Raw genomic sequence first — 72,089 nt, 5'->3', positions numbered from 1 at the left:
GGCCTTACCTCAAGGCAGGCTCTGATGCCAGCCACGCTGGCCCCAGCACTGGCCTAACCCCTCAGCAGGCTCTGATCCCGGCGTCGGAGGCCCCAGCACCGGCCTTGCCTCACAGCAGGCTCCGATGCCGGCCTCGCTGGCCCCAGCACTGGCTTAACCCCTCGGCAGGCTCTTATCCTGGCCTCAGAGGCCCCAGTACCGGCCTTGCCTCATGGCAGGCTCCAGTGCCGGCCTCGCTGGCCCCAGCACCGGCCTAACACCTCGGCAGGCTCCAATCCTGGCCTCGGAGGCCCCAGTACCGGCCTTGCCTCACGGCAGGCTCCGATGCTGGACTCGCTGGCCCCAGCACCGGCCTAACCCCTTGGCAGTCTCTTATCCTGGCCTCGGAGGACCCAGTACCAGCCTTGCCTCACGGCAGGCTCCGATACCAGCCTTGCTGGCCCTAGCACCAGCCTAACCCCTCGGCAGGCTCTTATCCTGGTCTCGGAGGCCCCAGTGCCAAGACATCCTGCTGCCTCGGCATCTATGTGTTGAGACCCCACTCCACATAGTTAATCGGCAAAAAAGCCCCGAGAAGGAGGTATCGTCTCTGGCCAAAGTACCCCCCACTTTTAGATACCCTTCACTATTATTCCTTTTAACTTTCTACACGAATTGCTCCGGTGATGTGAGATCAGGACTATGAAATCGAGTCCGTGGAAATAAAACTTTCTAATAATTTGTCTAAACATCCTTGGCTCTGCTCAATAATAATGAGAAACTGGCCAGAATTCAGGTACTGTGATAAGCACCCCAGCTGCAGCAATCACAAATGGCCTCCGACCTTCATCCCTATCCATTAACTCCAGCAAAGTAGCTCAGTTCAAAGTAATCATTTACCCTTGAAATCCTGCCTAGAGACAGAGAAAAAACCTTGTGTGTGTGACCTTAAAGAAACAACTTAGCTGCCCAAATACAATAGACCCAAAGAAAAAGACTGTTGACTGACCGCATAGTTAGAAATGAATATGACTAAATAAAGGACAGACGTTCTAAAAATATATGTATGAAGAAAAGGAAATACCGTAAGAGTAAGAAAAGCATTTTTGCATGAAGAGGAGCTTATCATAAGAAAGTCCCAACTGGGAAAGGAAGGAATTAGAAAGTTAAAAGCAGGTTGCAGAGGGTTTGTGACAGGGAAGTGGATTATTAAAGATGAGTAGGCTTTTAATAGACTTGTTGTCTAAAGAAGAGTGCTCAGCAGTTAAGGAAATACATCTGACAATTAGAACTAAGAACCTTGTGGTGTTGTTTGTGGTATTTTGTCTGCCAAACTGTGTTGTGAGTATGCTTAAGCTTTCAGATTTAGAAGATAAGATGCCAACACCTGAAGAAACTCCATCACATCCACCTGAATCACCACATCTCCCCACACTTGCTATATGAACTGAGCCCAAAAGATGAAAAGTTCCAGGAAAAGTTAAGATTCCCCGAGAAGCTCCCAAACCTTGACTATTCTGGGAGGCTGCCACCTGGAACTGCTTATCTGCAAGACCTTGGAGAGAAACAGGAGTTAATTCTTCAAAGGCCAACAGCCAGCTGAAAGACACCCATCCCCCCTTTTCTCTTAACTTTACTGGGGAAGGGTATAAATTTCTTGGGGTTTTTGTAATAAAGTGTCATTGGCTCAAAAACCCTTTGTCCACCTCAGATTCTTTCCAAAGCGTCGTCATTTAGGGACCTAAAGAAAATTCAGTCCCTAAAGGAGAAAGAATCGCTGCAGACAAGAGGCTGCAGAACTCCACCTGCCTTTTTCCCCATCTTTCTGAGGATTTGACCAGGAACGGACAATAATGACCCGACTGAGATTAGTCGGTGATACCCCAGTACTGGCCTTGTCTCATGACAGGCTCGATGCTGTCCTCGCTGGCCCCAGCACTGGCCTAACCCCTCGGCAGGCTCTTATTCTGGCCTCGGAGGCCCCAGTACCAGCCTTGCCTCATGGCAGGCTCCGATGCCGGCCTCGCTGGCCCCAGCACCAGCCTAACCCCTTGGCATGTTTCTATCCCGGCCTTGGAGGCCCCAGCACTAGCCTTGCCTTACGGCAGGCTCCGATGCCAGCCTCACTGCCCCCAGCACTGGCCTAACCCCTTGGCAGGCTCCGATCCCGGCCTTAGAAGCACCAGCACCAGCCTTGCCTCACGGCAGGCTCTGATGCCGGCCTCGCTGGCCCCAGCATTGGTCTAACCCCCCCCCGGCAGGCTTCAATCCCGGCCTCGGAGACCTCAGTAGTGGCCTTGCCTCACGGCAAGCTCCCATGTCAGCCATTGGCCCCAGCACCCATCTCACCCCTCTGCAGGCTCTGATCACTGTCTCTGGGGTTATTATTTCAAAGGTTCCAGGTGTAATGTATCATATTTCTGCCTCACCTGAGTACTGGCCACTGCCATTGCCACTGCCTCCACCATTTCAAATCCTTCCCAGGCTCTTTTTCCACTCTGAATGTTGTCCAGTGTTCCTAAGCATGCGTGACGGTAGCATTCGACATTTGGTGTAATTTCTCCAAAAAAATAAGGTGGTAGGATCCGGTTTCTGCTTCTCCTGAATACAAGGCTCCACCGCCATCGTGGAGACCTCTTTCAACACTGCCTTTCTCCTTGGTCTCTGCTAAACTTTCTCCTTACAAGTGATGTCCAAGATTCTTAACAATATAGAGAAACAGCAGTCCTCCTTAACAGGGAATTTTTCCATAAGTTCCAGTGCATTTAGATAAGTTTTGTCTGCATCTCGAGTGTCCTGGCATCCACAAGGGCTTTCTTAACTCTTCTCCGATATTTTTCTTTTTCTTTTTCTTTTCCTTTTTTTTTTTTTTTTAATACGAGAAGACAGTATATGTGCTTTGAGGAGGTAGTGGGATCAGGCACTCACTCAGTTGCACTGTAACCCAGTCGGTTTCCCCATGGGTCCAGAGTGCTCCGCACTACTCCGCCTGGGGCCCAGGGTCCCCATGACCTGGCCCCGGCTGGCGTGCCCCACACAACCCCCACCCGGAACTCAGGGTACTGAGCCCGGTTTCTCCAGGGGTCTGGCGTGCTACGCGTGTTCCGGCCTGGGGCCCAGAGTCCCACGACCCGGCCTGGCTGGCGTGCCCCGCGCGACCCCCACCTGGGACCCAGCGTCTTACTGGGCCTGGTTTCTCCAGGGGTCTGGCGTGCTACCCGAAGTTTGGCCCGGGGCCCAGAGTCCCGCGATCCGGCCCCGGCTGGCGTGCCCCGCCTGACCCCTGCCCGGGTCCCAGGGTACTGAGCCCGGTTTCTCTAGGGGTCTGGCATGCTATGCGCAGTTCGCCCGGGGACCAGAGTCCCGCGACCTGCCCCGGCTGGCGTGCCCCGGTAACCCCCGCCCGGGTCCCAGGGTACTGGGCCCGGTTTCTCCAGGGGTCTGGCGTGCTACGTGCAGTGGGGCCCAGAGTCCCGAGACCTGGCCCCGGGCTGGCGTGCCCCGCCTGACCTGTGCCCGGGTCTCAGGGTACTGGGCCCGGTTTCTCCAGGGGTCTGGCTTGCTATGCACAGTTTGCCCGGGGCCCAGAGTCCCGCGATCCGGCCCCGGCTGGCGTGCCCTGCCTCTCAAGTATACTTTTGAATGAGCAGATCTGAGTTTTTCAGGGTTGGTCTAACTTCAAGAACACATCCTAGCCTGGTGCAGTGGTGCACACTTGTAATCCCAGCATTTGGGAGGCTGAGACAGGAAGATCACAGTTGGAGAACAGCCTCAGCTACTACTTAGTGAGGACCTTTGCAACTCAATGAGACCCTGTTTCAAAATAAAGAATTAAAAAAATGGGTCTGGGAGTGTAGCTTGTATGTAAAATGCCCCTGGGTTCCATCCCCAGTACTGCAACAACACCAAAAACAAACAAACAAACAAACAAACAAAAAACATCATTTTTTGGAGCTTTGCAAGAAATGCTTTCTCGGTGTAATATATAATATATTAACAACTCATTGATCATAACAGGCCCAGTCAATATCAGCAAGGTTCTTGGCTTTAAATACTCAGTGCACTGTGGAGCAGGCTTGTTTGCAAGTCCATTCTGCTACCTCTGAGGTAATCTGACTTATTCTAACATCTTTAATTGTCCTACAGAAACTAGGAATGTGATGTGTGTCTAGCTCAAGTTCAAGTGGAACTGTCTACACATCCCACAGGCTATGTTTTTATCTAGAAACTACTATGGATGGCTTTGTTTCCTTTAGTCAGCCTGGGAGAAAAAGGCTTTGCTACATTTTCTCAAAGTCCACTCAGTCTATTTTACAGATTATCCAGAAGTTGGCTATCATGGTATGCCAGTTGTTTGTTCACAGCTTGAAGTCATGAAACATCTGCCATAAGCTCTCAGGTGTTTCTAAGGTCAGTGTGTGCTCCATTGTGTGCTCCAAATATGTGTGTTCTTTCTCAGCATCTGTGTTTCTCTACTGGTGGCAGAGCACAAGTATCTTTATGCCTTCACTGATCTCTATCATCTATCTCTATCCATTTATTTATCTATCTACCTATCATCTATCTATCATCTATCATCTATCTTCTGTGGTACTGGTGATGAACCCAGGGATACTCTACCTTTGAGCTATACCCCAGCCCTATTTTATTTTATAACTTAGAAACAAAGTCTTACTAAGTTTCTGAGGGCCTTGAGGCTGACCTCAAATCTGCAATCCTCCTGTCTTAAGTCTCCCAGGTACTGGGATCATAGGCATATGCCACTATACCCTGCTCTGCACTGACTATACTAAACCTTAAATTTCATCCACCATCCAGTGTAAGAACCAGGAAAAGTAACTGGCTAATCTATCTCCCGCTCTGTCCTTTCTTACTAAGATTCCTGCTGGTTGTCATAATTTAACACTTTGTGTTTAGATTTTATTTTTCTTTAGATGTATTAGAAATGAAAACAGGAGTGTCATTCAGATTACTACTGCATCTAAAAAAATTAATATATGCAAAATTGATGAAGGAGTTAGGGGTTGTTATCACTGTTAAAAAGGGTTTCTTTAATCTTCAGAAAAGCCTCTACAATTATTTTATGGACCCATCTCCTCTAGTGGAAAAAAATTGTATTTGTACTAAGTGTTTAAAGAAGAGGTCTGTCGCCAGGCATGGTGATGCACGCTTGTAATTCCCGCGCTTGGGAGGCAGAGACAGGAGGATCGCGCAGGTTCAAAGCCAGCTGCGCTGGCGTAAGAGACCCTGTTTCAAAAATATAAAATAGGTCTGGGAGTGTAGCCCGGAGGTAGAAGGGCTTCCAGGAACCCCAGTACCACCAAAAAAGTAGAAGAAGAAGAAGAAGAAGAAGAAGAAGAAGAAGAAGAAGAAGAAGAAGAAGAAGAAGAAGAAGAAGAAGACTTATTTATTTTTATTTTTATTTTTGTGGGTCTGGAGTTGGAACCCAGAGGCATTTGACCTCCGTGCTATACCCCCTACCCTATTTTTTATTCTTTAGTTTGAAACAGGGTCTCACTACATTTTGGAGAGCCTCACTAAGTAGCTGAGGCTGTCTGAAAACCACGATCCTCTGGTTTCAGCCTCAAATGCTGGGATTACAAGTGTGCACCACCATGCCCTGCTAGTTCTGTTATTTTTATTGCAATACAACTGGAATACAATTTCTTTGAACTTAATGGTTCAACCAAGCAATAGCACAACCAGAATAATAAAGAAGTAAAATATTTCCTCATTGCCCAATCTCAGGGAAGAGCATTGATAAACATTAAAGAATCAATGGGTTGGCCAGCAATGCAACACAGAACAATATAAGGGTAAACAAATTCAGCAAATAGATAAGTGTCTTTGACAAATTTGCTCTAGAATCCTGAATGCAAGTCTGGGCATGTCAATGCTAAACAATATAATACAGGGAGTTAAAAGAAAAGGAGCATATATACTTATAAAGTAGGAGAGTGATTGATGGGCAAAGACTGGCAGAACTAAATTCTGTACAGATAGATTACCCAAGCAGGAGGCTAGGCTTGGAAATGATGGCTTAATATTTGAAGAAGACAAGATAGAGAAGAACCTTTTAGTGGGGGTAAATTTTAAGAAAAAGGTGAAAAGGTTAAGTAGGGCCAATGAAATGGAAGAAAATGCTTTTGGTTGTGTATTTAAAAGGTCTTCAGAGACAAACTTCTGAATTTCAAATTAGCTGAGTCATTATGTGGTCCTTCAAACTTAAAACATTATAAAATGATATTGTTTGGTGGTTAGCTTGTATTTAGGAATGAGGCAAATGCAGAAAGTGTGTGGGTATAAAATTTTGGGTGGAGGAAAGATACAAAGAAAGGAAATTTTGCAAGAATAAAAAAAGCATTTCATATAAAGTTTGTCCCAAAAGAAAAAAAAGGACTAGGATAAATCAAAGAGTTAAGGCAAGTTGCAGAGCATTTTGTGGAATATTTGTAAAGGAATAAAGTTTATGCCATATGTGATAAAGATAGTTTTATATAAATTTTGTTAAAAGACTTACAGTAAGTTTCTATTAAGCCTATACCCCCTATCCTATTTTTTATTCTTTATTTTGAAACAGGGTCTCACTACATTTTGGAGAGCCTCACTAAGTAGCTTTTGAGACCTCTGGAGGCCATTGTATTCATACTTATATTTGGCCCATGGTTTCTAAATTATATGGTTAAGCTTGTCTTCAACAGAGTTAAAACCATCAAGTTCCAGATGATGCTCCAGATAATATCCAAGATGAACATTTATTAAATCCCCTTGAACAGACAGAGAGACTCAAGACACCCACCCATTTGACTCCCTCAAAGACAAGCTGCTTACATGCACCCTAAAGCTGGGGCCCCACTCCATCCCATCTTAGCATGGAAGCAGTTAATGACAGATTTCGATGACCCTATTTCTTTGCTATGTATTCATGAAAGTTAGTTAAAAGAGGGGGAATTGGTGGAGACTGAATCTGTATTGATTGTTAATAAGAGCTGTATTAAGGGCTGATAAGCTTTCATACTTAGGCAAAACAATAGAGTCCCTTTATCTGCTTCTAAGTTGTCAGCCAAGAGCTGCATTCAACATTGACATTGGCCAGCTAAAAGTTAGCTGTTAGCCCAGCTAAAAAAAATTCTCATGGTAGTTCAGATTAAAAATTTAAAAACCCTATGTTGATTACTTTGGGCCTGAGAAGTGTCAGGAAGTTATTAGAAAGAGAGGGGAATGTGCCAGTATTGGGGAATGGCTTAAAAATATATTGGAAAATGACTTTGGTATTAATGTATTGGAAATTAATTTTAAAATGTAAAAACCTAGTCAGGGCCTGCATGCTGCCAAGCACTCAGGCTGCTTGTTATATTGCAGACTTCCCTCACCAAAAGTGATTAGCAAGTACACAGAAGAGTTGGGACCTAGGGCCTTCGTATTTTAAAAGACAGGTTTACAAAATAAATAACTTCTAACAGGCTACAAATCCCCAAGGATGTGGGAGGATGACATAGGTCTTTGTCCAAGAGGGCAGAATACCACATGACCCCTGACTTTGTTAAACAAGTAATACATTGCCAAGTTTTAACAAAGACTTGGGCCTACACCTGCAACAAGGCAGGAAGAAGGCTTTTGGTGCAGCAAGAAATCCTCATAATCATAATCCCCATAATCATAAAAAAGGAACCTGCACAGAATTAATGGGTGAGCTCAAACCTAGTCATGTCAGAAGACTATTGGTTGGGCAAGATGAAAAATAATGAATCTTTATAAAAACTGTTCTAGATTCAAAACCTCAGTGTCTTATTTCTCTGTCCCTTCTTTCTACCTTCATAATAAAAATCACTTAAACTTGCAACAGTTCTAGCTATTATTTTCTAAAAATAGCTCAGAACAAGAACTTGAGGCTACATCTCAAACCCTTATAGTTTTGGCACCCAGCAGGGGCACCATTACAATTTTGGTGTGGCACCATTACACTAGGGACTTGCTATGGTTGTCAAGGTGCTCCTGATCAGCAGGCCTTGTGCCTGTGCATTGATTCCCATTCCTGGGTATTATATCTTGTGCCTGGGACAGTGTGCTCCTGATACCTGGGTGTGCTGTGCCACACCTGTGTGTGCTGCAAGAGTTATACTTACACACTGCATGTCATGTGTGAGTCACATTCAGGTGTGCTTTGGGAATTAAGACCCTCTTTGGTTTTAATGGAACCTTTTTTCAAAAAGAAGTGTTCCATACACTTAAATATTGAAAAAAAAACCTTTATTTCCAGATGGTGAAAAATATTAGAACATTAAGAAAGTTTATGAGGGATTGACAGAAATCATTGTAAAGCTATTAAGAGTCAGACTTCTTGCCAGGCGTGGTGACACATGCTTGTAATCCCTGCACTTGGGAGGCTGAGACAGGAGAATCACACAGATTTGAAGACAGCCTTAGCTACTCAGTGAGGCTCTCAGCAACTTAGTGAGTGTCGCGTCCCTAAGGCTCCATCCTGCAGAGCCCTGGGAAAGAACACACAAACGCCGAGTCTGTTGATGATGCTTCCTCTTTAATGCTTCCCCTTCAATGCGCACAGCAGGCAAAAACATATCAGTCTCATAACCCCTCCCTCATCACTCCACTAACCCCAAGCTTCCCAAAGCTAGGGCATGCACATTTCTAACCCTCTCATAGGTGGGCTGGTGGTAGCATGAGGCTCTGCATCACTGATCATCCATAGGGCACCTGATAGGGCTCACTGTGCAGGCTCAGGGCACCGCCAGCCTCATGAGCCTCGTGACTTGGCAACATGCCTAGGCGCCATCTTGAGCCACTGCCCCATCCCGGTCTAGCAGAGCAGGCTCCAACATCTCCCCCTTTTTGTTTTATTAAAATTAAGGCTCGGGACCGTGCCTGTCTTAGGTTGTCGAACCTCAAGGATCATTCTTACCCATCATCGGGAAAGCAATAGCATGATTACTCCCTGTCTTAGGTTGATATGATCCCAGGGACGATCATAGCCGTCTTTGACTACCGATCCAACATATTGAGCCATACGTGAGGAGATGAGCCAGCTTCATGGGCAGCCAGAGCTTGCACCAGCATGTGCTGTTGTTGCACAGTTTGTTGTCGAATATGCCTGATATATCCAACCAGGACACAGCATACTACCACCAGCAAAAAATGCCCAGAATGCCACGCCACTCCAATCTCTTAAGAAGCCCACTGTCCCCTGTATCAGGTCCATCCATTGTTGTACTGAGGCAATCTCCACGTGGGTAGATTTGATCGTGACAATGGATGCTCGAAGTTCTGTCATAGTCTGTTCAAATTTATGGCTCCAATTTCCCAGAAGCATCCTGCCTATCTGTCGGGATAGATTGCCTGCATGGGAAAAATTCTGATACTGCACAGAGGTTATGCATAATCCAGACAATTTTTGAATACATGGTACCATGGCCATTTGTCCCAAGATATCGACCTGTTCTTGTAATAGGTCCACTCTTTGATTTACCATCATTATGCAAAAGAATCTTACAAAGAGCCTCTTTGACTTTCATAGTAGTAACCTTAGACCCCATGATAAGTCTTGCTTTGTCGCAATCCGCGAGCTTTCTACTTCGTCACTAAATCCTGTGAACCTACACAGTGCTGTCCCTTCGTCACTTAACCTTAGACCCCATGATTAGTCTTGCTTCGTTGCAATCCATGAGCTTTCTACTTCGTCGCTAAATCCTGTGAACCTACACAGCGCTGTCCCTTCATCACTTACCTGTGAACTTACCCCATGGCGTTCCCGGGTCTTGGCACCACTTGTTGCATCCCTAAGGCTCCGTCCTGCAGAGCCCTGGGAAAGAACACACAAACACCAAGTCTGTTGATGCTTCCTCTTTAATGCTTCCCCTTCAATGCACACAGCAGGCAAAAACATATCAGTATCTTAGCCCCTTCCTCATCACCCCATCAACCCCAAGCTTCCCACAGCTAGGGTATGCACATTTCTAACCCTCTCATAGGCGGGCTGGTGGTAGCATGAGGCACTGCATCACTGATCATCCGTAGGGCACCTGATAGAGCTCACTGCACAGGCTCAGGGCACCGCCAGCCTCGTGAGCCTCGTGACTTGGCAACATTCCTAGGCGCCATCTTGAGCCACCGCCCCATCCCGGTCTAGCAGAGCGGGTCCCGACAAGTGAGACCCTGTTTTCAAATAAAATATAAAAAATAGGTCTAAGAGTATAGCCCAGAGGTAGAAAGGCCTTGGATTCCACCCTCAGTACAACCAAAAATAAATAAATAAATAAATAAATAAATAAATAAATAAATAAATATCAGACTTCTTAAAGCAATGGAAAATGCAACATGGAGTATGCACCTTCAGTCAAAAAGAGAAGAGATACAATTATATCCATCATCTCTTGCCTTCACCAAACCTCTTCTCCTCTCCATCACTGTTGATGGCACCAATATTTATCCAGATGCCATGCCAGGCTCTTTGATCTCTCCAACAGCCATCAAACAATTGTCAACACCAGTATGTGGTGCAATTTTTGTCAGTTTTCTCCTTTCCTACCTTTTTGATGAAACTTGTTACTCACTACCTCACACAGAGATGCCTCATAGAAAACTTTAATTATTTCTTTATTGACAATATTTAACCTCAGTGCCCCATATTCATATTAATCTTAGATTTTTCTCTTCAAGTATGACAGATTATAACATCTTGTTTAAAAAAATCTCTTAATAATGTTTCTTCTCTGGGCATGGTGGCATACGCTTGTAATCTCCACGCTTGGGAGGTGGAGACAGAAAGATCATACAGGTTCAACATCAGCCTCACTGGCTTCAGAGATCCTGTTTCCAAATAAAAATATTAAAAAATAGGTCTGGGAGTGTAGCCCAGAAGTAGAAGAGTTTCCAGGAACCCCAGGACCACCAAAAAGAAAAATAATAATAGTAATAATAATAATAATAATAATAATAATAATAATAATGTTTCTTCAGCTACTAAGTCATGAAGATCTGATAGAATATCACTTCACAAATCACAGTTAAATAATGGGTTTAGTCATCAATCATCAACCTAAGTAAAGAACTGAAAAGGAGCTCAAAAAAGGCTGACAACACATGAACCCACTGATTGATTTTAGCAACACAACAAAACAGAGGCATAACTCTACTTGTGAAGAGTCTTGCCAATAAATCAAAGCTGAATCTGAATCTCAAGTATCTAGATACAATTATGAGTTTACAGAAAATATGTGGGATAGAGAAATATTAAACAAAACCTTATTGATGCAAATAAAAAATCTAGAATATAATTTTTTAAGATAATAAGTGGCCCAGTGTCTTCAACAAATGAAAGACATGAAAAATGAATCTATAAATTGAATGAAACTTAAAAAATATATCAGCCAAAGGCAATGTGTGGAACTAACTTGAATTTCACACAATTTGTGGAACTAGTTTAATAACCTGATTCAAACAAACCATCTACAGAATATAGTAACAGACCAATTACTGACACTTAACCTCCATCCAGATACTTAATGGTATGAACAACAAATTCTTGTGATTATCATCTGTAATCTCTCTACTTGGAACAACACTGTTTTAAAATAAAAAATAAAATAGGGCTGGTAGTGTAACTCCTGGGTTCAATTCCTAGTTACACACACACACACACACACACACACACACACACACACACACAAATGTGAAGTGAAAAAGAAATATAGTATGCTCCACCAAGGTTGACATTGGGCCTTGCTTGACAGAGCCATGTGAAAGCCACTGCTGGAGAAGTAGGTTGATACAGTAGATTTTCTTGTGTTTTTATTATTTTGTTTTTCTTTGGTTAAATTTGTCTCCTTTAGAATGGCTATGGTTGTATAAATTTGCTAGCTGTATGTTCCCCCTACTATTAATATTGTGGTTTTAGTTTTCCCCCATCCCATACTGCGGATGTTATTCACTGTTTGGTGGCAGCAGTGGTCTAGAATTTGATTTAACAGTCTGGTCATTGGTGATTTCTGTTGTATAGAGGATGTAATTCTTTATATAGTTGAGTGAAAAACAACATAGGGTCCAATCTATTAATTTATTTTTGCCTATTTGTGATGTCACATTACTTAAGATTTGGATAAAATTATGAACTCTATGTGGACTTATATGGGATTTGAGAAGGCCTTTAACTTTTGGTTTTGAGTATGAAATATTTTTGTCACCAAATGGTTTAATGAAATAAACTGTATCTACTTAAAGGAAGTTTATTCTTACAGATTCATACCAAAAATATTTCCAGAAATTACAAAAAGTAACTTCTAAAACATAAAATGTGAGGGATTCAAAATGGTGACTGAGAGACACAGCACTTCTCAGTAGGTGAAATAAATAAAGTTCAACTACTTAGAAGGCAGTGTCTTAATCAACAAAATAAATATATCCCAGGAAACAAAACATATCCAGGTACCTCAGCGGAAGGAATCCAGAAACCCTGAACTCGAGATCCACTAAAAAAAAAAAAAAAAAAAAAAAGGAGAAAGTTTGGGCATCAGACCTGCTGCAGACACAACCAGGCCGCCTGCTGGTGCCAGCGCAGGCTGCCGGCCCAAACTGCATTCCCTGGTCCTGACTGATACAACCATGGCAAATTAACCCAAGAGACTTAAAACGGTCATAGAGCTTCATCTTAAGCAGCGAGCGGTGACCATGCCAGAAGCCTGGGACCAGGCTTCTGGGACCACACCAAAGATGGGACCACAGCAGCACAGCGAGTCCTGCAGACACCTGGATCAAGGAAGCCAGATATCTGAGTGCACCCAGAGAAGCTGCAGGTCTTAGCGTACACCCCAGGTCTGGCACTGGCCCCGGGCATCTGTCCCTTGCCCCAGAACCCAGCACTGTCCTTGTGGGCCCTGTCTGTGCCCCAGGACCCCTGCTAGTTTCCTGTGCCCATGCCACCCCCACCCCTAAACTCGGCGCTCACCTTGTACACCTAGACCCTGCGCCCTGCCGGAGCCAGGGCACTTACTTCGCAGGCCCTGCCTGCTTCCCAGGTGGCCAGATCTCTGTGCACCAGCGTGTATACCCGCCGCACGCTGTGGACCCTAGTGCTACTGCCATGTGCCCTGCCAGAGCCAGAGACCAGTGCTGGACCCTGTGCTGCACCTGTGCCCCCGGACCCATGTGTGCCTGCCCTGCACCCCTGGCTCACCTTTGGGTGTCTGCACCTGCCCCACAGCTGTAGACTCAGTTCTAGTCTAGAGCCTTGTGCACCCTGGTTGAGCCCAGGACCAGGCATTAGGCATTTGCGCCCATTCACTCCGGGGTCCAGTAATAGCAGTGCACCCATCCTGCACCCTGGGAACTGGCAGTGCTCTGGCAGTAAGTGTGTGTGTCCAGGGACCTGCAACCCTTTGCCCAGGGTGCATCTTGGGACCACACGGGCTAGCACAGTTAGAATTTCCAGAGACACAGGAAAATTCATCGAGACACAATACCTGCACAGGGCCTCAGGGGGTGGTTCCAAGTCTACTTTGGACATCCTCTACCCCTGCTGTAGAGAAACACAGGCCTGAGTCTAGGGTGGTGAGTGCAGAGGCTCTGACTACAGGTTGGAAATACACAGAACCTGGGAATTGTACAGAATTTATTAACAGTGACACCAAACATCCTGACACGTAAACCCAAAGCATTCAAAGGAAAGAAAGGTGTCCAAACACCCAGAGAGTGACTAAAGAAGATGAAAATAGAATACAGAGAAAATTAAGAGACATTCGATTATATTCTGAAAGCTACCACAGCAATCAGACATTCAAATATTATATGGACCTGACCCCATATTCGTAAATAAGTAGGAATGTTTTTTTATTTTGCTGTTGATGTTTTGTTTTTATATTGCGTTTGTTTTGTTATTGTTGTTGTGTTTTATTTTTTCCCCATCCTTCTTTTACTTTTACTTGTTTTTAAAATATATATTTGATAATTTGCTTTGTTTTCTGGTTTCATACAGTTGCTAGTTCTTTTTATTTTATTCTTGTCCTTTTTTCCTCTTTCTTCCTCTTTCTTCCTCTTTCTTTTCTTTTTTCTTTTTCCTATTTTGGTTGTTTTTTTTCTTTGATTACATAATAGTCTTGGTATCTTGTGTTGATATTTTATTTATGTTTGTTTGATCCTTCTCCCACCTCCTTACAAACTTCCCCACACTAACCTATCTACTTTTTTCCCCTAAAACTTTTTCCTGTAATATACCACCTTTTTTAATACTCAAAGTATTTCATATCTCTATACTGAATCTACTATCTAAGAGACCTACTAATGAACTCTCTTTAATTCTCAGCAACATATTACCTTATCATACTTAAAGCCTTTCTCAACCTAAACATATCCTTTACCTAATCAGACTCCTTTATCCATCACCAAAGCTCCTCCCCCATCACCCAACCCTCAACATTGGAAAAGCACTGCTGACCTGCCGATACCTCTAAACTCCTAATACTAAGATTGGATTAAACATGATACTCACAAATGATGGGAAGAAATCCAAAAAACAGGAATGAGAATGCTGAAAATACAAGAACCAGGAATAATGAAGAGACAACAGAAATCATGAGTACTGACCTACAAGAAATGTGTTAGATTAAAAGATGCATGGCAGCTGGGCGTGATGGCACACGCTTGTAAACCCCGCGCTTGGGAGGCTGAGACATAAAGAAATCAAACAACAAATGCTGGAGAGGATGTGGGGAAAGAGGAACTATTTTACACTGGTGGTTGGAGTGCAAAGTAGTTCAGCCACTATGGAGATCAGTATGGAGATTCCTTAGAAAACTGGGAATAGACCCACCATTTGATCCAGCTATACCACTCCTGGGTATCTTTCCAAAGGCGTAGAAATCAGAGAACTACCTTAACATATGCATACCCATGTTTATAGCAGTACAGTTTGTAATAGCCAAAATATGGAACCAACCTAGACAACAGATGAATGGATTGCAAAATTATAGGAAATACACACAATGAAATTCTATTCAGCTATAAAGAAAAATAAAATAATAGCATTTGAAAGAAGATGTAAGTAACTAGAGAACATTATGTTAAGTGAGGCTAGTCAAGTACAGAAAGAGAAGAGACATATGTTTTCTCTAATATGCCCAAGCTAGGGAGTAGTGGTAATTCCAGAGGGATTCCAGATAATGGAGGGGAAATCTCAGCAAAGCTTGAATGGAAGGATAGGAGAGGAAGAAAGCTGAGGTGGTTCAATGGGGGAGCTACATATGAATATGTGTAATAGCATAAATACAACATGATTAACCTAGACACACTCTATTAAGGGGGGAAGGAAAAGGAGGAGGAAGGGCATGAAGCACAATGTAAATGTTCACCACTCTCAATATTTTCAACTTATAAAAAAATAAAAATTAAATTAAAAAATATAACATAAAATGTACTAAACTTTAAAAAAAAGTCAATCTACTTTAGAAAGAACCAGTTGAAAAGTGTTCCTATATAAGCATACAAGTTCTACAATTAAAGTCTTAATAATCCTTGGCTTAATAATTTAAATTTAAGAAAGAAAACACACACATATATATATTCTCAAATTTTATCAACATGGAATATAATACATGAGTACATTCTATTTTTATAAGATTAGGGTTTCTTTTCTCATGACAAAACTAATTGGAACTTTCTAAACTAATGTTACTCATATAATATTTGAGACTATGAAAATATTCATTTGTGTTCAATGAATTTGAAATACTATTTTGAAAAATCTTTTTGTGTTTGTGTGAAAAATCTTTGTGTGTGTGTGTGTGTGTGTGTGTGTGTGTGTGTGTGTGTGATAAAGGGATTCAGCCAGAAGCATTCTACCCCTGAGCTATAGCTATAGCCCTATTTTATTTGTTATTTTGAAACACAATCTCACTAAGTTGCAGTGGGTCTAAGTTGTTGAGGCTGCCTTTGAACCTGCGATCCTCCTGCCTCAGCCTCCCAAGTACTAGAATTACAAACATGTATCACCATGCCCAACTCTAAAAAACAACTTCTTAACTGGGCCACATGGCCCCGAACCCGGGAGGGTGGGCAGGTGCGGACAGGGCACGACTAACCCCACCCGGAAGGACCTTGAAGTCCAGGTCGCATGGTCCCAACCCCGGAAGGTTTGGCGGGCACAGGCAGGGAACCCTTAGGTGGTCCCCCTCCACCCAGAAGGCCCCAGAGGACCAGGCCGCATGGCCCTGACGCCAGGAGTGTCGGCAGGCCCCGGCGGGGCACCCTTAGGTGTCCTCCCCCACCTGGAAGGACCCAGACCACGGGAGGGTGGGCGGGCACAGTTGGGGCACCCTTAGGTGACCCCCCCCACCTGGAAGTCCCTTCAGGCTGCATGGCCCCAACCCCGGGAGGGGGGGTGGGCATGGGCGGGGCACCCTTAGGTGTCCCCCCCACCTGGAAGGCCTGGTAAGACCGGCGCTTGGCCCTGACCCCAATAAGGTGGGCGGACAGGGGCGTGGCAACCTTAGGCGACTCCCCCTCCACCCGGAAGGCCCCAGAGATCCAGGCCACATTGCCCTGACCCTGGGAGAGTGGGTGGGTGCTGACAGGGCACCCTTCTCCCCTCCCACCCACGAAAAAAAAATTTTTTCATTGCTACCAAGTGCCTGATCCCACATCCTCCCCAAACCACACATACTCTCTTCTCTTTTTTTTTTTTTTTTTTAAAGGGAAACAAAAAAAGAAAAATATTTGAGACGGGTTAAGATGGCCCTGGCGGCAGCTAGAATATTGGAGATACAGACAAAACATATCCATCTGAACTGGAACTTTTGGAAAAATTCCCTGAGAAGGAGAACTGCTGCTTCTCTACATCATTAAGAATCCTGGACATCACCTGTAAGGAGTGAGTCTAGCGGAGACCTAGGAGGAAGGTGGTGGCAGCAGCAGAGCCTGAGATGGCGGTGGAGACTTGGATTTGGGAGAGGCAGACATCTGATCCAACACACCCTGATCCTCTGAAGAAATTACCCCAAAGGTCAAATGCTACAGTCACGCATGCTTAGGAACACTGGACATTATGCGGTATGGGAAAAGAGCTTGGGATAGATTTGAAATGGTGAAGGCAGTCGCATTGGCAGTGGAAAGTACTCAGGGGAGGCAAAGATCTAATGTAATACACCTGGAACTTTTGAAAAATTTACCTCAGAGTCAGAATACTACCACAACGCACCCTTGGGAATGTGGGACAACATGCTGGGTGAAGAGGGTGCTCGGATCAGAGCCTGCCAAGGGTTGAGGCCAGTGTCGGGGCCAGCAAGCCCGGAAATGGAGCCTGCTGTGAGGCAAGGATGCTACTGAAGCCTCCGAGGTCGGGATCAGAGCCTGACAAGGGGTTAGGCCGGTCCTGGGGTCAGCAAGGCTGGGATTGGAGCCTGCCATGAAGAAAGGCCAGTGCTTGGGACTCAGAGGCCAGGATCAGAGCCTGCCGAGTGTCTGGGCCGGTGCCAGGGGCATCGAGGCTGGGATTGAGCCTGCTGTGGGACAAGTCTGGTGCTGTGGTGTCCGAGGCCGGGACTGGAGCCTGCCAAGGGGTTAGGCCAGTGTCAGGCCCAACGAGGACAGGATCAGAGCCTTTCATGAGGCAAGGCCGGTGCTGGGGCCTCCGAGGTCGGGATTGGAGTCAGCTAGCTGATGCATTAGGCCAGGGCCGGAGCCAGCGAGGCTGGGATCGGAGCCTGCCTTTAGGTATGGCCAGTGCTGGGGCCTCCGAGGCCGAGATTGGAGCCTGCCAAGGGGTGAGGTCAATGCCAGGTCCAAGAAGGCCAGGATCAGAGCCTGCTGTGAGGCAAGGCCACTACTGAGGCCTCAGAGGGAGGGATCAGCACTAGCCAAGGGTTTAGGCCAGTGCCGGGGCCAGCGAGGCCGGGATCAGAGCCTGCCTTGAGGTATGGCCGGTGCTGGGGCCTCTGAGGCCGGGACTGGACTCTGCCAAGGGTTTAGGCCAGTGCCAGGGCCAGCGAGGCCGGGATCAGAGCCTGCCTTGAGGTATGGCCGGTGCTGGGGCCTCTGAGGCTGGGAAAGGAGCCAGCCGAGGGGTTAGTTTGGTGCAGGGGCCAGTGAGGCCAGGATCGGGGCCTCTCGTGATGCAAAGGCTGGTGCTGGAGCCAAGGAGGTCGGGATAAGTGTCCTCTGGGTGGCCAGGACACTACTGGGGGCCCTCAAGAATGGGATCAGAACTTGCAATGCAGCATGCACAGAGAAATAGCACAGAAAATAAAATCCAGATGCTTCCCCTAATTAGCAAGAACTAGGAGAAAAGGGGTAGCAGGAGGAGGTCGAGTAGTAGAAAGGACCCTATAGTGAAGCAATTAAGGTGATCAATCAGAGGGTATGGAACAGGGGAGGATGGAGCCTCTTTAAAACTCAGGAGGTACATAAACAAATGTATCAAAGTGAATCACCAAACAAGCATGAAATTGAGGGAGGGGGAGGGAATGGGATGGGGAGTAGATGAGGGCTAATTGGATGATGTGTGCTTGTATATCCTCTCAAGTCTTGTATTCCAAAGTGATATATGATTACAAAAAATGATAATAATAAATAATTGCCACAAAAAATAAACTACAAAAAAGAAATTTTCTAAATGTTAATATAGAAACATTTTTGAAAATAAAAAAACTACTTTTTAAGTTACCAGTAATCATATTCAATATTTATATCAGCTTGAATATAGTATCCAAGATCTTTAGGTAACATAAACCCTGGAATAATGTTGAGTTAATGAATAGCCAGATAATTTATTAGCATGATTACATTTTGAAATATAGATTTAAAAATAAAAATTTAAATGTATATACCTTTGCTTTTCTGTTTACATACCATGTAATGTTTTTATTTTTGGATTACATTACCAAATGTATAGTTTTTCCACTGTAAAAAAAAGTATGGAAAGTAAGTGAGTGGCTGTAGAAATTTAGGTTATATATACACATGAGTTTTACTAGTCTGCTAAAATGTGCATATGTGGCAGGTAGGAATCAATTATGTAATTAGTGGTCTCTGTGAAATATAAATTAGCTACTTTGATAAAGTTACAATAGATATGTTTTGAGAGTACACTGGGAACAATGGTGGTCATATAAACATGCTCACCAGATAGTCTTCTTTGAAAATTGTTTTACACAAATTATAAGACCAGCCTAACTGCTTGACTGGGAAGGCATCTTGCTTTCAGATGACTATTTATTCCATTGAGCAAAGAGGTGCTTAGAGCCCTCTGTGTCTGCACCAGAGACTGAGCTGTAGGCTGGAGCCCTCATCTTCACTCTAGAGCCCTGTGTGCCAGCCTATGTCCATTCAGAATGTGGCAAGAACTTGTTGTTGGTCCCTTTGATTTCTGTTCTGGATTTGTAGTCTGACCATTTAGCAGTCTTTACAAATGGAGTAATAGTTCAGTGATCTTGCCTCTCTTGGTGAGAGTAAAGACAGGAATGTGCTTTGTTAGGCTTCTCTGGTTTTTTGTTTGTTTGGTTGATTTTGTGTGTGTGTGTGTGTGTGTGTGTGTGTGTGTGTGTGTGTGTATGTGGTCCTGGGAGTGGAACCCAGGGGCTTTTTGTATCTCCAGACTATACTTCCAGACCTATTTTATACTTTATTTGGAAACAGGTTCTCACTAAGTTGCTGAGAGCCTCACTAAGTAGCTGAGGCTAGCTTTGAACCTGTGTGATCCTCCTGTATCAGCCTCCCAAGCGCCAGGATTACAAGCGTGCACCACCATGCCCGGCTGCTTCTCTGTTTTTTTACCTATCTATATTGAGTTCGAATAAGTTAAGGACTCATATGCACTGTGAAGAGAACAGCTTTTCAGTATGGACCCCAGTAAGCTTCATGATTACCTGTTTATACACGACCCATGGCTGAAACCTCAGAATTTAACTTTAAGCTCTTTCTGTTTCTCCATGTTTATACATCTGTAATTCAGGAAAACCTGTACCTTTCATCAGGATTTTAGCTTTCATCATGATTTTATGTCAGGATTATATTATTGAGTAGATTATAAAAATATAAAGGAGTTTTTTCTCATTGGTTTAGAGATAAATTTGTGCTTATATAAATTGAATATTTCTAAAATTCCCAGAAACTAAGAGACTTGAATACCAAAAGCTTTCAATGTGTTCTATTTATAAGTTATCTTTCTAGAAACAAATTTAGGTGTGCTTTAGAAATTCAAATTTATATAATTTAGATAAAGGTTTGGCAAACTAGACTAGTTTAATTTTGGGAGTTTAATAAAACAGCTGTGTCTTCTATGATTTATCAAGATTATGTATTATCTATACACAGATTATTATTCTACTTGGAAATATTCTGGGAAAACTTATTCACATTTATTGATTGATTAAGCTATCATTGCTAAAGTTAAAGATTGCTATTATTTAAAATTATGTAAATTTTTATTTAACCAAACAAAATCATGATGAATGTGTGTGTGTGTGTGTGTGTGTGTGTGTGTGTGTGTGCGCATGCATATGTGTATGTGTATTTTTCTAGGAAATAAACCCAAGGACATTCTACCTCTTAGATACACTCCCAGTATATTTTATTTTTTCTTTTGAAACAAAGGCTCACTAAGTGCAGAGGGCCTCACTAAATTGCTGAGGCTGGCTATGAACCTGTAATCCTCCTTGTCTCAGCCTCCAAGTACTGGGATTACAAATGTGCACCGCCACACACAGCTCAATGAACTTTATTTCAGTAGTAATTATGTTTCATAGCATATCATCTTGAAGATGATTTCCAAAGTCTTTGGGCAACTTAAAACCTAAGACTGGTAATAAATTTAATTAACATATTTTCATTGAATACCTACATCTTTTCCAAGTAAAATGGAACACTGAAATATTAATAAGCATATAATTTTTTATACTTTTGCCTCTTATTTTTTACATTATAGGGAAATTACATCTTTGTTCTGCTGATGAGCATGTTCATTTTTACTCCTTTACTAAGTTGTACTATATGGGATGTGTATGGCTATGGGAAGTTGTGAGATATATATTTAGGAGCTCATCTTGTCCTCTAAAAGTATTGTTGTATGATAAACAGTTCCAAATTATCTGCCTACTAGTTCTCTGTGGACAGGGAGTTATAGTGGGTAAATAATAGGTATGAATGAGACGCCAAAGGGAGTAATAGTGGTAGAGAAGTACAATGTCATGTGTGCTATATTTGTAGGATGTGTTCTGGGTTTTGTCCTAAAGTAAAAAAAAAAATAGTGGTTATCATACAAGAAAACAATATGTACATCTGAATGGATGTAGACAGTCCATCAAAAAGAAATTTTATTTACCATGGTCAAAATAGCCTAAGGTTTGATGTGTTTATAAAATTTTAAGAAAGAGCTTATGTTTACATTTCTCTGATTTGCTAAGAGATTATAAAAAATTTTTATCTTTTATTATCTTCTGTATAATCATCAAATTTCAGAAGGAAAAACAATAATATTTCTGAGCAAAAAAGGTGACTGACAATGTGGAACTTTAATTTCCCACCCCTTTATGTTCTGGGAGACCGTAGCTAGGAAGGACCAACCTGCCCTCAAATAGCCCAAGATAACAAAGCCTTCCCTCTCTTCTCTGGTCCATCCTTCCACATGATGCTATTTTTCTTGCCTATCTCAACCCCAGGTTTTCTCTGTCTTCACTAGTGCATCATCTTCCTAGAGCAATAGCCTGAATAATAACCTGCTTAATCATCCATTGTATTTTGTATTTTATTGGGGTAAATCCTTAAATTGGGTGACATTGACAAATTAATAAATATAGCAAGCAAAAAAAGGCTTTAAAAAGGGACGAAGTAGCCTATTTTGTGAGGACTTTTATGAACTTGAGCCTTGTAATAAGATATGAAGGCAGAGGAGAAGTTTGGCCTACCAGAAGCCCCTAAGAAAACCTAAACTATCTTCCAGAAGCACTGCCCCAGAGAAAGTCAGAAACAGCCAGAAATATTATACTAGATTTCCAGAATCAAATAAGACACTATTGCTGGGCATGAGAGTACACACCTGTAATCTCTGTACTTGGGAGACTGAGACAGGAGTATTGCAGGTTCAAGGACAGCCTCAGCAGGTATCAAGAGACTCAGCAATCTATCAAGAATCTATTTCAAGACTGTGGGAAGCCATTAAAGTTTTCCCCTAAAAGAATATTTCTGATTCAGCTGACTGTCCTTTGCCCGGAGTCAACAAGGTTTGGGGTCATAGAAAATTCAAAGTAAAAGGTCTGGGAGAAGATCAGGTGGTGATGGCATGAGGATACTGATTAACCTACCTGTAATGTATGTCCTTTGGATTGGTCTTTATTGTATTCTGGTGGCAATAGCACGAGGATATTGATTGACCTGTAACTGTATAAATACCTCTAGAGAAATAAGCCCAGAGTCGGCCCAATAGAGAATATTGACCCAGGAGCAGGGGTTGGCCAGTAGAGATAGTAGGCTGGTAGTCCCCCCACATTAGAATTTAAAAATTCTTGGAATCAAAATCTTAAGAGTTGAATTCTTCATCCTCACACCTTTCTTCAGAACCCACACTTTTGCTGGCTGGTTCCAGCACAAGCCAAAAAATAAAAGTGGGGGGATTGTAGCTTGGAAGTAGAATGCCCTGGGTTCAATTCCCAGTAACACACACACACTCAGAAAGTGTTGAAAATGTTATAAATGAGTCTTAAAGTATAATTGCTGCTACAATATAAACCAGAATTTCTGATAGCTAAAGGTTATTAAGCTCTAAAGGGCCAACAACCAGTGAAGACTAATGGAAAAGTGTTTATGTCATGAACCACAGAAGGAAGAATCATTAGTAATAATCCAAGACCAGCTTCCTTCCCCCAGAAAACAAAGATGTAGCCAGAGAGTAGAAAGGAAGATTTTATTGGTTAATTCCTTGGAATAAATCTGTGGTTGAGGATGGATCATATAAATACTGACAGAAACCATGGGTCCCAGAACAGAAACATGTTGCCTAATTGAGCAGAGCACACTCTAAGAAAGAGGGGGACAAGTCCAGCCAGCCTGCAAAGTCCACGCCCACCACAGTTGACAAGGGGCAGGCACGAGCTCTCTGTCCCTAGGCAGAGCTCACAAGTGGCTAATTGGTCTTGTTTGGTGGAATGAGAAGAGGCAGATTATGATCTGGAGTGCAGATGGAGGTCTAAAATAACCACAGCCAATGTAGCAGGGCCAGAAATCAATGTTCAAGGCCAGGGGAACAAGTTATACCTCAGTGATAGCCAAATAGGACATTGTGTTGGGGATGGTCAGGATTCACCTGATCTCAAGATAGTCACAATAAGTCCACCAACACAGAACTTCCAAAACTTCAAGGAAGAAAGGAAGCAAAACAGAGAAATACCTTGACTGATTCTGCAGGCACAAAATAATAATAAGTTTTTAACTGGAAAGATTTAATAACTTTGAATTAATATGATTACATTTTTGCCTACCTGCTAGAAATGCTACATTAAATTCAGTTTATCCTCTATCACTCTGAATTACATAATGATGTGAGACAACAATAAAAGTATATAAAATAATTCAGCATTTGCTACCTGCATATGTAAATGTGAAATGTTATACTCACTGTGAATTATAAAGTGAAATCACCAAAGTACCAGGAAGAAAAAGTTGTTTTAGTTTGAAAATAACAAACAACCTCCTGTTGATAACAGAATAGAAATGCCTATCAGAGTTTTCAAGAGTAATATCTTAAATCAAGATCAAATGCAAAATAATTTTATTTTAAGAAACCAGCAAGCACTGGGCATGGTGGTACATGCTTGTAAACCCAGCATTTGGGATACAGAGACAGAAGGATTGCAATTTGAGGATAGCCTCAGCTACTGCTTAGTGAGGCCCTCTTCAACTCAATGAGACCCTGTTTCAAAATAAAGAATGAAAAGTAGGGCTGGTTGTGTAGCTCAGAGGTAGAATGCCCCTGGCTTCCACCCCTAGTACCAAAAAGAAAAAACAAAAAACACAGCAAGCCAGGTGCAGTGGCACATACCTGTAATTCCAGTACCTGGGAGGCTGAGATAGGAGGATCACAGGTTTGAGACCAGAGCGCAGCAGTTTAGCTAGACCCTTTCTCAAAATATTAAATTTAAAAATAGCCTGCATATGTAGCTTAGAGGTAGATTGTCTCTGTTCAATACCCAGTAACACACACACACACACACACACACACACACACACACACACGAGAAAGATGAAGAGGAAAAGGAGGAGGAGGAGGACGAGGAGGATAAGGAGGATGAGGAGGAGGAAGAGGACAAGGAGGAGGAGAAAAAAAGGAAAGGTTAGAAGAGAAAGCAAAGAAGAGGATGATGAACTAGTTGGACCATATTCTAGTAGAAAATCTTTCTTTGTCTCTTTCCAGTACCACTAAGCAAATGCCTGCAAAACATGTGCTTTTCTGAATAGATAAACTGCCTAAGAGATCTCTTCTGAGTGTAGGGCTGGCATTTTCCAGAAATGCTACATTGATGATAGGAGTACATTGGGATGAAAATGTGACAAAAAATAAAATTTAGTGAGGTCTAGGAAAATTCAGGATGTTGAACTTCTGGGTCAGTTCAGGTAATGGATCAGAGTTTTATAACCAAATTTTTCTCCCTCTTCATAATTAAAGAACAATATAGATTATTGATTTTCTTCTGGATCCTTAGTTAACATGAATCAATTTACTAAAACAACCTGATCACCTTTGGGTTTTGTGTAAGTTGGAAAGCAGGGTTTCTTTCTTTCCTTTTTTTTTTTTCTTTTTGATCTCTGAAAACACACACATGCACTCATATGTAGAAACACACACAAAAAAACCTGTATGTAGTAATAATTTTTCCACTTTCTCTGATCTTAACCTATTGTATACAAAGGATGGGCTAGTTACCTCCACCGTCCCACACAGGGCCTAAGTTCTTCAACTGAAGAGGGGGTGGAACCTATAAGTTTCTTATGACTGCTGCACTACAAACCACTTCATTATCCAGAATCAGTATTCTCACCTGTCAATTCCAACCTTAGTAGAAAGAGCACACCTGGCTACTTATGCAAAATATGTCCCTCAAGTACCTGGATACCAATTATACGTGGCTTACACCAAATAGCCGACCTACTCTGTCAGATTTGCCTGATACCACATGGGACAAGATGGTCAAGGAAGATCTGTCTACATACCTGTCATGAACACCTGGAATTCACACTGGTACCGCCAGTCGCTGGTACCCCAGCATCTCCACAGCAGCTGCCTTCTCCTCCTCCTCCTCCTCCTCTTCCTCTTCCTCCTTCTCCTCCTGGGCCACTACCACTGCCCCTGCCTTACAGTGCCATGTAAATTCCTGTTGTGTCCTTCAGCATTTCTACTGGCAAAGATGATTCCTGCAGAGCTTCTCAATCAGAGACAGTGTGCTAAATTATCTCTCAGTTTTCAACTGCCAATTACAAAGCTTACATATCCAATAAACCTAGGTTTTGCTTGCTTAAAGCTCTGTCACCATCTAAAAGTAAAGGCTGCCAATTTTTTTTTACAGAGAAGCCTCTGAGAACAGGAAGTGCTGATGTGTTCAAGGAGGGGGAGACAAGGAGGAGGGCATGACCTGTGCAGTTTGGAACCCGAAGATAGAGAGCTTGATGCCTTATAAAGGAAGCCACAGTTACCTGGTGCAGTATAGAAAGGCTTCCATGATCCTCATGCTATACCCTTAGAATCCTTAGACTCCATTGTCACGGTTCTGTTAATTCCCAAGGAGCAGCAAATGGAGAGGGTCTCCCAGAAGCTGGCAAACACCCAGGACATGGAGTGTGCCTTCACATACTGGTGCAAACCACGTGTACCCAAGAACTCCACCTTTGACACAACATGCTGGCATTACAAGTCAGCACCACCATGCCCAGCTCTGACTTCTTTTAGCCTGGTCTTTTGCTACTACCTTGAGCCATTGCTCTAATCTCTCTCTCATTTGCCTATCACAGCCAGGAGTATTATCAGTGAAATGGTGAAGTTTCTTCCTCAGCATCACCTTTCACATACTCATTATCAACACCTCTCCTTTTAGTTGTAGTTGTGTTTTTAACAGTGTTTTAAAGTGGTGACAATGTTTTCTAAACTTCCTATTGAATTACAAATAAAACTAAGTAAGGTGGTATAAGATACTTCTTTACTGTGAGTGTTACAATACTGTGAATGAGAGGCTTCTTCGAAATGGAGTGTTTGTACAATAGTTCATCTCGTTCCTCTTCAATTGGAACATCATATATCATTTCAGTTATATCAATTGGGCCTTTAAAAATCATACAAAAGGATATGCAAGTCCAAAGAAGACACCTAATTGGCTATTTCCCAAACAGCTTTCTTTTTTTGTTTTCAGTAGAATCTAAAAGCTTCTCATTCATGTGTTTCAATTAGAGTAACTTTTAAATGATGCATTTGTGCTTCTGGACATCATGAAGCATCTCTTCAGTTTACCTCAGTCCATCTTCCCTGCATATGAATTTAATTCATTCTACAACAATTTTACTCTGTCAATTCATCTTCAAGCTTCAGACTTCCCAGAAACGGGCCCCTATCTTCGGCCCTGGCATTTACAAGACATTTGCCACCACTGCAAACAAGTTTGGGGAAGTTGGCCAACAACAACAGACCATCAGGGAGAGCATGTTGATGTGGATCCCTGACTCACAAAGTCCCTGACACACATTTGACTGTTTAAAGTTTGTGATTGACTTTGGAGGTGTTTACCATGCTCTCTTATTGCATATACTCTTTATAGATCTTAGGTGTTACAGATAAGTAATCTTAAATTTACTCTATATAGTATTGAAATTTGGCTAAGCTTTCTTTCTCTCAACTGATTTATTTCTGTTGGTTAAATTTATGTCAACTAGACACTTTAAACTTTTCTTTTGGCATGTCCAAAACAAATACCTTTATTCATAAGAAAGGAAAAAGATGAGTCACTCAGAGCATCAGAGTAGGATATTGAAATGGAGAAGTTTACATATATTAAATAAGGGTCAGATTATTTTATCAATGAGGTATTGCCTTAATTTGATTAAATCATGAGGAGAATGACAATTGACTGACAGGGGTACACCTATAATGTGCACTCTGTTTAAGTTTGCAGGTATTCTTTAACTCCCTAATTGATCCAGTCAGTCACCACAGACATCTTACTTCACATCCAGTTGCCACAGAGAACACCCTCCTGGAAAGATCTGAGCAACAATGATGGACCACCTGCAGAAAAAAATAGCCCAGTGGGTACCATGTGACACTTTCATCTGGAGATAATACACATCTGATGAAAGTGAATATTCTGTGTTGTTTCATCATGTAGAACATGATGGAATTGGTCTAGGGAACACTGCATTGTTTTTATTTCTTTATGTAATTATTTAAGTAACTGGGAATATATAATCATAAGTATTTTAGTGTGGGTTGGACTGTTAAGTAATCTTAAGTGGGTAAAATTTAGGAAGTTAATATAATAATATATATTAGATATCTGTATAAGTGGACATGTGTACTTACTTTTGACCCTTTACCCTATAGCCTTTACCCTTAAAAATCTCAAAAAAGGTCAGGGGAACTGCAGGGGATTGATTTGTTAAGAGGGAACTGGACATGGACTAAAAACTAGTGAAAGCTCAAAGGTGATTGGATTAATTTAATAAAGACCTTAGGCATTGACTCCAGGGATCTGGTTGTGAGCAAAACCTTTAGAAAGTTAAGGGATATGTGTACTTACTTTTGACCCTTTACCCTATAACCTATACCCTAAAAATCTCATATAAAAGCCAGAAGTGGTAGTGCACACTTGTAATTCCCATGCTTGGGAGGTGGAAACAGGAGGATCGCACTAGTTCAAAGTCAGCTGCAAAAAAATGTAACATTTTTTAAGTTTACTAGTGCTCATTTTGTGTCCCAGGATGTGATCTATTTTGGAGAAGGCTCCATGAGCAGCTGAGAAAAATGTAAGCTCCAATGTAGTTGGGTGAACTATTCTATATGTGTCCAACAGGTCCATTTGGTTAATGGTGTTCTTTAGTTCTGAGGCATCTTTACTGACCCTTTGTCTGGAAGATCGGTCTGGTGTTGTGAGAAGTGTGTTGAAGTCTCCCAGTATTATTGTGTTGGGATTTATGTGTGACTTCATGTCACAAAGAGTTTGATTTATGAAAGTAGCTGCCCCTATGTTTGGGGCATAGATGTTGATTATTGTTATTTCCTCTTGCTGGACTATTCCTTTTACCAGTAAAATGTGACCTTCTTTGTCTCTTCTAATAAGTTTGGGTTTGAAGTCTAACTTGTCTGATATCATAGTTGCTACTCCTGCTTGTCTTCGAGTACTATTAGCATGGATTACCTTGATCCAGCCCTTTACCTTGAGTTTGTTCCTATCTTTACTTGTAAAGTGTGTATCTTGTAAGCAGCAGATGGATGGATTCTGGCTTTTAATCCATTTTGCCACTTTATGTCTTTTTATTGGGGAGTTGAGGCCGTTTACATTCAGTGTGATTATAGAGAGATAATTTTTATTTCCCAACATGTTAAGATTTATTTCTGTTTGAGATACTGTTTATTTTCTTTGCTTAGTTGTCTTCTGGATGGGAATTCTTTTTTCTTTGGTTCTGGTGTGTATTACCCATTTCCTCTTTGCAATTAATCTCCTTAAGTATTTTCTCTAGCACTGGTTTTGAAGACATAAATTCCTTCAGTATCTGTTTGTCATAGAAGCTTCTTATTTCCCCATCTAATTTGATGGATAGTTTTGCTGGGTAGGAAATTTTTGGCTGGAAGTTGTTTTCTTTCAGAGTTTGGAATATGTTACTCAATGCCCTTCTGGCTTTTATGACTTGGTTTGGGAAGTGTGGAGTGATTCTAATTGGTTTGCCACTGAATGTCATATGGCCTTTTGTTTTTGTTGCCTTTAAGATTCTCTCCTTGGCTTCCACATTAGTCATTTTGACAATTATGTGGTGTGGGGATCCTCTTCTCTGATCCTGTCTAAAGGGAGTTCGATAAGTTTCCTGGACCTGTGTATCTACCTCTTGCTCTATTTTTGGAAAGTTTTCTGCTATTACTTCTTTGAGGAGATTATTGATCCCTTTGGTTTCACCTTCTTTTCCCTCCTCTATTCCAATTATTCTTAGGTTAGCTCTCTTAAAATGGGCCCATATTTCTTCAATGTCAGATTCCTGCTGTTGGATTTTTTTTTTCTAAATTAGAAACGTGTGTGCATTTTTGGAGTGATCATCTTCAAGAAGCGAGATTCTATTCTCCATGTGGTCTAATCTGTTTTTTATACTTTGAATTGAGGCCTTTATTTCAATGATTGCATCCTTTATCTCTTTTTGATTCTCTCTGAATTCTTTTTGAAAGTCTTCTATTATCTCTAAAGTTATTTTCCTGATTTGATCTTCTAGAGATCTCTGGATTTCTGTGTTATCAAATTCTGATGTTGTGGGGTTGTGGGCATTCACTGCTCCATTGTTATTTCTCTTTCCCATGATTTTGGAAGTTTGTGCCTTCTCTGGGTTCTTCCCTGGGCCACTACTAGTTCACTTAAGGTGCTCTGGATCTCGAGTCTGTGGTATCTCAGTCACCACTACTCCTTTACTGGGTTGTATCGCAAAGTCTCAGACCCAGGGAGTCAATTGAGGCTGCCAGACAGTGGGGGGTGCCAAGTTGGGCATTCTCCAGTGGGGAGTTGTGACTATGGTGTGATATCTCTGCCACCGCCACTCCCCCACTGGCTTGCACTGTTAAAATCTCTGACCCAGGGAGACTATCTGTGCAAGTCCTGGAGTGCAGTACTGGGATTTCTCCCCTAGGCTCCACAATTTGACTCACGGTAGTTGAGTGCACTGATGGAGCTGTAGTGGACTCAGTGGATTCGCAGCTGCCACCGCTGGCAATATGGCACTACTGCCACGCCCTTAGCTGTGAGGTTGGCATATTTCTTCTCTGGTTTTGAACTCCACTCTGAGTCCCTGCCAGGTGTGCTGTGCCTGGCCCTTGGGAATTTAGACATTTCCTGCGCCGAAAAAACTGCTGACTGCCACCTGGCTGTTCAGCAACTGCTCACCTCGGCTCACTGTCCACCCCTCCTCTCTGGAGCCTGGTGGCTGGTTGAATGTGTTGGTCTTGAGCCATCTGGTGAATTCGCCGCTGCCGCCAGCAGTAAGGTGCTGCTGCTGTGTCCTCAGCTGTGAGGTTGGCATAGTTCTTCTCTGGTTTTGAGCTCCTCTGAGTCCCTGCGGGGTGTGCTGATCCCGGCCCTTGGGAGCTTTAAATGCTCCTTGTGCCGATAAAACTACTGACTGCCGCCCAGCTGTTCAGCAGCTGCTCACCTCGGCTCTCTGTCCACCTCTCCTCTCTGGTGCCTGGTGGCTGGTTGAGTGTGTTGGTCTAGAGCCATCCAGCGAACTCGCTGCTGCTGCCGGCAGTAAGGTGCTGCTGCTGCATCCTAGGCCGCGAGGCCGGTGTACCTCCCCTCTGGATTTGAGCTCCATTCTGAGTCTCTCTCCTTTCTGGAGCCTGGTGCTGCTAGGGCAGATGTAGCCCGCACCACTCCGTGCCGCAGCTCTGGCCACTCTGGCCGCTCCAGATGCTCCATGCCGCAGGTCTGGCCACTCTGGCTGCTCTAGCTGCTCCGCACTGCAGCTCTTGTTGCTCTGCACAGCGGCGGCCACGGCACTTCGGGCTGGTTTCTTTCTGGTGTCTCATTTTTCCAGCCCTCTTTTTCTCTGTCCCTTGTATTTACAGTTTTTATTTCTTTGCTGGTGGTGTTTTCTGGCTCTGAAAGGCGCTGGTTTTGTGGTAATAGAGATTGATTGTTAGTGGGACTTGTAAGTGCCACTTTTCTCTGTCGCCATCTTCCCGGAAGTCAGGTTAAGAGCATTTTAAAGCATTGCATTTGGCATTTTAATAAATGAACTATAAATTACATGGAGAATTAAGACATTAGATAAATACCACTAGCACCTTAAAACCTTAATTTTAAAAAAGGAGTAATATTAAAAGACAATGCATATTTATTTGACCACACCTTTTAAAAAAAACTGTGTTGTAAATTACCACAGAAATCCACGACATCATAAAAACATCCCTAATGTCTTAAAACATTGATTTTGTCAAAGAAGAAAATAACTTTATTTAATTACCTCTCACAGGAGTCTAATTGGACAACTTTTCTGAAGTAAGCATTTTAGCTAAGACTGATTGAGATTTAAAAAAATGTATCTTTGAGCAATAACTTTAGTGCAGCCAGCAAAAGAGAAAAAAACTTCTGTTAGCAGAGGAGCTGACATCCTTGGTATGGCTAGGAATGGAATAATGGAAGCTCACCTTGGACACAGCAGGCTGAATCTTGATTAAAGAGATGGTTTAGGGCTGGCCTGTTAGCCCCCCCCCCCCAGGCTAAGCTTTTGGACCTTGGGCCGGGAAAGAAGGGCAACACCTTAGATCTGGCCTCTGAGATCTTACTGCGTGACCACCTAAGGCTCTTTCAGTCAACTCAGGTGGTGATAATTTACTGGGAACCTAGGTCTGAGGACCCCATTTCCCTTCAGAATTGGGGGCGCTCAGCCATTTAATGGTCCCCCTTTGCACTCTGAGCCAGGCCTCAGAGGGCCTATTTGGTCTCTTGGTTGAAAGCACTACTTTAGAGATGCCCTTGCTCTCCACCCTGAAACAGACGAGCCTAGGCTTTTGTGCTCAGCCAGAGTTCTTAAATGGCTTTTCTCTATCTCTCTTTTCCTTTTTAAGTCCCTACTAAACCAAATTGGCAGCCTGCAGTCTGAGGATGGCCCCCTGCTCTACCAGGTAAAGATTTAAGAATGCCAACACCTATTGCTTGAGTTGGTGATATCGCTCTAAACTCAGCCCAAAATAGGAGAAAAACTACTGCATATGGACAGATTGAATTTTAAACTCTCCCTCCCCATACTACCTTAGCCAAGGCTACCACAATTGTCTCAACCCTGCAATCATTAAAGAAATCTGGGTGGTCGCTGAAGATAAGCTACTTCAAACCTCCCTGGCTGGGCCACGTGTCTTTGTTCCCCAGCACATACTATGACCATACTTGGGTGCAGAAAAAAATATGAAAGCTATCTTTAGCATTTTAGGGTCAAACTTTTCCCAATTTTGGAGAACACATGCAAATGGAGATCTGGATTTCACCTCGGAGTGCTGGGAACCCATCTGAGAGGAAAAGGGTGTGGTTTTAGTGTCTTGTCTGGGCTGAGGTCGTCTCCCCCTCCCCCAGAGGCCTGCACTTAAACCAGTCTATTCTAGAATTTAGAACATATTCCTAAAGCCAGTGGTCCAGCTGGGGACATCCAGCTGTCCAGCGTGGAGAAGTATGTGGCTGTACTTTGCACCAGAAAGCCGGGGGTGGATATGAAGTTGAGCCACCTCCCCCCTGTTCCACTTCACCCCAAACTTTCACAGCACCTATCCCTTTTCTCAATGGTGTTTCTAGTTGAAAATACTGCCATTTTCCAAAAAAAAAATGGTCTTATTAATGTGCTTCCCTGCACCTATTTTGCTCCTGAAAAGCCTACACTTCCCAAGCCACCCTCAGCTGGGCATGGCATTTCTTTGAGCTGCCTCCTCTGAGGGCTTTTTTCTTTTCATGCAGATTGAGCTCTCCCTGCCTGTTGAATGCCAAATAATCCCTGCCAGGTGCGGCCATCACCTAGCAGGCCTGCTGGCTGAAACCTTTCCTAGGTTCCTTTTCTTTTTGACATCTTGGAAAAGTTTACTCATTCATGGTTTAAAATTTGGAACTATTACATGTGGCTACGGTTGCCAATGGCAACATTTCCTAGATGCTGTCTCTAAAAACAAAACATGCTAGTTTATCTTCCTAGAACCTGTTTCAAACTACAGAAAAAAAACTACCATCTGCTGGCTTGCATCTCCTGTTTGAGGAGCTTTCTCAAGGTGGGCCATGGGCATTTCTCTTTAGATTTAACCTTGTATAGGGATTTTAACAGTGTCCCATCCAAAATGTGGGAAGAATGGATGGGCACTCATTGGGCCTAACAAGACAATGGCGGTTTTTGAGACGCCTCAATAAGGACCAATCACTGGCCCTGCTTCCCCCACATAGGCATAGGAAGTAAGGATCTTGCCCCTGAAGGGTATGGATCCAAGATCACGTACTGGCTGCCACTAAGCCTTGTATAGTAAGCCAGGAGGAGGTCCTCAGTCCTTCACTATCCCCTACACTATTTAATGGGGAATTCTCCCTTCCCCTGGAGATTGTGCCATAGCTAGGCCATGGCAGGGGGGTCTCCATGGTTCCAGAGAGCTCATTGGCGCCGGAAATCCAGTCATCCTCTGATATCTGGTCCCTTTTGGGGAAGGTTACTGATCTTCAAGATGCAGTGGCTTTAGAGCCACTGTCAGCTGGAGTCACATGTAGCTGTATAGATAGCCCCGCATGGGCGCCAAATATGTTACAGATTGGGAAACTGTCCCCAGGGATCTTTGTGAGACCCCTGGGAATAATTTCACAAAAACTTCCCAAAGAAACAAAAAACAGAAAAAAAGAAAAAGATAGAAATACAGGAGATAGAAATACAGCACCATGCCAAAATGGCATGGTGGGGGGGGAATGACTCGAAATGAATACACCAAAGGAATTACACGTGGACTCGGCCTTTTATATTCATGACCTCCATCTTGTTTGCGTGACTCTGACGTAGTGAATGTCCCTGTAAGATACCTCCCCTTAACCCTGTAAGGTACCTCCCCCAACCAGGTGTGGCAAGGTGTCTTTTTTCCTGAAGGGCAAGGTCAAACTCTGCCCTACTGCCCTATCCTTCCTAGATCATCATGTAGATCTCGTTAGAAAGCAGAAGTCCTAGCTCTCCTCTATTGCTTGATAATTATTTTGAGCTAGGTTAATTTACATTGGAATAACTGCCTGTTTTAGACAGAGATCAAGTCCTTGCACAGATCTGCCCCTCACCCATGTCTGCCACCATTTTGATACAACTATTTTTGAAATATCAATCATCTTCTTTTGAAATATATTAAAAATCAGAGCTTTCCCAAATCTTTCTAGGCCATTCCCAATACTGGTACAAATCTGTTTAGAGGGAACTGGATATGGATTAAAAACTAGTGAAAGATGGTGTTTTTTGAGAAATTGTTGCTGCAAAGAAGTTGATAACAATGGATAGGAAACATTTGTAAAGTTATAAGAAAGTGATAAAAAATGAAAAAAAACCTCTTGCTTTTACCCTTGTCAATGCCCCCTCCTTACCCCACCCTTCTCCCTAACCCTCTCCTCCCTCAACCCATCCCCCTCCCAACCCTTCCTCTACCTTCAAACGTTTTGCTATATTCTCTTTACTCTATATTTCTCTGTATTTATTAATATTGTACTGCTGTTATAATAATAATTTAATAAAGACTTAGTGGTTAAGTGCAAAAAGAAAAATAAAAAGAAAAATCATCCACACTGAAGTATAAATTGCTCAAAGTTTGAAATGTTTATCCCTCAGTGAGGGAGCATTCTTCACAAAATCCAAAGAAATGCTAGTAATGAAACAGCAGGCTGCATTCAAGTGCTAAGAAAAAATATGTTTGGGGACTCCAATCTTTCCAGAAACCCTCTGAAATAATTACACCATCTTTTATTTATTTATTTATTTACTTACTTACTTACTTACTTACTTACTTATTTATTTATTATAGTGGTGGTACTGGAGATTAATGCCAGGGAATTCTACTTGTGAGCTAAACTTCCATCCTTGTTTTTTTGTTTTTTGTTTTGTTTTGTTTTGGTTTGGTTTTTACTTTAAAACAGGGTTTTACTAAATTTCTGAGGCTGGTGTTGAATTGGCAATCATCTTGTTTCAGCCTCCCAACAACTGGGATTATAGGTGTGTACCACTACACCCAGCTAAATCACACTATCTAATTGCTGCCTTCATCTATGCTTAAATTTGGCCTGATGGAACCAAAAACATTTTTTGGCTAGGGATCAAAATTAAGCTGGTTGGGAGTAGAGATCAAAAGACAATATGCTTGTTGGAAACTATAAGAGTTTATATTTAAGAGCCAGTTGTTATTTATGATAGTTTCTGTTATGGATTGGGGAGTATGGTTGTGGGGAACTGTTCCCCGGGAACCCCTGCTAGGGTCCTGGACACACTTTCCCCCAACCCATAACAAAAACCAAAATGACCAAAACCAGAAAATTACCCCGGGTTTTTGTCCTAAGCTAAGAATAAATATGCATAGCTTGGACAGTTTCTGAAGATTTAAAGAAGTTTATTAGAAAGATAGAAATACAGAAAATAGAAATACAGCCCTATGCCAAAATGGCATAAGGGAGGTGACTCGAAATGAATACACCAAAGGGCTGGCATGTGGACCGGAATTTTTATACCCATGACCTCCGTCTTGTTTATGTAATTCTGATGTAGTGAGTGTCCCTGTAAGATACCTCCCCTTAACCCTGTAAGGTACCTCCCCTAGCAAGATGTGGTGAGGTGTCTCCTTTCATGAAGGGCAAGGTCAAACTCTGCTCCATCCTCCCTAGATCATGTAGATCTGTCTTTAGATAAAGGCCTAGTTCTCCTTTCCTACTGACTTGTTAATCACCTGTAGCTAGGTTAATTTACATTGGAATAGTTGTCTGCTTTTAGGCAGAAACCAAGTCCTTGCACAGATTTGCCCTCACCCAATTTTTGAAATACATTAATAATCATAGCTTTCTCAAATTTTCCTAGGCCATTCCCAGTACTGGTACAGTTTCCTAAACAGAAATAGAACAAATATAACTTTAAGAAAACAAGTGTATGTGTGTGTGTGTGTGTGTGTGTGTGTGTGTGTGTGTGTGTGTGTGTGATACTGAGGATTGAATGAAGGGGTATTCTACCTCTGAGCTACACCCTCAGCCCTTCTTATTTTTTTAAGGTCTTGCTAAGTTGCTGAAGTACCAGTATTGGGAATGGCTTAGGAAAATTTGAAAAAGCTCTGACTAATAATAGATATATTTCAGAAATAATTGTGTCAAAATGACAGACCTGGAGAGAGAAAGGCTTGGAAGATTGGGAGAGAGAAAGGTCAGGAAGCAAACAGTTATTGAAACTTAAATTGACTTAGCTAAAAGTAATTATCAAGTCAATAGGACAGGAGAGCTAGGGCTTACTCTTTCTAAAGACAGATCTACATTATAATCTAGGGAGGTTGGAGCAGGGTGTTGACCTTCCCCCTTCATGAAAGGAGACATCTTGCCCCACCTTGCTGGGGGAGGAACCTTACAGGGACATTCACTACATCAGAATTACATAAACAAGATGGAGGTCATGGGTATAAAAAGTCCAGTCCACCTGCCATATCTTGGGGTGGTGAATTGGCTTGGACCACCCCCCCATGCCAGAATGTATAACTATCTTCTGTATTTCTATCTTTTTAATAAACTTCTTTAAATCTTCAGCAAGTGTCTGAGCTATGTATACTTACCCTTAGCTCAGGACAAGAACCCACAGTTTGTCTGTTTTTCTGGTTTTTGGGTTTTGTTGTGGTTTGAGGGAAATTGTGTCTGAGACTCTAACAGGGGTCCCCAGGAACAGTTTCCCCAAAACCATATCATCCCACACTGCACCATATTATCACAATCTGTAACAGCTGAGGCTATTCTCAAACCTGCAATCTTCTTGTCTTGGCTCCCCAAGCACTGGGATTACCGAAGTCTATCCATGGCTGGCTGAAAACAGTTATTTTTTATGCAAAAAAGAAAGGATAGGTTGAAAGGAGCAGGGTTTTATAGCAGAGTAGGTCCAGTAGAATCAGGCTGGTATTGGGCAGACCGTGTAATCATATCACATTCCTAATAACATATCTATAAAAATGTGTTGGTAGACTTTCTATGAAGTATAGCTAGGTTGGCCTGAGTCAAGTTCCTTAATATAGCCAAGGTGGGCTTTCTAACATCCAATTCCATTTTTGTACTCTCTTGATTAATGCTGGCTTACCTCAGTTCTAAGGATGAAAACCTCTATGAAACTCTTGATTCAAAGGACATATTTTTCTAAAAGAAAAAAGAACCCATAACTTCAGAAAAATATACTGTCAAATTCTATAGCCTCATGTCTTCTTTTATCAGGACCAAGATAAGCAAAAAAGCCCACTTCCCAGTCTGATGGCAGGTCCTCTGAGGAACTAGGGAGCTGGTCCTGCCACCAGAATAAGATACTAGTGCTGGAGTTGCTTTTGCTTGGAACCTTCCACCCTTCTTTCTCTCTTTAAATTACTTTGCAAGCTCAGTCCCATTAAAATACACTCAATCTGAGCAGATTTTGTTAAAGACATATGGCTCTTCATGGTGCCTGCTAATTTAATACCCAGAGATGACCAATATATTATCAGCCCATCAAACTTGAGTCTTGGATCATTTGTTCACATTCTTCAGAGGAGAGATTGAGAGGTCTCTGATAAAGGAGGATGCTGGCAACTGTCAGCAGTGTTCAGGCTCCTTTCCTCACAATCAAATATGACCACAGAACATACCTGTCCTCAGCCAAGCAAATCTTGTTATGGTCTGACCCTCCTTACAAGAGTGAGTAGAAAAAGAAGTGTGTTCTCCAGCATTTTTCTAACAGATTTTGAAGGAGTTCTCATAATTCCTACATTACACATATGAGATATGACAGTTCCTAGCTGTATGACTTTGAACAAGTTATTTAATCCTTCTGTAGATCATGTACCTCATTTATAAACTGATTTACACAATAGTATCTACATCATAGGGTTGCTCTGAGATTTGAAGAAGTTCTTGCAGGTACAGCTGTGCCTGCCACAGGTTGAACTATATATAGGTACTGGCTATTACTAGTACAGTACAAAGAGAAATTGGGGTGGTTAGTATGTAAAAAGCTGAGATAGAAAAATTGCAGGTTCAAAGGCACCTCATAAACTTAGTGAAGCTATAAACAAATAAATATAAAGAAATAAATAAGGCAGGGGTGTAGCTTACAGGTAGAAATCCCCTGGGTTCATCTCCTACTACTACACACATACACACACACCAAAAAATAGAATAAAATTTTAAAAACATCACCAAATGATACAGCTGCCTATGATGGGGTCAGTAAAGGGAAAATTTTTAATGAACTGCTTAAAGAAAGTGTTTAAGGAGCTATTTATATTCTTTCCCCTGTAGGGGATAATTCATCTTTATCCTGAGAAGAATGGAAAAGTGTTACTAGAAAACTGAGTACATTACAATGAAGCCATTTGTGACTGCCAGATGACTCTTCTCCCAGCACTGGTAAGAGTCATGGTTGTATTTTCTCTCTTCACAGCAGACTGCTCATGCACTCCCATTACAGTTGGTGCCTCTGATGAGGTACTCAGGCTGGATTTGTCTCCAAATTCCAACTCGTTCATGAGATTAATATTCTCAGTAAATCTCCCAAAATTCTGGTTCCCAGTAAAGCCAGGACCCTGAGAAAGGATAAGATAATGTTTGCCTTACTCACTCGCCAACTTTCACTGAACACTTTCTATGTGCCAGAATCTAGGATTACATCGGGGAGACAAAAATGAGTATGAAATGGATGCAGTCCTTCAAAGGCTTACTGTTTCACAGAGAGGTAATGATTTACACTCTTACAAGGAAAGAGGGCTATCTAATCAGACCATATATTCTATTTTTTTTTTGAAAACTTAAAGAAGTTTATTAAAAAGAGAGGAATACAGAAGATAGTTACAGCCCCATGCCAGAATGGTATGAGGGGGTGGTCCAAGCCAATTCACCACCCCAAGATACAGCACGTGGACTGGACTTTTTATACTCATGCCCTCCATCTTGTTTATGTAATTCTGATGTAGTGAATGTCCCTGTAAGGTTCCTCCCCCAGCAAGATGTGGCAAGGTATCTCCTTTCACAAAGATCAACCCCTCCTACCATCTTAGCTAGCTTATCTAATCATGTAGATCTGTATTTAGACAGAGAAAGTCATAGTTCATCTCTCCTATTGACTTTCTAATTACTTTTAGCTAAGTCAATCTAAGTTTCAATAGCTGTTTGCTTCCTGACCAAATCCAAGCGTTTCTCTCTCCAGGTCTGTCATTTTGACACAATTATTTCTGAAATATATCTATTAATAATCAGAGCTTTCTCAAATCTTCCTAGGCCATTCCCAATACTGGTACATTCCCCCCTCTGTCTAGTAACTTTCTGACACCTGTCAGGCCAAAGGTATATACAGAAAATACATTTTGACTTTTACAATTTTACATTTAACATGAGCTCAATTTCCATTAATTTTCCCCTCATTTCTACCACATGAATGTACCTCTTAGCAAAGGAATAAGGATGTCAAGTTGGTCATAAACTGCTTCGAGTTGAACAGGGACAAAGTTGGGGGCCCCAGCTTTAGGGTAACATTCATACATGTAGTTGGCATGGGAGACTCAGATGGGTCCATGCCATGTGCATCTATGACCATCTAAAGGGTTTTAATAGATGTTCCTCTTGTGTGCTCATACCACCATCTGGCATCTGAAAGCTTCAACCCTATGAGATGACACTCACAATACAGGTTAACTATGAAAACCTAAACATAGCACTTAAATGAGAAATTAAAACCTGTTTTGCTGACTTAGGCTGAAACACACAAAGTGGGATGTATTTAGTTTGTTTTGCACTATGTGAATCCAGAAATTAGTGCTATGGAGACCTGAAATAGGCTTTGGAATCAAGATTTTAAATGATTTGATGAGTACCCGGTCACCTGGACAAAACAGAATTTACCCTTTTCCTCTGGCACTGTTTGAAGTTTACTTAAAACTTGCTGTTATGCTGACAATAGAGTAACATTGTTATCTAGGACTATGTCCCAGTCAGAAAAAATCTAAAAGTTTCCCCTGGCATATAAGTAAAACCAAGCTGCCAATCTTCACCTGGACATGTGTCTCTAGATTGCTAGCCTGGTGGACTTAACAAGCTATTTTTAAAATTAATTTCAAAGTACCTGGAAAAGTTTTGCTTATTGAACAGGAATTTAAAACACGTAAAAATAGAATCTACTAAAGTGATAAGCTTGGCCGAGCGTGGTGGCACACGCTTGTAATCCCCGTGCTTGGGAGGCAGAGACAGGAGGATCATGCAGGTTCAAAGCCAGCCACGTGTGCTGGCTTAGGAGACCCTGTTTCCAAATTTTTAAAAAAATGTAAAAATAGGTCTGGGAGTATAGCCCAGAGGTAGAAGGGCTTCCAGGAACCCCAGTACCACCAAAAAAAAAAAAAAAAAGTTATAAGCTAAGCTTAAAGTATTTTAAGATAGCTTAGATAAGTTTATAAATGAGGCAGAATATTTAGGAAAGAAAAAATATTAATCATAGTTTATGGGGAAGTTATTGTTAAATGTTTCTGATCTTATAACAATATTAATGTTATTTTTAGGTTGAAGTAAAAGCTTAAGGGAAAACTTACTATGTTATTAATTTTTCACCTTAGTAAGTTGAATATTAATTGTAAAATGACACTAATAATATTTCCTGTACATCCACCTTCTCTTAAAAATATAAAAATCTCTTCTATGTATTCAAAACCTTATATGAGAAAGAGCTGACTTTTTAATTTAAAATTACATTTTTTCTTATAAACATATTTTTGTTAGAAAAGCACATTCACATTATAAAAACATTTGTAAACAATAAGAAATATAAAAAGTAAAAATAGTATACTATAAGAGCTAATTAAAACAATAAACATTATTTTAGTAAGTGGTGTCATATGCCATTGTTTCTCAAAGTGAGGTTACCAGGTAAGTGATGGCAGCACCTGAGAATCAGATAGAAAGGCCATAGCTTTCTTTCCTCCCCACACACAAAATAAGAACACTAAGCATGGGGCCAGAAATCTAACCATCTCTCCAAGTGATTCCACTTATGCTTAAATTTGAAAATCATTGGCACACACAATGGTTTACACAGGATACGCACCTAGAAGTTATATTGCTTGATCAAATGGGATTAAAAAAAAAAAAAAAACTAAACAGTAGGCTATCAAGATTTCACCAAACTTCCCACTAGTATCCTTTCATGATCCAGGACCCAAACCAGCATCCCATATTACATTTGGTGATTATATTTCCTTTGTCCTCTCTGGTCTGTGACAATCTCTTTGGCTTTTTTTGTTACATGACCCTGATGTTAGCCGGGCATAGTAGTGCATGCTTATAATCCCAGTACTTGGGAGGGTAAAACAGGAGGATGGTAGGTTCACAGCCAGCCTCAGCTACTAAGTGAGACTTTGTTTAAAGGTAAAGAATAAAAAATAGGGCTGGGTGGTAGAATTCCCCTGGGTTCAATCCTCAGTATTGGAAAAATAATCTAAGGGTTTTTGGTGGGTATTTGTCAGATATCTTTTCATATGTCCCTGATTTTAATTTTTCTCATGATTGGATTAGGATGATGAATGTTTTGGAAGAGAGAAGTAAGCCACCCATCTCATTGTGCTATACAGAGTGCATGATATCCTTATCCCTTACTACAGGAAATGTTAACCTTTACTGTTTTGTTAAAGTGACCTTTGCCAGACTTCTCCATTCTAAAGCTATTATTTTTTCCCCACATTTTATTCTTTGGAAGCAAGTAATTACATTCAACCAAGACTGAAATGGAGAGAAACGAAGGTCCACCTGCTGAAAGAGATAGTATGGACATAGATTGCTTAGAATTCTGGAAAAGATTTTCTCTCCCCCATTACATAATTGATATAGTAGAGATTTATGACATGTATTTTATTCTTTGGGATGTAACCCAGTGAAATGTTTATTTGCTCATCATTGTTCTGGCTTTGACCAGTTCTTGCAGTTTGGCCCTTACATTTTGTTTGTTTATTACTTTCTAACAATACAGGATGCTATAGATTTCTTTTTAAAAAACAATTGTATTGATACATTGTAGTTATACATCACAGTAAGATTCAAAGTGATACAAACATACATGTATACTTTACTTGGTGAATTTCTCTTCATATTCCACCTAATTCCTCCTTTCTACTTTCCCATAAATGTTATTGAGATTGGTACTGATACCTTCATGCATGGACATAACATGTTATTGAGATTGGTACTGACACTTTCATGTATGGACATAACTTTATTTGAAAAGCTCCCTTCCTTCCTTATGCCTCATTTTCCCTCATTCTTCTCTCTCCCAATCCCTTTTCACTATTCTACTGTTTTTTCTCTTTGACTTAAGTCCCTTTTGTTTCCTATTTTCATTCTAGCTTCTACATATGAGAGAAAACACATGACCCTTGAATTTTTGAGACTGACTAATCTCACTTAGCATAATATTGTCTAGTTCCACCCATTTTTCTGCAAATGACACAATTTTGTTATTCTTTATGGCTAAGGTATATGTACCACATTTTTGTTATTCATTCATATATTGAGGGACACCTAGGTTGGTTTCATAACTTGGCTATTATGAGTTATGCTGCTATAAACATGGGTGTGCATGTATCACTATATTCTAATTTTAATTCTTTTGGAAAAACAGTAAGGGGTAGTATGGCTGTGTCCTTATCTTATATTCTCCCTGCCCAGTTGTATAACAATCATTTCTCCAATATGCCTTGCTTTCTTTAAATTAGTAATGGTAATTTGTAACCCAGATGCTGGCACTGATTATGCTCATTGCCATAGTGCTCTTATTTATTCTAAACTAGATCATGTTATGGGCAGAATGAGAAAGTATGTACACTTTTAAGGACTTTGATATATACTACTAACTTTTTTCCAATGTTTCTTTTAGCTTATATGACACCACTAATGTATATGAGAGAATGTTTTCCTGTATCTTTATCCAAAAAGACCATTATGATTTAAGTTAAATAAATCAATAACTTAAAGGATATATGTGGACAATTTCATCACTGTGCACATTAAGTCTTTTCCATATATATACTGAGCATTTTACTTTCTCTATTTGTAAATTTTGTTTGTGGCATTTGCTCATTCATTTTTCTACTACTGGTCATTTTCAACTATAGTGAAGGAAAGTAAACTTATGTCATTGATGTTAAAATGACAGAAAACGAACACAGTAGTAACCAAGTCTAGAAAGCCTCCTGGATCCTCCTCCAATTATGTTTATAGAATGAAATAATAGGCATTCTGTTATCATTTTGACCTTAAACTCACCTGAAAAAAATAATTGTTAGAACAAACTCTAGAGTTGAATGAAGTATTGAAGAAATCTCAGACTGGCCTTCAATTACATTGGTAGATGACAGCAATTACTAAGATCCTATGAGTTTTTATGAAGTACAAGGTGAGTTTAAGTTCTTCCCTCTTGCAAAAAGTTATGATTTAGTTGTGCCTTTGACCTGATTTATAAGTAATGGCAAAATATATAAATGTTATCTTCTGAACCTACATGGGACACATGAATTTTGCAATACCTGCAAAGGAAAAAAATAGAGTTTGAAGTTTAAATCTGTGGTGTGGAAGACTACAACAAGAACAGCTCATTTTTATTAGTTATTTTAATATAAGATATTCAAATGCAATCAGAAAATGTAGAATGGGCTGAATAAAGACCATAAGAGGCATATAAAGTCCAAGACTAGTTGACCTAGAATATCTTAAGTATTATTCTTTCTCTTTAACTTCATCTACCATTGTTTGTTCTAATCACACTGAGCTGATTGCCATCCCTTGACCATGCCAGGCATGCTTCCTCATTAGGCCCACTGCAGTTGCTAACCCTTTACCTTGGACCATTCTTATTCCATATATCCAAGTTTGCTCAGATATCACCTTCTCGATGAAAACTCTCTGATCATGATATTAAAAATTGCCATCCTTCAATCCCAGCTATCTTTTTTTACTTCCAATAATGCTAGAAGCTATAACATTTAAATCTTAATTCTCAATGGCTTACCACAGTAAAAGTTTTATTTCTCCTTCATGGTAAATTGCAAATGGTAGACTAAAGGGAAGGGATGGGAGGCTCTGCTCTACATAACTTCTCAGGTGTTGTCATCACCATGTTGATCCTAAGCAGGCCCTGAAAATTCACAAAGAAAGTGGTGTCAAAACAGGAGAATTTTGCATACCAAGAGAGAACTTACTCAAAATCTCTATACACAATTTTTTTTACAAGAACTCAATCACACAACCATGCATAATGTGAAACCTGGAAAGCAGCCTAGTTTGTGCACACGGGGGAAAAGGAAACAACTAGCTAGCCTCTTTCATACATGTAGTAGAGACTCATTCAGAGACTAGATGAGTAAATGAAGCAAGGCTGTGACTTATCCACTCCATTCAATAAGAAGTGCTTTGAGGGATTCAATTTACAATAAGCATGATTTTAGATGGATTCAGGGGATGTGGAGATGGGGAGATAGCACATTCTCCCTTGAAAAATTAGAATAAAAGGCAATAGGTAAGAGAGAATAGCAGAGGTAAATGAGATATCAGGAACTCAGAGAAAGGACCAGTTTTGACCAGGCTTATACATATAAGTCAAGGAATGTTTTGTAGAAGATGGCAGTCTTTCAAGCTGGGTTTCTTTAAAAGGGTTACAATTTCAGTGAGTGGAAAGGATAGAAATATAATTCAAATAAGAAAAATCAAATAAAATTGGAATTTAAGAGAATTTGGGGGAGTTCAGCTTATAAACCCAAGGTGGGAAAGTGTGTTTTTCAGGATAGGCTATGTTATCTCAGAGTTAAACACAACCAATGACTTATTTCTGGCTCTCAGTACATGTCATTGAGGGTCTGCTGGGTCTTCCGTTCCACATACCAATGATGGCATGAGGATCCCAGGCAGATGGATCAGCTACTATTGGGAGCACTGGCAGTAACAGTGGCTAGAGGAAACAGAACTCCAGAGGGCCCTCTCTTACAAATTAACTGCTGCGCTTGAAAGTGACATATGTCACTCATGTAACAGAGTCCCTTTAAAATTATAAGCCAACAATTTTTTCCTCCCCAATTTCTGTTAACCAATACTTGTCCACCTCAACTTCTTCATGCTGAGAATAGAAACTGAAAAGCTGACCCCCTTGGCTTGGGTGGGCACTAAAGAAACAGAATTGTAACCTATCTCTGTCTAACATGGTCTGGCTAAATCTACATATGTATATTTCCTGGCTCTCTTTCCTTCAAATTACAACAGTACCATAGGACTTGCAGGGTCAGTTTAGCTGCCCTTCCAGTTTGGGCCAAACTAATTAAATTCATTTTTCTTTTCACATTATTTTCTCTTATTTTTGATGTAGGTGAATGACTGAGTCCAGTTTATTGGAATCACAGCAGGTCCTCTGGCCTGAATTGCTGTTAACATTTTTTCTAGAACTAGTTACATGGACTTTCCCCAAATTATAAGAATTAGAATATATGGCAAACAACACTAAGAACCATCACCAATGGCAGAGGCAAAATGAGTTCAATGGGAGTCCCCAACCTTGTCTTCAGTCTGCACAAACACCACTCTTGGACAGAAGTTAATTCAAACTGTAGAGTCCTGATAGACTTCCAAACCTACCTCTTCACCTAGATCACTTTTACATTGTTTATCCATCTGTCTCCCCACTACAATTTTATTTGGATATTTGTGGTTGTCTCATTTGTGAAATTTTTGAAGACTCATAAAAAAAATCACTGCACTGGGCACAGTGATATTCTCTGGTTTTGTGAAATTAATATGCTAGGTTAGGGATCAGCCAACTTTTTTTTCCATAAAAGAACAGATGTCAATTGTTTTTTACTTTGAGTGTATACATTCTCTGTCACAATTACTCAGTTCTGCCACTGTCATATGACAGTGACCATAGACAATACAGAACTCAATGAGTATGGTTATGATCTAATGAAACCATAAAGCATATCTAGAAGGTCAGATAAGGCCCATGGGCTGTAGCTTATTCACTCTGATATTGAAGAAGAATCATATATATTTTTTTAATAATTTTAAATATTTAAATAATTTCACCTCATAATTTCTTGCTATTTTATGTTCCATCAAAAAATTTATTAAGATCAAGTCACAGAAAGTGAAGGGCCATATGTTTCCTGTCATATGTGGAAGCTAGGGAGTAATCAGGATTCCAGAGGGACCTCAGATAATGGAGGAAAAACTGCAGTGGAGCCAAGGAAGTGGTATAGGGGATGGCAGGGGAGAGAAAGAATCAATGAAGGAATCACATCCACTGACATTATGTACGTACTGAGAATACCAACATCAATCTCAATATCCTGTTTGGGGAAGGGGAAAGTGGGAAGAGAGTGGGGAGAGAGCCAGGAAAAGCCCAAGTGCTGTGTGCATTTATGTCACTGTCCAATGAACCACATTATGATGTGACACTATAATGAGCCAATAAAAATATTAAAAAATAAAAAGATAAAGTAAAGAATCTTTAGTTCTATTCAGCAATGTCAACAACTCTGTTCCTGGAGTTTCCCATACCTGAGCCTCGATTCTCTTGTGTGTATACAGTTTCCTTGTATATCCATGGGATGTTGGTTCCAGGATCTTCACAGATACCCAAATCCACAGTTGTGCAAGTTTCTTATATGAAATGGTATACTTTGCACATCTCTGCACACATTTATTTATTTATTTACTTATTATTGTACTAAAAATTGAACCCAGGGGCATTCTACTTCTGAGATATACCCCAACCTTTTAATTTTTTTTCAATTTTGAAACAAGGCTAGTAGTCTTGTGCAGTTGCTGAGGCTGGCCTTGAATCTGCTATCTTCCTGTCTCAGCCTCCCAAGTACTGAGATTATAGTTTTGTGCCACCATGCTCAGATCCTATATAGTTTTAGTATTCTAAAGATTACCTATAATACCTAATATAACCTAAATGCTTTGTAAAAGTTAATACCCTATTTTTTAGGAAATAATTACAATCTGGTTCATGTTCAGTGCTGATGTGGTTTTTTTTTAATAATAATGGTCCGTCATTAGCTAATTCTGTGGAACAGAACACTCAAATATGGAGAACCAACTACATACATAAAATTGGAAGTATGGGTGGCTCTAAGATCCCTACTCTTTCTAATATTCTACATTCCTATTTGTGCACAGGAATGACTGAGTATTATAAACTATAGGAGACTGTATGGGAGATAAATGAAAGGATAAATAAAATAAGAATCACTGGAGGCATGTTCTTTATTGACCACCTATATGTGATGGCCACAAAAGATGAGCATGTTCCCCAGAAGGCAGAGAAGCATCTTCCATGCTCCCTACAGCTCTGAGCAGGATGTTATCACAGTAGATGCTATCCTGCAAACAGGTCCTTCTTGTACAATCATTTCTTCTTTTTCTTTTCCCCCTAAACCCACCTCTCTCATTCTCTTTATTTGCAATGGTAGTACCATCACAAATCAAATTCTTGTAAAAAGTAATAAAATAATCATGTTCATATTAGAAAAAATCTGGCAAAGAAGATGGTTTCCACCTTTTCATTTATTAAGTGAGCAGAAGGGGTAATTTGGCTTTGAAATAAAAGTGCCAAAGATAAATTTCCTGGATAATGAAAGCTTTTGACAAGAGCAGGTGGACTGGTTCAAGCTCTGTGAAACACAGCTCTCCCACTGAGCTGCCTTCATTCCACAACTGAGAACAGCAAAGCATTTATCCCCAGAGTGTGAAGAGTTGTTTCTTCAAAAAATCATGACTGGAGTTTACAAAACAAGCTTGTATGAAGAGGAAGAGCTTAAGTCTTAAGAAAAAAAAGAAACTGGAACTAGTTCCTTTAAAAGTATAGTAAGAATATTGGACTTGCCATATAATGGGCATAAATATTATTTGTTGCTCTGTATTTGTTTATGTTATTATTTTTTTCTCCCATAAAGAGCAGTTTGACTTCTTTCTTAATATTAGCTGTACATGTACACACACTCAACCACTGCATTTTCAAATGTCTTTTTGAAATATTTGAAAAGGACCTAAGATACAAGATGATTCTGAAAATATGATAGAAACCCTTCACTCCCCCATAATTGGTAAATACTACTATGTTGCAATAAGGTCTTTTGAAGTCTAGTCTTATAATACTTACATTTTTAAATTTTATTCCAAGAAGATTAGAAAATTATGCATCATATTTTATAATTTTCCAAGATTCAAATTCCGTTCTGAGTAGTACCATGAGTCAGCAACCTTAAGGCGCTCATGTTAGATATATGTATAATAGTATTAGTACTGCTCAAATACTAGTTCAGCAGTTCTCTATTTAAATGAGCTAAACAAAGAAAAATAATAATTCTATGAAAGATATAACTGCACACATTTTAACAAATTAATTTTATTATTTTATTGGTGCATTACAATTATACATCACAATGAGATTCAATGTGTTAAAATCATACATACACACACCACTTTGTGTATTTCTCTCCACATTCCACCTAATTCTCCTTCTCCCTCCCCACAAGAGTCAGTGAGATTGGTAGTAATACCTCTAACATATTACCATAATATTATTTAAACTGTACAACTTTCTATATGAAGTCAGTTCTGTATGGCTTCCCTCACATAGCCATGTCTTTTAGGGGAATATAAGGGGGTTATTTAGGGAAGTGGGGATACAGTTCTTAAAAGACCAGTTGATAAAAGGTTACATTCCAGAGAAAGGGGCCAGAACAGTCCATTTTCAGAAGTAGAAAATGGCCCATGTAGCCACATTTTAAAAATAAACTCTTTTGCTTAAATTTCAGCAAGAAAGCAAAACTTGGGTGTTCCTGAATACATGAATGAAGAAATTTTGTATAAATATACAGATGTAGATATTGACAATTCTGTAGCTATATACATATATACTGAAAATTCTATACCAAGATCATCTGGAATGCTCTTCTTAAGCAGAGACTTTTGGTTTTCTCTCCTCAACTTAGTTATCCCTGCTTCCCACCGCTTCTAATTACTGAGGACTGAGGTTAGATTTATCCAAGAGCTAGCATTTTTGGAAGTGGGTGCAAAGGAAGAAGAGATGGACAAGGGCAGTGTTACAATGAGAGATCGTAAAATCATGAATGTGGAAGCAGAACAACAGGAGAAGCTCATGCTGTAAAATAATACAGCACAGGATTAGAAAGGATGTGATGAGGTCCTAGTGTTGTACCCAGGCTGATGTCGCAGGAACAGAGAAAGAGTGCACCAACCTAACTCGGAATATCAGTTTATTCAACAAAGGAAAAAACAGACTAACCAGGCTAGGGACACAGTGCAGCAATCCAGAGCTGTGAAGACAAGCTGAATTTAAAAGGGTTTTTGTTTGTTTGTTTTGTTTTGTTTTGTTTTTGTTGTTTTTTTTTTTTTTTTTTTTTGGTGGTACTGGGGTTCCTGGAAACTCTTTTCTGGGCTACACTCCCAGACCTATTTTACATTTTTTAATTTGGAAACAGGGTATCTTAAGCCAGCAAGGCTGGCTTCGAACCTGCGTGATCCTCCTGTATTTGCCTCCCAAGCACCTCCTGGCACCACCACGCCCAGCACAAGGAGTTTATAAAGGCAAAAGCCAGGCACAAGTGGCTGAGGGTAGGGGGGAGGCCCATTGTTATTGTCTAAGTCCTCTGATTGGCCTGTGTGTGGGGGGGTGTTATTTCTAGTGTAGGACTCAGTATTCCAGGATGTTAACCATAGGGTAAGCAGGATGTTGGTCTATTCTTGCTACATTGTTCTGGTCTGAGTTGGCGCATTGGAGGCAAATCTTGAGAGGATCATCTAGGTCCTGGTACACACACCATTGGTCATCAGCTTCTGGTGAGGGTTTTAGGTGAGAATGGTGTATCCATGGTTGGACTCTGGCTACTTTAACTGCTCTGAGAGTTGTCAAGACAATAAGAAAGTGGCCCCTCCAATGGGCGCCCAAGGTTTCTTTGTGATGTTTTTAGACTCACAGTGGGTCTCTGAACTTATATCCATGGGGCTTAAAGGGTGGGAACCTGTGAACCTGACAAACAAGGGGGAAGATAGCTGAGGAATGAGGGGTAGGGGTGTCCCATACAAGATTTAGGGCTGGCCCTAAGTAGGGCAAATAGGAGGAGGGCCATCCAGTCTTCACCAGCTTCTAAGGTTAATTTAGTTAGGGTCTTTTTAAGGGTCTGATTCATTTTTTCTGCCTGCCCTAAACTTTGGGGATGGTATGCATAATGAAGTTTCCAATTTATCCCCAAAACTTTAGACAAAAGCTGGCTTACCTGAGAAGTGAAAGCTGGGCTGTTGTCCAAGCCTAATACTAGGGATAGCCCATACCCAGTCTTCAGTCTATCCTGAAAAGGTGTCTACAAGATACCTGTACTGACCTGGTTTGACTTCTGTGAAATCCACCTCCCAATGGATTCCAGCCAAGGTACCTCTCTCCCTTTTTCTCACCAGTCCTTGAGACCTGATTGGATTGGTAGCTTGGCATACACTGAGAGACCATGTCAGAAAGTAACGTTTTGAGTCCTTGAATCCGGTAGGTGACAGTTAACAAATCAGCCATTTAATGTTCTCCCAGGTGCATGCCTTAATTTAGGTGCTGGATCCATATCCTTTTTAAATGCTGGGGCAGGATAATTTTTACTCTAGGTCTAATTTGCTGTAATCAGGCTTTTCCAGCAACACCCTAGATGTCAATGCCACCAAGATCTTTCTCGTGCCTCTCTTTGTCAGCCTTTCTGTTGCTCTAGGCTTCCAGTCAGGGAGCCACAGAGCTGACAGGAGGTCCAGAATTCTTATTTTTTTCTTTTTACTTTTTTTTTTTTTGCAAGTCTGTAGATGGAACCCAGGGGCATTTGACCTCCGAGTTACACACCCTGCCCTATTTTTTATTCTTTATTTTTGAAATCGGGTTTCACTGAGTTGCGGAGGGCCTCACTAAGTAGCTGAGGCTGTCCACAAACCACGATTCTCCAATCTCAGCCTCCCGAATGTTGGGATTACAAGTATGCGCCACCATGCCTGGCTTTTTTTTTTTTTCCCCTAACTGTAAGGTTTGAGTTAACACAATAAGTTTAGCCTTCTGGGCAGAGGTTTGGGGTGGGGGTAGGGTTCTGCCCACAGGGTCCATGAATAGAGTCAGGTCTGGGTCTGGCCATGGACTGTAGGTCTGGTCTTGTTCATTGGACTTGCTGAAGGACTTAGATACAGTTATGAATGGCATCCAAGTCTGGGTTTGGCAATAGGGTCAGCCACCTGTCTGAGGGATTTTGAAGGACCTTCTCCACAGAGTGGGGAGTTGTGACAGTAAATAGGTATCCCAGGGTAAGCTTATCATCATCTTTTACCAGGAGTGTGTCTCAGCAATGATTTGCAGGCATGCCGGTCATCCTGCTGCCACCAGATCAAGCTTATTTTTGTTTTTTTGTTTTGTTTTGTTTTGTTTTTTATATAAATAGGCTACAGGTCTCTTCTAAGACCCAAACTGTTGAGTCAGTCATAGATTTCTGGAAGGGCCAAGGCTGGTGCCTCTAAAAGTGCCTTTTTAATGCTTAAAAAGCCCTGTTCCTGCTCTTCTGTCCAGGTAAAGTTTTCCTCTGTGCCCCTTGTGCCCTCATATAATGACTGGGCTATCTCAGCAAAACCCAGTACCCAGAGTCTACAAAATCTGGCTGAGCCCAAGAATTCCCTCAACCCTCACCAGCTAGTGGGGGAGAGTATACTGAGGATACTTTGTTTTCTGGCAGATAATAGCCATCTCTTCCCATCCCAAAGGATATATCTCAGATAAGCCACATCTGGGGAGCATATCTAGGCTGTTTTGGCTGATACTTTGTAGCCCAGAGTTGCTAGGGTGGCTAATAGTCCCCTAGTCGCTCCAAGGCAGGTGGGGATACCAATTCAGACAGATTTTTACCTTCAAAGCCATCAATCTTCTCTTTTTTATTTTTTTATTTAATTAATTAATTAATTAATTTATTTATTTTTGATGTCCGGAGCTGCCTGGCTAAGGAAGGCGAAGTTGATGGCTCGCTGGTTTTTGGCTGCCTCCAGATAAACAAGAGTGTATGTCCTATAAGCCTCTAAGAGGTGCTCAAGGAACACGGCTGGAGATTTGTTTTTACCCTGCCCAATCTGACTTTAGACAAATTTGTGGGGTACCTTGTGGCTCCCTGGAGAACCCCTAGTAGAAGCTGGCAATATTTAGCACCTCCTTACCTTCAGTTGTGTTATAATCCTACTGGGGCCAGGAAGAGAGAATGGCGTGCTCGATTTGGAGAGGGTTCTCCATATACCTCCCGTTGTCCTCATGAACCCGCTTCTTGCTTCCCTCTTGATGCAGTCTCTCTCCTCTGTCCAGTTATACAAGTCACAAGTCTAGAAAAGGCTGATATACCATAAAAACTCTACTTTCTTTATCTGGGAGCCCTCTAATTTGAAGGGGAAGGGCTTGAGTCACAGGGTGAGAGCTTCTAGAGGTTTCAGGAGATGAAGACAAATAGGGGAGGCCAGAGAGAGTATGACGGGGACTATGGTAGAATTAGGAGAGGGATCACTGCCACAGGAGGTGGTGATGGAGATGGGGGGGCTGTCACCACAGGAGGGTGGCAGAGAGAGACTGTTGCCAATGAGGGTCTGGAACTGAAGAGGTTGGGCTGGGAAGCACAGAGAACAGGAAGGTAAAAAATGACTTGAGCCACTTGGGCAGCTCACTAATAAGTTGTTCCAAATCATGACATAGGGAACCTGGTCAAGATGTCCGGGATGGCCAGAGATAATATTGTGGGCCCTAAAAATAAGACAGGGGTCAAAAGAGCCCTCAGGAGGCCAACTTGTATCAAAAGTGGGCCATTCCTGAGAACAGTATTTACAAAAGTTTTCAAGGCTCACAGTGTCTCCAGAAAGAGCAGCCACTTGTTGGAAATCTGCAAAATGATCACTGAGTAAATCAATAGGCGACAAGAACAGATGAGACTGAGACTTGCCAATAATGGAAGAGGAAAGAAAAAAGGAAAGGAAACAGATAATGACACTGACAATGAACAGACAGAGAAGGAGTGTCAGCTGAGATAAAAAGGACACTGCCAAGGACTCCTGGAGGAGGGTCCTGACCAGATCCAAAGGGCCATATGTGAACAGCCCAATGGCCAGTGATGGAGTCTGAGCATCCTCCCAATTCCACTGGCTCAGAGAGCAATAGCACTTCCACCTGTTCTCTATGAGCCTCAAATTGTCTGGACTTCAGGAAACCAATGGTGAGGCCAAAAAAAAGAAATGGTACTCACCAAACATTCCCAGGTAAACTGATTCCAAGCTGGGGGCTCTTTCTCTGATACCAGATGAGCCCCCAAAATGTTGTGCCCAGGCCAATGTTGCAGGAACAGAGAAAGAGTGCACCAATTTAACTCAGATGATCAGTTTATTCAACCAAGGAAAAAACAGACTAGCCAGGCTAGGGACACAGTCTGACACTCAGTCCAGAGCTGCAATGACAAGTTGAACTTACAAGGGGTTTTTAAAGGTGAAAGCCACACATGGTGGCTGAGGGTAGGGGGGGAGGCCCATTGTTATTGTCTAAATCCTCTGATTGTCCTGTGCATAAGGGGATTGTTATTTCTGGTGTGGGGCTTGGTGTTCCAAGGGTAAGCAGGATGCTGGTCTATCCTTGCTACATTTAAAATAATACCCTCCACTGATGTTACTTTAAACCCCTGAAAAACTAGGGAAGAGCTGTAACAAAAGTTCAAACTACCATGCAAACTTTCTTTATGAAAAGTATTTAAAGGCTGGTGAAAAATGGGAAGCAAACTCTAAACAATTTTCTTGGGCACAGTGGGGAAATTCTAGTAACTGTGGGGTCACAGCTGGGTCAAACATGGAGTCTATGGCCTTAGACTAATACTGTGGAAGGGAGGACACTTAAGAAAGTTTGAGGAAAGGACATATTAGAGGATGTCAATACCAATGTAGGAAGTGACAGAGCTCCAGTCTGTGAGGAGGGCTGGACCATAGCTATGAGGGAGATGGCAGGGCTGGAAAGAGAGGATAATTGAAAATGAGCGGGTTCAGAACTATGAGGGCAGAATGTTTTATTTGTGGCATATGCATAGTTGTTAAAACTACCTCAGATGGTCAGGAGAGGCAAAACCATGACCCTGTGCACCAGGAATGGAATGGCACAATGGGCAAAGAGAAGGTGTTTGGGCAACAAAAGCAATAAGGGTGGGAAGTGAACTACACAGACAGGAGCTACAGGAAACAGCCTGGACTGTGCCCTGGACTCCTTTCTAAACATAATAATACAGAACACTGACTGAGAAATCACCACCGCCAGACACTGCACTAAGGGTTTTACATTTATTTTTTCAATTACAATTCCCAAAGCATCTTGAAGTATTACTATTATTTCTAAAATTCTCAGAATGGGAAAAAGAAGTGAAAAAAGATTCATTTAAAAATGGAGGATTAGCCAAGCGTGGGGGCACATGCTTGTAATCCCAGCATTCAGGAGGCTGAGACTGGAGGATATCAGTTCGCCAACAGCCTCAGCTACTTATTGAAACCCTCCACAACTTAATAAGACGCTGTTTCAAAACAAAGAATAAAAAATAGGCCATGGTGTGTAGCTTGGAGGTCGAATGCCCCTGGGTTCCATCCCCAGACCTGAAAAAAAAAAAGGAAGAAAAGAAAAAGAAAAAAAGAAAATGAATGATTATATTAAAGTTATGAAGCCCAGTCCAAAACCAGGCAGTTCATTCCAGAATCTAGGTTCTTAACTAGGGTATCATGTTGTCCCTTTATTTGGAATCTCACTTAGGGGAGGCAGATACCTCAAGTGGGAAAAACTTTGAAACTATGGTAAGAAACTAGAAGAGATTAACCACCAAACCAAAACTACTATAGTAGTAGATTTCAGAGGCAGGCCCTTAGACATGAGACTGGCTAAAATGGCTTTATGTCAATAGCTAGACAGAAGGAAAACTATTTCCCACACACCCAGGAATGCATCCCTTCCAGAGAACACCATTTTGACTACAAATTGCTTAAGTTATAGTGGGTCTGCCACAGTGAAAATTCTGAGAACAGTCTTAGTGCATCATCTGAAGCCTGTAAAGAAAAGGATATGTTATAGTAGGGATGAGTCCTAAAGCTACAGTATACTGGAGATAAAACTGGTTCAGACTATTGAAATAGACAGTATTTGCATTTTTTCTAAGTCACTAGGGAAACTGCTGAGAACCCTAACTCTAAAGCAGAAGAGAAAACTTGGGGAAGACTATAAATAAAAACTCTATTTTATCCCTAGTCAATAGATTCACTTAAATAAACCACCTTTGGGCTTTTGAGTCTAAAAATAAATATCAGTCAGTGCCCATGATTCTTCTTATTTCTTTTCTCTAGATGAAGCAAATGAGATATCTGGGACATAGTATAATAGAAGATTAAGGACAGGAGACCTCCAAATTCTCCTTTAATCATGTTCTCTTTACTAAAGTGAGTGTCATCTCCACCCCATCTGAGAGGTAGTGTGGGTGTGTGTGTTTATATGAGTGGAGCAACAAGGGTAAAGGTGACACCACACACTCAAAAGGTACCCAAGACTGGGCATGGTGGCACACACCTGTAATCCTAGCACTTGGGAGGCTGAAAAAGAGGAGGCTGAGAAAGGAGATTTAAGACTAGTGTACAGTAACTTAGTGGGTCCTTGTTTCAAAATAAAAAATAGGACTGGGTGATATCTCAAAGGTAGAATATCTCTGGGTTCAATCCCCAGTACTTCCAGGAAAAAAAAATACCCAAAAGTCAGAAACCATTGTATAGTATACAAAAAATTAGCATCAAATAGTCTATGGAATAACCAGATAAGAATAAGACAGATCAAAAGTTAGAGGTGAGCAGAGATAGGTATTAGGCCCTGTAAGTGGATGTGTGTTACCTGGGATCAGGAGGGTTTAACAGAGAGAAATAAAATCAGCAATATAAGCTATACTGGCTTAGAAGTCTAGAAGCATATTCACAGCATAACTGATTTATACTAACATGCTGTTTAAATGCTACTGCCTTTAGATAATCTGGTGTCTCTATTTTTCTCCAAGATAGCCACATGCACTGTAAACAAGCTAAAAAGCATAGTTTAGCAAAAAGCAAGAAAGAAAAACCACAACAGCATAGCTCCTTGGAAATAGTATTTATTAATCTTTAATATCCTTCCAGATTTCTCATATGTATATTTATATTTTCAAAACAAATCATATATATAAAATGGTCTATAGATTACTTTTCTCCCTTAGCATTATATTATGCCAAAATATCCAAGAAAGGTATTTTATGTTACATAAACTATTGTAAAGCATAGAAATTGATGGACAGTTTCTCAACTATATAACTATCTCACTAAGAAACACTATAATACAGAATGCGAAAGCATTCACAATTAAATCTAGTATTATGCCATGACCACTTAGGAGAAACTAAGGAATAGATGATGGTTCCAATTTTGAAAAATTGATCCTTAATTTCAATAGAACAAAAGATTAAAGGACAAAAAATCATAATTATCTCAATTCCTGATTCTTTTTTAGATTAAAATCTCTAGTCACTAAGAACAGAAAGAAAATTCCAGAGCCTGACTTGGGTAATTCACAAATATCACACCTAGGAGTAAGCTATTAAAAGAATTTATAGTAAAGCTAAAAATGTTTTTAAAATGTGACACAGTTAAAAAAATGGAGGTAAAACCACCACTCAGCCACGGCGGCAAGGTGGGTGGGGGGGGCATGATCCAAAGGAACCAGAGCAGTTGAGGAAGCTGTTTATTGGTGGTCTGAGCTTTGAAACGACAGATGATAGTTTACGAGAACATTTTGAGAAATGGGGAACCCTCACAGATTGTGTGGTAATGAGAGACCCCCCCAAACAAAACGTTCGAGGGGTTTTGGTTTTGTGACTTACTCTTGTGTTGAAGAGGTGGATGCGGCAATGTGTGCACGGCCACACAAGGTTGATGGGCGTGTAGTGGAACCAAAGAGAGCTGTTTGTAGAGAGGATTCAGTGAAGCCTGGTGCCCAACTAACACTGAAGAAAATTTTTGTTGGTGGTATTAAAGAAGATACAGAAGAATATAATTTGAGAGACTACTTCAAAAAATATGGCAAAATTGAGACCATAGAAGTTACAAAAGGCAGAGTAGGAAAAAGAGAGGATTTGCATTTGTAACTTTTGATGATCATGATACAGTTGATAAAAATTGTTGTTCAGAAATACCACCCTATTAATGGGCATAATTGTGAAGTGAAAAACAAGAGATGCAGTCTGCTGGATCACAAAGAGGTCATGGAGGTGGATCTGGAAACTTTATGGGTCATGGAGGAAACTTTGGAGGTGGTGGAAGTAATTTTGGCCGTGGTGGAAACTTTGATGGAAGAGGAGGTTATAGTGGTGGAGGTGGTGGCAGCAGAGGTAGCTATGGAGGAGGCGATGGTGGATATAATGGATTTGGAGGTGATAGTGGCAACTATGGTGGTGGTCCTGGTTATAGTAGTCGAGGAGGCTATGGTGGCAGTGGACCAGGATATGGAAACCAGGGTGGTGGACATGGTGGTGGTGGAGAATACAATGGTTACAATGAAGGAGGAAATTTTGGTGGTGGTAACTATGGTGGTGGTGGGAACTATAATGATTTTGGAAATTACAGTGGACAACAGCAATCAAATTATGGACCCATGAAGGGGGGCAGTTTTGGTGGAAGAAGCTCTGGCAGTCCCTATGGTGGTGGTAATGGATCTGGTGGTGGAAGTGGATATGGTAGCAGAAGGTTTTAAAAACAGAAGAAAAGGGCTACAGTTCTTAGCAGGAGAGAGAGCGAGTTGTCAGGAAAGCTGCAGGTTACTTTGAGACAGTTGTCCCAAATGTATTAGAGGAACTGTAAAAATCTGCCACAGAAGGAACGATGATCTATAGTCAGAAAAGATAATGCAGCTTAAACAGGAAACCCTTCTTGGTCAGGACTGTCATAGCCACAGTTTGCAAAAAGTGCAGCTATTGATTAATGTAATATAGTGTTAATTAGATGTACATTCCTGAGGTCTTTTATCTGTTGTAGCTTTTTCTTTTTCTTTTTCTTTTCATTACATCAAGTATATTGCCCTGTAAATTGTGGTAGTGGTACCAGGAATAAAAAATTAAGGAATTTTTAACTTTTCAATATTTGTATAGTTCCGTTTTCTACATTTGAGTACAGAAACTTTAACAAAATGCAGTTTTGAAGGTGTTTCCTTGTAAGTTAACAAGTAAAGATTGTTAATTACTATTTTGTATGAATTTTGCTAAAGTTAACTGTAAAGAAACACCTACTGACTTGCAATTTAAGGGGAATCTATTCTCCCCATTTCCAAAACATGATATGAATGGGCACTGACTTGTGGAGAGAATAGATATTTGTATGTTTGAAATGTGTGTTTTAGATAAATAAGATTGGGTGTTTAAATTAGCATATATGTGGATTTAATAGCACTAAGATTATCTTCAAATGAAACATCTCAAAATTCCTATTTGGTTTTTGTGCATTTTCTTTCAAAATGTAATCATGATTTTAGTGCGTTATATTTGCTGAGTCTTCATTCTACATTTACTCTGGTCACATTAAAACTGCTGCCATACTTTTTGGGTGTTAAAAAAAAAAATGTCTACAGCCCACTATTTAAATTCTGGAAAAGGTAGTGGATGTTTTCTCCTTTACCACCTTAAAAACAATTCTTTTCAAGGTACAGGACCACTAAGCCTGCTACAGCAGAACAAATTAGTTGGTACTTGGTTTGTTTTTTCCAAAGCACATGAGACCCATAAATCCTGACCTTCCTTGGTTTAATTTTTTTCTCCCACATAACAAGCTTTTATTTCTTTTTATTTTTTTTATTTTTTATTATTTTTCTTCAGAAAATTTATTTATTTATTTTTTGCACATATATATGATATATAAAACACTTTTCTGAGCTTTTAAACATAGCTGAAACTAATGCATATAAGAAACTAAACCAAATGATATATTCATCGTAATGCTAATTGTAGTCCTAATTCTAAACGTATGTGAAACTCTTACAATACACTGAAATTGAACATAATTGCACATATATATGACATGTAAAATACTTTTCCAAGCTTTTAAACATAGCTGAAACTAACACATATAAGAAACTAAACTAAATGTTATATTCGCCCTAACACTAACTGTAATCCTAGTTTTAAATGTATGGGAAAATCTTACAATACACTGAAATTGAACATAATTGTACATATATATGATATGAAAACACTTTTCTGAGCTTTTAAACATAGCTGAAATAAAAGCATATAAGAAATTAAACTAAATGTTTTATTTGTCCTAACGCTAACTGTAATCCTAAATCTAAACGCATGTGAAACTCTTACCATACACTGTAATTGAACATGATTTCACATATATATATATGTAAAAAACTTTTCCGAGCTTCTAAACATAGTGAAACTAACATATATAAGAAACTAAACTAAATGTTTTATTCGTCCTCACGCTAACTGTAATCCTAAATCCAAATGCATGTGAAACTCTTACAATACACTGAAATTGAACATGATTTCACATATAAATGATATGTAAAAAACTTTTCCGAACTTCTGAACATAGCTGAAACTAATGCATATAAGAAACTAAACTAAATGTTATATTCGTCCTAATGCTAACTGTAATCCTAATTCTAAACCAATGTGAAACTCTTACAATAAACTGAAATTGAACATGATTTCACATATATATGATATGTAAAAAACTTTTCTGAGCTTCTAAACATAGCTGAAACTAATGCATATAAGAAGCTAAACTAAATGTTATATCTGTCCTAATGCTAACTGTAGTCCTAAGTCTAAACGTATGTGAAACTCTTACAATACACTGAAATTGAACATAATAGCACATATATATGACATGAAAACACTTTTCCGAGCTTTTAAACATAGCTGAAACTAACCCATATAAGAAACTAAACTAAATGTTATATTCGTCCTAACGCTGTCATCTTAATTGTAAACATATATGAAACTCTTACACTGCAATTGAACATGATTTCACATATATATCATATGTAAAACACTTTTCCAAGCTTTTAAACATAGCTGAAATTAACGCATATAAGAAACTAAACTAAATGTTATATTTGTCCTAATGTTAACTGTAATCCTAATTCTAAACGTATGTGACAGTCTTACAATACACTGAAATTGAACATAATTGCACATATATATGACATGTAAAACACTTTTCCGAGCTTTTAAACGTAGCTGAAACTAACGCATATAAGAAACTAAACTAAATGTTATATTCACCCTAATGTTAACTGTAATTCTAATTCTAAACCAATGTGGAACTCTTACAATACACTGAAATTGAACATAATTGCACATATATATGATATGAGAACACTTTTCCAAGCTTTTAAACATAGCTAAAACTAATGCATATAAGAAATTAAACTAAATGTTATACTAGTCCTAATGCTAATTGTAATCCTAATTCTACTTATGGACTTCCTCTCTTCTCTGGTTCTGAAGTCTGCTTCTTTTTTCTTCTTTATGATTTATTTTTAAAAATTTTTCTCTAAGTGTTGGCTGTGAATTCATGAATTTTTTAAAATTCTCTTTATCCTGAAATACTTTTATTTCCCCATTGATTTTGAATAGTAGTTTTGCTGGATAGAGTAGTTTTGGTTGGAAGTTATTTTCTTCCAGGGTCTAAATCATGTCGTACCAGTCTCTCCTAGCATTCCTGACCTGGTTTGTATATTCTGGGGTGATTCTTATTGTTTTGCCTCTATATGTTACCTGTCCTTTTGTTCTCACTGATTTTAAGATTTCTTCCTTGGCCTCTATGTTGGTCATTTTGGCTATTATGTGGCATGGGTAGGTCCTTCTTTGGTCCTGTCTCAATGGTGTTCTGTATGCCTCCTGGACATGAAGATCCAAGTCTCTTTCCATGTTTGGAAAATTCTCTGAAATTATTTCTTTGAAGAGATTATGGATGCCCTTGGTCTGTACCTCTATTCCTTCTTCAATGCCTATTATCTGTAAGTTAGGATGCTTCATATTATCCCATATTTGCTGGATGTTTAAGTTTAAGATTTCTGTATATTGCTGACCGTGTTTTTGGTTTTGGATGTACTGTATTCTAACATTGACATTCTGTTTTCCATTTCATCTAATCTTCCAGAATGTCTTTCTATTGCTGTCTTCATTTCATGTATTGACTCTTTCATTTCATTCCAGACATCTTTCTGATTCTTTCTTAGTGTTTCCAACTCATCTTTCATCTCCTCTAGACTTGTTTTAAATCCTTTCATCATATTGTAAATCAAGATTCTGAACTCCCCTTCTTACATTTCTTGTAGGTCAGTATTCGTGACTTCTGTCGTTTCTCCACTATTCCTGGTTCTCTTATTTTCAAAGTTCTCAGGCCTGTTCTTCTGTTGTCTTCCCATTGATTGTGGGTATTGTGTATAGACCAGTCTTAGTAGTAGGGATTTAGAAGAGTTAACCGGTAAGCAGTACTTTTTTGAGTGGTGAGAGTTGGGTGATGGTGGAGTAGCAGGGGTCGGAAGTTAAAAACCATGAACACCAAAGTTTTGTTTCTCTTCTTCACAAAATGACAATAAAAAGTAGCCAATGCCAATGGTTGTTGAGTACACTGTTGTGGACTCAGTGAACTAGCTGCCACAACTGAAGGCAATATGGCACCGCTGCCACACCCTCGGTAATATGGTACCACTGCCACACCCTCGGCCGTGAGGCTGGCATGTTTCTTTTCTGGTTTTGAGCTCTAATCTGAGACCCTGAAGGGCGTGCTGAGCCCGGCCCCTGGGAGCTTTAGACATTCCTTGCACCGAAAAAACTGGTGAATTACACCCGGCTGTTCCGCCGTTGCTCACCTCAGCTTACTGTCCGCCTCTCCTCTCTGGAGCCTGGTGGGCTGTTGAGTGCATTGGTCTGCAACCATCCGGTGAGTTCACTGCTGCTGCCGTCAGTATGGCACTGCTGCCATGTCCAGGCCATGAGGCTGGTGTATCTCCTCTCCGGTTCTGAGCTCCGGTCTGAGTCCCCCTCCTCTCTGGAGCCCCCATACCAAGCTTTTATAGCAAGAGAATAAGTCACATGTTATTAAACCTTTAACTGGCTGGCATACTTTATTGTTTTTACCGTATACATTTTGCTGAATGATACTAAATATAGGTTAGGTATAATTGTCCAGAACAATTTAATGCAGCAGAAATGTAGCACAGGTGCTTAGTACCAGCTTCTCACTTCCCAGAGACCTGAACTTAAATTTGGGTAGTCTTGAGTTCCTACTTAAATTCCCAAAGAACACACTGGTATTCCTTGTTTATATTTCAACCTAAATCATATTGGTATGAGTTATCAATTTGTTTGAAAGACCCTGGTTGAGAAGTTTTAGATAACAAGGATATATATATATATATATATATATATATATATATATATATATATATATATATATATATAAATGTCTACTGTATTGTGCCAGCTAGTGCTTACAATTTCACTGGAGCCCTAAGTTTGTGCCCTGCTGTTGTTCTTTCTTTGGCAGTTGAACGATGAATTCAAGATTTTTTTTGGTTTTTAAAAGTACTAAGCAAAATAAGCAATAAAAAGGGGAATGGGGCGTGCTAGTGTTTGAATATGCTCTCTTGTTGCTCAAATTCTGTGCCTCTGTGCATTATTAATATCTGAATACATGCAATGCCAGCATGGAAATTGGTCTTCACAGATACTGCAGTTTTCCAGAAAACACAAATCAATAAATGTAACAGACAACATTCCATTTGTTAATGGGCATATGTGAATAAGCAGTGTAGAAAATAGGCTAATAATAGAAAATGGTTAAGTCCTACATAACTTTAAGTGTGGATATATAAATGGACACTGTCAATGTTCATAACTTAAACCTGGTCAAAATAATACTTGGGAAAGATTTTATTAAATCTGAGCTAAATTGTAAAAAAAAAGTGATACAGTTATATATCACACCTAAACTTCAACATTTTTTATTTTTCTTGGGTACTAACAAAAAAAAACAGGAATAAATGTTCAGAATAAAGAGGTGAGATGTTGCTATTGTCTAAGATATACAAGAAAAATATTATTCCCCATTTCTAAGAAAAAGTCCAGAAAAGATAAAAAGCCTCCACAAAGTAGCTACATACAAGATCAATTTACAAGAATAAATCTGCATTTCAAGACACTCTCAATAATCTGAAAATTAAATTTTTAAAAATCACACTTAACAATAGTAACTGTCATTATAAACTAACAGAAGTCATTGTGATAATAAATGTGCAAAATGTCTATGAAGAAAATGATAGTGTATTTTTTTATATGTAAGAACTAAGTTATTTAAAAGATAGCATTTTTGTGTAGGAAAATTCATTATAAAGATCCTTTTTCTTTTCAAATTAAACCATAAAGTTAGTATTTAATGGAGATAAAGGTTGTCAAGTATACAAATATGCTTTTATCTTTTTTCATTTTCCTCTCTGTGACCTGTTCATCCAGAGGCCTCTACTAATTTAGAGACAAATGAATTTTAAGCAAAAAAATGCAAAGGCAAAAATGGAAGTTCATATTCTGAGTTCAGAAATAGAATTTTTGATTCCACAGAAAAGTATTGTTTTAAAAACCAAGATTTATTGAATGAGGAAGACAGTTTCTAAGTTTTATAGCTTCTCCTTTACATTTTGAGAACTAAGGCTAACTGACTAGGTTGTGTGGGTTTCTTATTGTCAATAGTGTGGATAAGACACCAAGTTCCTGTAAGATGGGGGAAAAAAAGGCACAGAGGACTCCTAGGGACCCTTGTGAAAGGAAATAAGGAAAAAAGTAAACAACTGATAAATACATCACCAAGGAGTAAGTAAATAATATAGAGTTGTACAGTATAATAGAGATTTAAAATAATAAAAAGAAGTCACAGACATGCACATATTATACAATTACATTTATCCCAAAAACTATGCCATAGACTATTTACTTCCCAATAAATCTGTGTCTATAACTGCATTGCTAATTGCTATCTATTTTGCATTGTATGAATATGTTATACTTTTCCATTGCTTGATACTTAAATTTGTTTCATATTAATAATTTTTATATCATAATAAATTATATTAAGCACATTCCTTTGCATGTGTTTGATGTTTATTTTTCAATTATCTCTTTTAGTTAAATTAATAGGACTAGAATTATGGAGGCAAAACTTTAAGACTTTAGTACAAATTAACAGGTGACACTTCTAAATGGTTCTATAAGATGTGTGGTCAGCTCTGGGATCAATGTTTTATACACACATTTCCAAATACTTCTACATCCCCAACCATTTTTTATTTTGAAATAGGCTTTCACTAGGTTCATGAGGGTCTCACTAAGTTGCTAAGGCTGGCCTTGAACCTGTAATTCTTTTTTCTCAACTTCCTAAGCACTAAGATTACAGGTATACACCACCACATCCAGTTAAGTTTTTATTTTTTCAAGGGTATTTAATTATTGTTGCTGCAGTAGTAACAGTAAGCCTCCTTTCATTTGACAAATTAAAAAGGCCTTCCCAGAATCAGATTAGTATAATGAAATACAGTAGGCCTTGCAAAATCAAACAAATTGAGGTAAGAGCCAGGTTCATATCTGAGCCCTATTTTATAATATCTGCATAAACTTGGTAAAGTCACTTTATCTCTCCTACTCTTTATTTCTTCATTGTAAAATAAGAGTAATATGGTCTATCTTTGTAGTAAATAATATATATAAAATGTCTAATATAGTTCCTGACACAGAAAGCATTACATTTTTATTTCGGTTTCCTCCCTTTATTCTAATAAAATTAATTATTTCATTTAGTGAACACTACTGCATATGAAAGAAAATGTGTTGGCTAAAACCCAGCAGCAGGGCTAGGATTCTTGAGGGGCTTTCATCTCTCTCTCTGCCTGCAACTTCCTATAGAATCTTGAGCAAAATGCCAGCTGTTCCTGAAATGCATTTTTCTTGCCTTTAATGGGGAAATGTGTTGCAAAGTTTCACCGAAGGCTAATTCTGTATATATGTGCATTTTTCTGTAGACAAGCTCCAAAGCTGTCAGTGGAGTTTCAAAGAGCCTGCAATGCAATAATGGCTAGTAATGCTTTAGCATCTAGATGGCCTCTGAAATTTTATCCACATCCTACACTCTGATTCATATGAAGCTCCTAACTGGCTCTTCTTCTTGGTTCAATATAGTCATTAATATATTATGAAGAAATGTAATATCTTATTGGTGATGTTCCAATCAAAATCCATAGGTTTTTTGTTGTCTTTCTTACCTCCTGCAGTTTTTTTTTTTTTTCACAGTTCCCAAGAGAAAGTATGGCAGCGCACTGCTACATCAAAGGCTCTGTTTTTCCAAGGAACTTCCTAGACTATTATTCTTCTCACTCTTTTGGTTCTTTATTTTTTCATGTTCTATCTCTTGGCCAATTCATCAGAGTACAGATTTAAGTAATAGGTGGCAACATATTGCAACACTCACTGCCAACATACATGATTAAGAAAAGAGCCTGTGGTTTTCTGAATCTTCGGTTCCTTTCTTTTTCCTTTTTTGTGTTTTTGTTTTTGTTTTTCTTCCTCCTAAATCAGGGTTCTTAGACTACATAAAAAGATATTAAGGTCAAAGTCAGATTATAATCTCACCATGATAAATATGAATACTAAATGCATATGATTTTGCTAGTAAACAATATATTTACTTGTAATTCAAATTATGATACTTAAATTTGTAACATGTCGTGTTACAAAGCTACAGAAGTAAACTATTCTGTTAATATCTAGCAAGAGTCAACAATGTACTCTGCAAGGAAATGTAAAGAATAGAATTATAAACCTGAATTCTGCCTTTAGGAAAATTATCAATTATCAGGGTATGTAGACATCTAACATATGTGTGCAAATAACAATAATCTAGGGTAATTAGTAGTAAATTTGAATTTAATGCCAATAGAAAAGCCACTTATTTGTCTAATAATTATAAGTAAAGCTTTAAAATGGGATAAAGGAAGAACATATCAGACAATTGTTAACCACTGAACTGAACTTGAGTTATAAATTGAGTTTGGACACATAGACACAGATAGAGGTAATGACACTAAGCAGAAGAAAACTCGGAAGGACTTAGGCCTCTTCAGGACATGCATTTATTTCAGCTCTAGATATTATTTCTTGACTTCTTAGAGGCAAGATACATAAGTGGGAATAGTAATTAATGAGAGTAAGTCTTGCTAGATTGTGGAGGATCTTGAAAGACAGAAGTTTTTATTTCATTTTCTGAGCCCTGAGAAAACATGGGAGATTCATAAACAGGAAAGAGATGTGATCAGAGTTCACATTAGGAAGATGAATTGGGGGTAGTAAATATTTCTTGCTTCAAGCTAGTTTTTAAATCTTGAGCAACATGGGAGTCCTATATTACCACTGGAAATCATTAGGTTTCAGCAGATTAAGCCCCTGATCCTTAATTCCAGTAGAATCACTTACAAGAGACTCTCAAGGAAGACTTTGCTAACCAGAGTTGAGGTGGCGTTGTGAACAGTCATCCTATGAAGATTCCTTTGTATTGCTCTTAATGAAGAAGAAGGAGAAGGAGAAGGAGAAGGAGAAGGAGAAGGAGAAGGAGGAGAAGACGAAGGCCTGGCGTGGTGGTGTAATCCCAGCATTTGGGAGGCAGCCTCAGCTACTTAGCAAGGCACTTTGCAACTCAGTGAGACTCAGTTTCAAAAATAAAAGAACTAAAAAATAGGGCTGGAGGTGTAGCTTGGAGGTACAATGCCCCTGGGTTCCATCCCCAGTACCACAAAAAAAAAAAAAAAAAAAAAAAATATATATATATATATATATATATATATATATATTTAAATAAAGCAGAGAAAAGAAGGCAGCCTCAACTACTAAGACTTCTCATTTGTCCTCCCAGTAGCCTGTGGGGGCTCCATATGACCTCTGAAGAAATAGCTCCTGCAGAGACGGCCTCAGAACATTCCATGCATACAGGTTCAGAGGAACTTCCTACCCCCATTCACTCCTTTTTCACCCCTATATATGAAATTCCCAGCACCAAGTAGAATCCCTGCCTTTTCCTCTTCTACTTAAATGCTGCCAATTCTTTCTCTGAAACACTCCCCAAATCTGTCACTCTGTTCTACATCCAGGGCCATGGCTGATCCCGGTTTCTTTTTTAACTAGTCTTCCACCCTACTATATATATGATTTTACTCTAAGCTAAGCACTTTGCTTAAATATATATAAAAAAGGTTGACAGTGTATCTCAGAAGTTGAATTCCCCTGAATTTAATCCCCAACACTCTCCTCACTAAGTAAAAAATTCAAACAAAAAATACTTAGCTCTCCTACTTAACTATATTCTCTGAGATAAATTCTAGAACTGTTTACATGGTACTTAAGAGTGTTCACACTTGCCAACCCAGTTTACTTGTCTTGTCTTCATAACTAGATCCTCTCCCCCTTCCCCACCAGACATCAACACTGAATAGTGCTATAGAAATAATTGATAAATTTTTATTGACAATATATCAAAGTGCATCTCATTACAACCACAGAATGTCATCCCTGGTGGCTGAAGTGGTCTTAGTGCTAGAGTTTGTTCCAGGGAAAAAGAGAGAGAGAGAGAGAGAGAGAGAGAGAGAGAGAGAGAGAGAGAGAGAGAGAGAGTTAGTTTCTATTTGTATTAGTGGCCAAAGGAAGAAAGTTCTGGATAGGAAACAAATCTTGAATTTATTTTCTCAGGGTTAAGAAAGAAGAGAGGAACACACTTCAAACTTTAAAGTAAGAACAGCTTGTCTCTGCCAAGAGCAGGACTCAGCAGAGATGTCCAAAGGGACTGAGAGAGCAAGAGTAGACCCAGAGACAAGGATGTTTCAAAAGATGAGTATGTATGTCCATAGTTCTTGCATTGAGGGGAATAAAAAGGCACTTCTCAAGGAAAAATAAAAGCAGCCTCTTCACATCCTAGTGGGTATTGCATATTCTTTAGAAGGAGATTCATAATTCAAAGACATTAAAATTCTTAGCTCTATCTGCAAACTGCAAAGATTAAAAAATTCAATAATAGCTGTCCCCAGAAAAACCAAGAAGCAGGCCATGAATCCTGATCTCTACTTTTTTTAATTAATTTGTTATATGTCTTGGTAATTTGCTGACATCCTGGTTTTCATTATCTTTATCAGTGAAATCACGGAATTGGACTAAATAACCTTCTACTTCTTTTAGGCTCAAAAGACCTACGATTCTAAGAAAGGTAACTTTGACCCTGTATCTAGATACTCTGTTGGAGTTTAGGTGTGTGATTGTGTGTAGAACTGTGAGAGAGTCCCATGCTTTCTCAACAAGTATTTACTGAGCAGTTACTATGTGCCAGAGACTAACTTAGAGACAGGAGCTATAATAGTGAACAAAATAGACAAAGCTATGTGCATATATGTTTCTATTACATTGAACTTCACTATGATTGCAATATACTAGTAAAACTATTTTTAAAAATGGGACAATTTTTTTTTGCTTTTGAAAAAAGTTTTTATTCATTATGCAAAGATAGTATCAGCTATAGGTAAAAGAAACATATTCTAAGTTTAAAATTAATCTTCCACTTTGAAAGGTTCCGGACTTTGTCTTTTTACCTTACTCTTTTAAATATCTCACTCCAACAAGATGCAGACAAGTTTCTTTTCTTACTTTTCCTTAAGGTCATATTGGGACAATGAGAGTTAGTTCTTCAGAATTTAGTAAGCTGGAGATTTAATCACAGAATGATGCATGTAACAATACTACAGCAGCAAAAAAAAAAAAAAAAAGAAAAGGAATTTTAAAAGAACAAATTTCAGATTTCTAACTCTGAGATGTAAGAAAACCCTCTTAGGGCACCTTAAATTTAAAAGACCATGACCTTCAGATTCAGAATGAAAATTATTAAGAATCATAAACCATATGGGCACTGGTGATACAGCCCACAGTTATATCAGGGATAAGCAGAATCTCTGCATTTTAAGTAAAGGAACAGTTTAATAAAGGCCAGGGAGGTATTTTAAACTCATGTCCATGGCAAGTAAAATGATTCTGATACAACTGCTTCCCTTAGAAACATATTATCACATTGATACCTCTCCAAGGCTTATTAGCCCTCAAACTGTTCATACTGAAATTTGCCTTCATACTATCACTTCTAGGAGTAAATCTCTCAGAAGAATAGGAGTACAGACTGGATACAATGGTTCTGGTGCTCTAGTTGTCTGTCATGTTGCCCAATGTTCAATGAGGACATCAGCTAATCCAGAAATAGATTGTCAATTCTGACTCTAATACATTCTTGAGATGTACTTATGAAACAATTTTTGTGGTTTAGAAATGCCAAAACTACCTACACTTTGACTCTTAAGGACATATTTTACTTTACAAAAGGAAATATAATAGGCTACCAAAAATAAAAATCTACAGCAAATAACTAATATTTTAATGTTTTTATAAAAACAATTCCTTTCAGATACTCTGATTAACTTTTAAGTGAAATAAAAAATTTCAGTATTATTTAATACCAATATTTCGCACAATTTAAGATATAGCCATTGAATTTAGCATTTCAGGAAAAATTAAAAGAAAAAAAGGAGAATGTTAATTCTCTAAGAAGCTATGAACCTAGTAGTTTAGTTTTTCTTGACTTCTTTAAAAAAAAAATTAGGCCCAGAACTTTAGTTATCCTAATTAGCATCCAAATCAAATTGTTTGTGTGTGTGTGTGTGTGTGTGTGTGTGTGTGTGTGTGTATTCTAAATAAAGGATAAAACATTTTGAATAAATCTAAGACCCACTGATTCGACTGTTTGTTTAGAATCTGTTTTACTGGGTTTAGATGAGGAAAACTTCAATAAAGTTAACTGTATATTGAGTTCCACTGATTAAAAATGCAGTTTTAAAACTTCTGCTTTTGTGGTACATTTTTAGATTATATCATAAATTCAAAGCACAATACTGTAAATACTATACTGTTCATAGGTACTTGTTGGAGATGTGAATGCTTGTATTCAAAGTATTTAAATTCTGACCTTTCAAAATAGGCTTTTAAAAACTATTGTTTTGTTTGAAAATTAGTATTTGCTTTTAGACTCTTAAAATGCCAATTCCAGCCGGGCATGGTGGTGCACGCTTGTAATTCCCGCGCTTGGGAGGCGGAGACAGGAGGATCGCACAGGTTCGAAGCCAGCCGCGCTGGCGTAAGAGATGCTGTTTCAAAAATATAAAATAGATCTGGGAGTGTAACCTGGAGGTAGAAGGGCTTCCAGGAACCCCAGTACCACCAAAAAAAAAAAAAAAAAAAAAATGCCAATTCCAATAAAAAAAAATCCTGACAGATATATCCTAAAAGCTATTCCTGACAACTATTTTGCAATTTCAAAATTATTTTTACTTCCAATTATTTTACTTTCCACTATATACTGAATATAGAACAGTTTCTAAATAAACATCTAGGAACCGTTTCAATGTGAAATAAAACTAAGATAATCTAATATAACATGTAGAGAAAGTCTGAATGTGATTTATCAAAATTTAGAATTAAGTTTCTATAATAGTGAACAACTTTCAGTCTCTTTGTAATATAAAGCCAGCAATTTCTCTGAGACTAGAAAGTTAGCAGAGAGGATCAGACAGATTTAAGCACTGTCCGACTTCTTCTAAAGTGATGCACTCTTTTATCCTTGAAGTAGTCATCCTGAGTAACAACAGAGTTTCTCAGTCTGTTTTCTGGGTACAGACTGTCTGTATGCTTTGGTCCACAGATTTCTTTTGTGGGGCATTTCCAGAGGATGGAGTAGCTTCATGAACTGCACATTCATTTTGCAAAACTTCAGTTCCTGGATCAACTTCATTACAGTGGTAGTTAACCGCTGTGTAAGCCGGAGGTATAACATAACTCCTTTGTTCTCCAGCAGGCCACTGGTGGCATCTGATAATTATAAACAGGGAGCTGATATCCAGTTATGACCTGAACTGGTGATCTGGGATATGGAGGATAAGCCTGAACATACTGGGTTATAGGATTCATCATGGTTGGAGGCTGCATGTAGGTTTCAGTGTTTGGATTGCTCCAAACACTCTGAAATTGTGGTGGAGGAGGAGGATTAAAAATCAGAGGACGTGGCTGCACATGATAAGAACATAAATTTTGTTTCCTGATTGCAGGGCCCAGTTTCAGCTTTTTACCATGGAAATTTATCTGTGATTCTACTATCTTCTGCACATCCACGTCATTATAAAAGGAAACAAATCCATAGCCTTTGGACATACCAGTTCGATCTGTGATTATCTTCACTTCTTTCACTGAACCATATCTAGCAAAGAAACTTCTGATTTCATTTTCATCCATCCTAACATCAATTCCACCAACAAAAATGGTGTTTGGCATGATTTTGCCTTCTGGTGAAACATAGCCTTGGTTGGTGGTAGCTGATGAAGACTGGGTGCTGGCCTCTCTGGAAATGGTTGAGTTTGGAATCTCAGAATTTGCAGCAGACATGATGGCGGCGCAACAGCCTGCGGGTTCGCTGTCCACCGGCGGGCCAAAAATGGGACAAATTTTTTAATAACCTCTAAAGTTTAAGGAGTGATGGTTGCTGTAAGAGTGTGTGTGTGTGCGTGCGTGCGTGTGTGTGTGTGTGTGTGTGTGTGTGTGTGTTGTGTGCAGGGAGTGGAGTACATTTATTTCACTAACATAAGTGATTCTGAGTCTGTTATCAAATTACCTGCTGCTTGACAGAACTGAGCTGAGTAATGGGGTAACTTTGTATGTGTAGACATGAGTGCAGATAGATATTAGATTCCAAAAATTCTTTAGCACCTCAAATACATAAACAAACACCTGTTTAAAGGTACTGAGTGAACTAGTTCATTGCTGTCACATACAGGCCTCTGATCTGGTATTATACACTATTTCATGTCATGCAACTGATCATCCATCTCTGTTGCATCTGTACCTGAACATAGAAAAATAGCACCAAGATGCTTCTTAGACACATTAAGCCATTCT

General features: G+C 39.9%; 1 protein-coding gene and 1 pseudogene across 2 annotated transcripts; one reads left to right on the top strand and one right to left on the bottom strand.

Annotated features, from left to right (window-relative positions):
* The first annotated feature begins 37,474 nt into the window (after positions 1 to 37,474).
* Positions 37,475 to 57,760, top strand: LOC308273156 (heterogeneous nuclear ribonucleoprotein A3-like; annotated as a pseudogene). Its single transcript has 2 exons — positions 37,475 to 37,589; positions 56,672 to 57,760. The product of its transcript is annotated as a heterogeneous nuclear ribonucleoprotein A3-like (transcript).
* A 12,946-nt stretch (positions 57,761 to 70,706) lies between these two features.
* Positions 70,707 to 71,579, bottom strand: LOC308272958 (deleted in azoospermia-like; the record flags this gene model as incomplete). Its single annotated transcript, XM_080710007.1, is given in 3 exon segments — positions 70,707 to 70,813; positions 70,816 to 71,000; positions 71,002 to 71,579. Coding segments are annotated over 3 exon segments (870 nt in total).
* Between the last annotated feature and the right edge of the window lie 510 nt (positions 71,580 to 72,089).

The sequence above is a fragment of the Muscardinus avellanarius genome (assembly GCF_963383645.1).
Source record: "Muscardinus avellanarius genome assembly, chromosome: 14".
Taxonomy (NCBI): Eukaryota; Metazoa; Chordata; class Mammalia; order Rodentia; family Gliridae; genus Muscardinus; species Muscardinus avellanarius.
This window is presented reverse-complemented; position numbering and strand designations above follow the sequence as displayed.